Raw genomic sequence first — 72089 nt, 5'->3', positions numbered from 1 at the left:
CTTCTTCACCACAACGGATCGATACAGCGTCCGCATTACTGAAGACGCCGCACCGATCCGCCTGTCGATCTCACGATCCACTCTTCCCTCACTCGTGAACAAGACTCCGAGGTACTTGAACTCCTCCACCTGGGGCAGGGTCTCCTCCCCAACCCGAAGATGGCATTCCACCCTTTTCCGGGCGAGAACCATGGACTCGGACTTGGAGGTGCTGATTCTCATCCCAGTCGCTTCACACTCGACTGCGAACCGATCCAGCGAGAGCTGGAGATCCTGGCCAGATGAAGCCATCAGGACCACATCATCTGCAAAAAGCAGAGACCTAATCCTGTAGCCACCAAACCAGATCCCCTCAACGCCTTGACTGCGCCTAGAAATTCTGTCCATAAAAGTTATGAACAGAATCGGTGACAAAGGGCAGCCTTGGCGGAGTCCAACCCTCACTGGAAACGTGTCCGACTTACTGCCGGCAATGCGGACCAAGCTCTGACACTGATCATACAGGGAGCGGACCGCCAAAATCAGACAGTCCGATACCCCATACTCTCTGAGCACTCCCCACAGGACTTCCCGAGGGACACGGTCGAATGCCTTCTCCAAGTCCACAAAACACATGTAGACTGGTTGGGCAAACTCCCATGCACCCTCAAGGACCCTGCCGAGAGTATAGAGCTGGTCCACAGTTCCAGGACCAGGACAAAAACCACACTGTTCCTCCTGAATCCGAGGTTCGACTATCCGGCGTAGCCTCCTCTCCAGTACACCTGAATAGACCTTACCGGGAAGGCTGAGGAGTGTGATCCCACGATAGTTAGAACACACCCTCCGGTTCCCCTTCTTAAAGAGAGGAACCACCACCCCGGTCTGCCAATCCAGAGGTACCGCCCCCGATGTCCACGCGATGCTGCAGAGTCTTGTCAACCAAGACAGCCCCACAGCATCCAGAGCCTTAAGGAACTCTGGGCGGATCTCATCCACCCCCGGGGCCTTGCCACCGAGGAGCTTTTTAACTACCTCGGCAACCTCAGCCCCAGAAATAGAAGAGCCCACCACAGATTCCCCAGGCACTGCTTCCTCATAGGAAGACGTGTTGGTGGGATTGAGGAGGTCTTCGAAGTATTCTCTCCACCTATCCACAACATCCGCAGTCGAGGTCAGCAGAACACCATCCTCCCCATACACGGTGTTGATAGTGCACTGCTTCCCCTTCCTGAGGCGGCGGATGGTGGTCCAGAATCGCTTCGAAGCCGTCCGGAAGTCGTTTTCCATGGCTTCCCCGAACTCCTCCCATGTCCGAGTTTTTGCCTCCGCAACCGCTGAAGCCGCACACCGCTTGGCCTGTTGGTACCTGTCCGCTGCCTCAGGAGTCCTATGAGCCAAAAGAACCCGATAGGACTCCTTCTTCAGCTTGACGGCATCCCTCACCGCCGGTGTCCACCAACGGGTTCTAGGATTACCGCCACGACAGGCACCAACTACCTTGCGGCCACAACTCCAATCAGCTGCCTCGACAATAGAGGCGCGGAACATGGTCCACTCGGACTCAATGTCCAGCACCTCCCTCGTGACATGTTCAAAGTTCTTCCGGAGGTGGGAATTGAAACTCTCTCTGACAGGAGACTCTGCCAGACGTTCCCAGCAAACCCTCACAATGCGTTTGGGCCTGCCAGGTCTGTCCGGCATCCTCCCCCACCATCGCAGCCAACTCACCACCAGGTGGTGATCGGTTGAAAGCTCCGCCCCTCTCTTCACCCGAGTGTCCAAAACATGAGGCCGCAAATCCGATGACACAACTACAAAGTCGATCATGGAACTGCGGCCTAGGGTGTCCTGGTGCCAAGTGCACATATGGACACCCTTATGTTCGAACATGGTGTTCATTATGGACAATCTGTGACGGTCACAAAAGTCCAATAACAGAACACCACTCGGGTTCAGATCCGGGCAGCCATTCTTCCCAATCACGCCTCTCCAGGTTTCACTGTCGCTGCCAACATGAGCATTGAAGTCCCCCAGTAGAACGAGGGAATCACCCGGGGGAGCACTCTCAAGTACTCCCTCGAGCGAATCCAAAAAGGGTGGGTACTCTGAGCTGCGGTTTGGCGCGTAAGCACAAACCACAGTCAGGACCCGTTCCCCCACCCGAAGGCGGAGGGAAGCTACCCTCTCGTCCACCGGCTCTGAGCCGGGGGGCAAGAAGAATTGCCACCCCAGCCCGTCGCCTCTCATTGCCGGCAACGCCAGAGTGGAAGAGAGTCCAGCCCCTCTCGAGAGAACTGGTTCCAGAGCCCTTGCTGTGCGTCGAAGTGAGTCCGACTATATCTAGCCGGAACTTCTCAACCTCGCGCACTAGCTCAGGCTCCTTCCCCCCCAGCGAGGTGACGTTCCACGTCCCAAGAGCTAGCTTCTGTAGCCGAGGATCGGACCGCCAAGTGCCCTGCCGTCGGCTTCCGCCCAGCTCACAATGCACCCGACCTCTATGGCCCCTGCTATGGGTGGTGAGCCCATTGGAGGGGGGACCCACGTTGCCTCTTCGGGCTGTGCCCGGCCGGGCCCCATGGGGACAGGCCCGGCCACCAGGCGCTCGCCATCGTGCCCCACCTCCGGGCCTGGCTCCAGAGGGGGGCCCCGGTGACCCGCGTCCGGGCGAGGGAAATCTGGGTCCTTTATTTTTATTCGTCATGGAGGTCTTCGAGCTGCTCTTTGTCTGATCCCTCACCTAGGACCAGTTTGTCTTGGGAGACCCTACCAGGGGGCATAAAGCCCCCGGACAACATAGCTCCTAGGATCATTGGGACACGCAAACTCCTCTACCACGGTAAGGTGGCAGCTCAGAGAGGAGAGGTATGTATGTATGTATGTATGTATGTATATATATATGTATATATATATATATGTATATTATGTGTATATATATGTATATTATATATATATATATATATATATATATATATATATATATATATATATATATATATATATATATATATATATATATAAAATATACATACAGGTATATAATATACATACAGGTATATATACATACATACATATGTGTATATATACATGTGTGTATATATATACACACATATATATATATATATATATATATACACATATATATATATATATATATACATACATATATATATATATATATATATACACATATATATATACTTACATACATATGTACATACATATATATAATTTTTGGTCCTAAATGAAACATTTTCAAGCATAAAATATTTCAAGCAAAACTCAAAATATCAATATTAAAGTAATATTGTCCACTAGATGATACCAAACCAATCATAGCATGGTGTTCAGTATCATGGCCACTGATTGGCTGAGCCTCAGGCAGCATTACTATAATCAATTAAAAAGGTGTAAAGGTGACTAAAGGGTGTTATTTCATGTCTAGAGGGTTCTCACAATGTTGAACAACTTATTTAGAAAGTCGTAAACAGGTTTATAATTAACAAGTTGATTTATAATTAACGAGTCCTACTTTGCAGATATTCATTCATCACGATCATGTCTGGAATCAATTAACAGCGATTAACGAGAGACAACTGTGTAATAAAGTAGACTTTGCATGCAGTTGCAATTCCAAGACGTTAGATGGCAGTAGTGCATAGACTACAGTGTGTTGCCCTAGCCAGAAAGTAGTCTTTGCCTTTGAGTTGGATGTGTTATGTTGAGTCCTACAAAGTGTTTAAACTTTAAGTATTGCATTTTTGTAAAGCACATCTTAGTTGTCATTACCATATATAGGAGGTGTCGAGTGACATGTAAAATAGCTAATGCTAATGTTTAGCATGTCTATGGCAAATCCAATTGAAATTAGCATTAAGCTAGCGCATTTTGAAAAATTGAGCCTTGTTGTACTTTTAAGCGCCTTCTTCTTGCTTTGTTGACACGGACAATTATAACATTACCTAGAGGCAGTCTGGCCGAGTCCGCTCTGAGTGCTTGTTCCCCGGCCAAGTGTTTGAGCTGCGGCCGAGTTCGGAACCGGATGTGTGATCACATGCAACAATTGTATCGAAATAAGGCACCATTTGATTGTATGTGAATCAGGACCCGGCAGTACCAAATGACTTCGGTCAGTACCTATAAAAGTACCGAATACAGTACCCATTCCGGATTAAAAGTATTTTTAACCTGCTCTCACTTTGCCTTTTACGAGCACAACAACTGTAAATACTGTCGGCGGCGATCATTCAAAACGAATACGATTGTCCTCCTGTTGGTGGGATTGCCTTCAGGAAGACGCTTGTGCGTGAAATCTTTTAAAGTGGGGAGACTGGTGCACAGACATCCACCACACTGTCCTTGGCAAAGAGAAGGCCAGGGTCCAACAGCATGGAGACCAAGACAATTGGGGGGGGGCCCATCTTTGCTGCAGCCTTCTTCCGCCTTTGTGACCATCATGGATCTTCTATGCAACCATCATCCGCCCACTCCGCCGTTGAAGTCTTTTAATACATACTGTATTGTCTCTGTCAAGTATATAAATACATGTCCCCGAATACTACAGCAGGGGGTGTCAAATCTATTTTCATGGCGAGCCGCACCACATTAGGGACGTAATAATTTTGTTACAAAAATAAACCGCGTTAGATTTCTCGACGGTTAGTATGACCGTTTAATATTGCACTTGTCATACAACAATAATTTATTAACGCACTCTGAAAAACGGTGATTTTGAAAAACTGCTCATTTTCTGCCGAATAAGCTAATATCAAAACATATATTTAAGATTTTACTCCCAATACAAACACCCATGTTGGCCTTCAATATTAAACACTCTAAAACCTTTGCAAATTAAAACAGAAGAATATAAATATCTTTAACCTCTTAAGGCCCAAGCTTTTTGTTTACATGCTTTTATTTAATTTCTCTTTGCTATTTGGGCTTATTGGATCCTAATTAGAATACAAACTAAAAATCATCTTTTGATATGATGTACTTAGTCCATAAGTACACAAACGTGTACTTCATATTTAGTTACATGCTAAATTTGATTTGTACACTTTTTTTCTCCAAATTTCATTGTATGTTATAATCTTCCGACACCACCAGATGGCAGTATAAGTGTCCACATAAGTGGCCATAAGACCCCAATTCAGTAGTGTACACAATTTTGGAAATAAGAGCTAACAGGTACTGTGCACGCACGTGGCCACTAAGGCCTTTAGAGGTTAAACACTCAAATATTAATAGAACAATATTTAACGTGTTTAAGGAAAGTATATTGCATGCAGTGTTGGGACTAACATGTTACAAAGTAGCGCGCTACTGTAACGCCGTTAGTTTCGGCGGTAACTAGTAATCTAACGCGTTATTTTTTATATTAAGTAACTCAGTTACCGTTACTACATGATGCGTTACTGCGTTATTTTACGTTATTTTTTTAATCTAGTATCGGCTTGAAACAGAAGATCTGAGTGTTTTATTGTAGCGCTGCGGTGTCGTCTTTCTGTGTCACACGGAAAAGAAGAGGCGTGCAGAGAGAGTGTGGGTGGGGGCGGGGGGGGCTCCCAGACCGTAGTTGAGGGGCGCAGGGGAGACGTTCCTCCAGGGCCTATGTACTTCGGGGCTAACAACCTTCACTTTACCCGGAAGTGGGTCTTTACAGCTGAGGGTGAATGACGAGGTTTGTTGCAACTTTGTGACTTTATTGAACGCAGCCATCCACCAAGCTAGAGCACCTGCACGCACTCACTGTCGCTCACCTCTCTCGCCCACTCACTCACTGACGTCACTCACCTCACATGCTGTCATATCTTAAAGAGCCACACACACACACACACACACACACACACACATACGCTACTCTCATAACAACTAACAAGACATCATGGTGAAGCCAGAAGTCGAGTTTCTTAACATGGAGACATTCTCAATACTTTTGTCGAGCACAAAGAAAATAACATTTTAGTTAAATGTAAGTTGTGTCTTGGATCAAAGATCCTATCTACTTAAAGTTAAAGTTAAAGTGCCATTATGTTGCAGCTATTTGAAATAGTTTCGTCAATTTGTTCTGGCCTGAAATAAATTGGCCCTTTGAAACATATCTTTGTCTTTGTGTGTTGTATGTAGACCACATTGCTTAGCAGAGTTCAGTGATTGTATTGTATTATTCTCCAGTGCAATAACAGTACTGAAATGAAGGCTAAAAGGGCATTAATGGGAGCCTTAAAAAAAAAAAAGAAAAAAAAAAAAGTAACTAAATAGTTACTTTTCACAGTAACGCATTACTTTTTGGTGTAAGTAACTGAGTTAGTAACTGAGTTACTTTTAAAATAAAGTAACTAGTAACTAGTTACTGGTTTTCAGTAACTAACCCAACGCTGATTGCATGCGGATGCTTATTTATTTCAAATAAAACTTGGTTAAAAGATGTCAGTGTGTGTATAAGTACTATTAAGTACCTCCAACAATACCGTAACAATAATGATCATTTTGGTCACAATAACCATAATATGACATTTTATTATCATTATATAAAATAATGTGTTCCTCGGACCTTGACTTTGGCACAAATAACTCCCTTTTTGGTAAGTGTTTTTTTTATGGATGTTAAAGAGAAAAAGTGTGATGATAACCATAGAACAGGAAGTACAACTTCACTGCGAAAAAACACAAGATAAACTAGAAAATTAGACCTTTGCCAGGCACTTACCTCACAATAGTAAAAAAAACAGTCCTGAATCCAGACTGTGATCTAGAACAAACCCAAAATGTGATCACTTGTTCCTAATTGTCATTTCATTTCTGACATGTCCTGAAAGTTGAATGAAAGAAACAAGGTAGAGCCTCGTTAGTCATCTATGGTCTTTGTCTCTGCGGGTGCCGAAAGAATAAACACACACACACAAGTTCAAACTTGTAACGTAAACAAAAATTAAGGGAATAGAAATGATCCCGATTAGCCCTAAAATGCAACGACTCCTTCCATATCTCATTTCTGACATTTCCTGAAAGTTTCATAAAAATCTGCCCATAACTTTTTGAGTTATTTTGCTAACTACCAATTAAACTAACTGACAGACAAACTAATAACAATTTAATAATCTCCTGGTGGTATTTTGCATATGCTAACATCATTAGCATGTCGAGAATAACGACTAGCAAGCCAACACATGGCACAATTACTCAGAAATGTAATTACTTTTGCTCGATTTTAGCTTTATTGTACAGTGGTCAACACATTTTTATAGACTTCTACTAGTCGTAAAACCTTTAATAAGTTTAAAATAGTACTTAAAACATTGTTTATAAGGTTATAAATCCTCCCAGAGGTCTTGGACCGCAATTTTCTGGAAATATATATCCCTGTTTAACTTTTTCTTTGTGATGCCAACACAAGTGAAGGCGAAAAATAACCATCGAGCAGAAAATTAAACTTGTACTATGTCACTTAGGAAAGGACTTAATGCCGCAATATTTGTAAAAATTACTAACATACAAACTGATTTTACAATGCAGATGCTAACATAAATAGCATGTAGCTCTAACGATCATAGCTAACCACTACTAACAAGGCTAACTACTCAGAAATGTAAGTACTTTTACTTGATTTTAGTGTTATTGTACCGTGGTCAACACATTTTTATGGACTTCTACTCGTCGTACAACCTTTAAGAAGTTTAAAATAGTACTTAAAACATTGTTTATATAGTTAAAAATTACCCCAGAGGCTTTGTACCGCAATTTTCTGGAAATATATATCCCTGTTTGACTTTTTCTTTGTATTTTTTTTTTTATGCCAACACGAAAAATAACCATTGAAGAGGAAACCTGTACTGTGTTACATAGGAAAGGACCTGGTGCCGCAATATTTGTACAAATTACCAACATACAAACTGATTTTACAATGCAGATGCTAACATAAATAGCATGTAGCTCAAACGATCATGGCTAACTACTACTAACAAGGCTAACTACTCAGACATTTAAGTAATTTTACTTGATTTTAGTGTTATTGTACCGTGGTCAACACATTTTTATGGACTTCTACTCGTTGTACAACCTTTAAGAAGTTAAAAATAGTACTTAAAACATTGTTTATATAGTTAAAAATGATTTCATTGGCCTTGGACCACAATTTTCTGGAAATATATATCCCTGTTTGACTTTTTCCTTGTATTTTTTTGTGATGCCAACACAAGTTTAGGCGAAAAATAACCATCGAACAGGAAATAAAACCTGTACTGTGTTACATAGGAAAGGACCAGGTGCCGCAATATTTGTACAAATTAATAACATACAAACTGATTTTACAATGCAGATGCTAACATAAATAGCATGTAGCTCAAACGATCATGGCTAAGTACTACTAACAATGTTAACTACTCAGAAATGTAAGTAATTTTACTTGATTTTAGTTTTATTGTACATTGGTCAACACATTTTTATAGACTTCTACTAGTCGTACAACCTTTAAGAAGTTTAAAATAGTACTTAAAACATTGTTTATAAGGTTAAAAATGATCCAAAAGGCATTGGACCACAATTTTCTGGAAATATATATCCGTTTGACTTTTTCTTTGTATTTTTTTTGATGCCAACACGAAAAATAACCATTGAAGAGGAAACCTGTACTGTGTTACATAGGAAAGGACTTAGTGCCGCAATATTTGTACAAATTAATAACATTCAAACTGATTTTACAATGCAGATGCTAACATAAATAGCATGTAGCTCAAACAATTATGGCTAACTACTACTAACAAGGCTAACTACTCAGAAATGTAAGTACTTTTACTTGATTTTAGTTTTATTGTACCGTGGTCAACACATTTTTATAGACCTCTACTCGTCGTACAACCTTTAAGAAGTTTAAAATAGTACTTAAAACATTGTTTATAAGGTTAAAAATTATCCCAGAGGCATTGGACCACAATTTTCTGGAAATATATATCCGTTTGACTTTTTCTTTGTATTTTTTTTGATGCCAACACGAAAAATAACCATTGAAGAGGAAACCTGTGCTGTGTTACATAGGAAAGGACCTGGTGCCGTAATATTTGTAAAAAATTAATAACATACAAACTGATTTTACAATGCAGATGCTAACATAAATAGCATGTAGCTCTAACGATCATGGCTAACTACTACTAACAAGGCTAACTACTCAGAAATGTAAGTACTTTTACTTGATTTTAGTTTTATTGTACAGTGGTCAACACATTTTTATAGACTCCTACTAGTCGTACAACCATTAAGAAGTTTAAAATAGTACTTAAAACATTGTTTATATAGTTAATAATTACCCCAGAGGCCTTGGACCGCAATTTACTGGAAATATATATCCCTGTTTGACTTATTCTTTGTATTTTTTTTTGTAATGCCAACACGAAAAATAACCATCGAACATGAAACCTGTACTGTGTACAAACTGATTTCACAATGCAGAAGCTAACATAAATAGCCTGTAGCTCAAACGATCATGGCTAACTACTACTAACAAAGCTAACTACTCAGAAATGTAAGTACTTTTACTTGATTTTAGTTTTATTGTACAGTGGTCAACACATTTTATGGACTTCTACTCGTCGTAAAACCATTAAGAAGTTTAAAATAGTACTTAAAACATTGTTTATATAGTTAATAATTATCCCAGAGGCATTGGACCGCAATTTTCTGGAAATATATATCCTTGTTTGACTTTTTCCTTGTATTTTTTTGTGATGCCAACACAAGTTTAGGCGAAAAATAACCATCGAACAGGAAATAAAACCTGTACTGTGTTACATAGGAAAGTACCTGGTGCCGCAATATTTGTACAAATTAATAACATACAAACTGATTTTACAATGCAGATGCTAACATACATAGCATGTAGCTCAAACGATCATGGCTAACTACTACTAACAAGGCTAACTACTCAGAAATGTAAGTAATTTTACTTGATTTTAGTTTTATTGTAGTGGTCAACACATTTTTATAGACTCCTACTAGTCGTACAACCATTAAAAAATTTAAAATAGTACTTAAAACATTGTTTATATAGTTAATAATTACCCCAGAGGCCTTGGACCGCAATTTCCTGGAAATATATATCCCTGTTTGACTTTTTCTTTGTATTTTTTTGTGATGCCAACACAAGTTTAGGCAAGAAATAACCATCGAACAGGAAATTAAACCTGTACTGTGTTACATAGAAAAGGACCTGGTGCCGAAATATTTGCAAAAAAATTATACGATACAAAATTATTTTACAATGCAGATGCTAACATACATAGCATGTAGCTCAAACGATCATGGCTAACTACTACTAACAAGGCTAACTACTCAGAAATGTAAGTACTTTTACTTGATTTTACTTTCATTGTACATTAGTCAACACATTTTTATAGATTTCTACTAGTCGTAAAACCTTTAAGAAGTTCAAATAGTACTTAAAACATTGTTTATATAGTTAATAATTATCCCAGTGGCCTTGGATCACAATTTTCTGGAAATATATATCCCTGTTTGACTTTTTCTTTGTATTTTTTTTTATGTCAACACGAAAAATAACCATTGAAGAGGAAACCTGTACTGTGTTACACAGGAAAGGACTTAGTGCCGCAATATTTGTAAAAAATTAATAAAATACAAACTGATTTTACAATGCAGATGCTAACATAAATAGCATGTAGCTCAAACGACCATGGCTAACTACTACTAACAAGGCTAACTACTCAGAAATTTAAGTAATTTTACTTGATTTTAGTTTTATTGTACAGTGGTCAACACATTTTTATAGACCTCTACTAGTCATACAACCTTTAAGAAGTTTAAAATAGTACTTAAAACATTGTTTATATAGTTAATAATTATCTCAGAGGCCTTGGACCGCACTTTTCTGGAAATATATATCCCTGTATGACTATTTCTCTGTATTTTTTTTTTTTTTATGCCAACACGAAAAATAACCATCTAACAGGAAACCTGTACTGTGTTACATAGGAAAGGACATAGTGCCGCAACATTTGTACAAATTAATAACATACAAACTGATTTTACAATGCAGATGCTAACATAAATAGCATGTAGCTCAAACGATCATGGCTAACTACTACTAACAAGGCTAACTACTCAGAAATGTAAGTACTTTTACTTGATTTTAGTTTTATTGTACAGTGGTCAACACATTTTTATAGACTTCTACTAGTCGTACAACCTTTAAGAAGTTTAAAATAGTGCTTAAAACATTGTTTATATAGTTAATAAATATCCCAGAGGCTTGGACCACAATTTTCTGGAAAAATATATCCCTGTCTGACTTTTTCTTTGTATTTTTTTTTATGCCAACATGAAAAATAACCATCAAACAGGAAATTAAACCTGTACTGTGTTACATAGGAAAGGACTTAGTGCCGCAACATTTTTACAAATTAATAACATACAAACTGATTTTACAATGCAGATGCTAACATAAATAGCATGTAGCTCAAACGATCATGGCTAACTACTACTAACAAGGCTAACTACTTAGAAATTTAAGTACTTTTACTAAATTTTAGTTTTATTGTACATTGGTCAACACATTTTTATAGACCTCTACTTGTCGTACAACCTATAAGAAGTTTAAAATAGTACTTAAAACATTGTTTATATAGTTAATAATTACCCCAGAGGCCTTGGACCGCAATTTACTGGAAATATATATCCCTGTTTGACTTATTCTTTGTATTTTTTTTGTGATGCCAACACGAAAAATAACCATCGAACATGAAACCTGTACTGTGTTACACAGGAAAGGACTTAGTGCCGCAACATTTGTACAAATTAATAACATACAAACTGATTTTACAATGCAGATGCTAACATAAATAGCATGTAGCTCAAACGATCATGGCTAACTACTACTAACAAGGCTAACTACTCAGAAATGTAAGTACTTTTACTTGATTTTAGTTTTATTGTACAGTGGTCAACACATTTTTATAGACTTCTACTAGTCGTACAACCTTTAAGAAGTTTAAAATAGTGCTTAAAACATTGTTTATATAGTTAATAAATATCCCAGAGGCTTGGACCACAATTTTCTGGAAAAATATATCCCTGTCTGACTTTTTCTTTGTATTTTTTTTGATGCCAACATGAAAAATAACCATCAAACAGGAAATTAAACCTGTACTGTGTTACATAGGAAAGGACTTAGTGCCGCAACATTTTTACAAATTAATAACATACAAACTGATTTTACAATGCAGATGCTAACATAAATAGCATGTAGCTCAAACGATCATGGCTAACTACTACTAACAAGGCTAACTACTTAGAAATTTAAGTACTTTTACTAAATTTTAGTTTTATTGTACATTGGTCAACACATTTTTATAGACCTCTACTCGTCGTACAACCTATAAGAAGTTTAAAATAGTACTTAAAACATTGTTTATATAGTTAATAATTACCCCAGAGGCCTTGGACCGCAATTTACTGGAAATATATATCCCTGTTTGACTTATTCTTTGTATTTTTTTTTGTGATGCCAACACGAAAAATAACCATCGAACATGAAACCTGTACTGTGTTACATAGGAAAGGACATGGCGCCGCAATATTTGTACAAATGAATAACATACAAACTGATTTTACAATGCAGAAGCTAACATAAATAGCATGTAGCTCAAACGATCATGGCTACCGGTAACTACTACTGACAAGGCTAACTACTCAGAAATGTAAGTACTTTAACTTGATTTTAGTTTTATTGTACAGTGGTCAACACATTTTTATGGACATCTACTAGTCGTACAACCTTTAAGAAGTTTAAAATAGTACTTAAAACATTGTTTATATAGATGCAGATGCTAACATAAATAGCATGTAGCTCAAATGATCAAGGCTAACTACTTTGAAATCTGAGTACTTCTACTAGATTATGGTTTTATTTTACAGTGGTTAACTTGTTTGTTGGCAAATAAAGGTTTGAAGATGGCAACAGTTTGATTTGGGGAAAAGAGAAATTTGCTTTTGGAAGTCAAAACCAGCATAAACAGAATAGACCACAGTGTTAAAATTCCTGGTTAAAAAAACAAGACGGCCGCCTTTTGGTACTATTTGACTGGGTTTAATGATAAGAAGACACATGGAAGAACATACGGTAGATGAACCATGCAGTTTCATGTCCGCACATATGTTGATAGATCTCACAATTGCACATAAAATAGTGCACTTCTTGTAAAATAACAATCCAGAAAGATAGCCGATGTTGATAAGCGGCCATTATAATGTCAACAGAAGAAATCCCCCGAAGTGTCGTGTTTTTCATACATGGCGACAACTGTGTTGTGTCAAACAATTGTGTTCCCAAATAATGTCATATTTTTGGACAGGGGCGATCACTTAGAGCAGGGGTGTCCTGATATTTTTTCATTTTTAAAACCATTAGGTCTCCCGTTAATTTTGATGAACGTTAAAAAGGGTCTCAGTTAATAAAGTCTTCAAAATAACTCAATATTTGTTTACTTTCAACGCTTAAATATCTATAGATCAACTTCAAACATATCCAAAAAGTTGTTGTTTTTAACGTCCCAAGGAAAACCCTGTTTTTTTATGGCAAACTTTTCCCTAAAACAAATTTCAAAATGGAATATTTGAAGTGAAATAAGGAGCCTTGTACCAGTGCCTCCATGGAAATGGTACCCTCTACCTCAAAGAACTACTCACCCCCAAATCCTCCACACGACACCTCCGCTCCGGACAGGCTAACCTCCTCCAACCTCCGAGGACAAAGCTACGAACTATGGGAGACCGGGCTTTCTGCTCTGTGGAACGCTCTCCCTGACCACCTGAGGGCACCACAGACTGTGGATGCTTTTAAAAAAGGCTTAAAAACCCTTCTTTAAAAAAAAAAAAAAAAAAAAAAAAGCCTTTTTATAGATATATGCATACTAGTTCTAGCTATTAGGCAGTTCTAGTTTTTATTTTTATTATCTTTTTTTAATACACTGTAGCACTTTGAGGTTGTTTGCCCAATGTAAAGTGCTTTTTTTACAAATAAAATCTATTATTATTAATATTATTGAATACGTAAATAATTATATAACATTATTGTTTTTTTTTAACAAAGACAGTTTAAAAAAAAAAAAAAATCGGACTAAAAGCGTTAAAAATAAGTCTATTTCAATATATTTACTTTTAATGCTTGAATCTCTAGATCAGTGATTCTCAAACCGTGCTCCGTCTCGTGGTACGCCAAATAATCACTCGCTTAAAGTACAGTGTTTTATTTTCCCATATTCAAACACAGTGTTACTGTTCAAACTGTGCGTAATAATAGCCAAATAGTAAAAAAAAACAACCTGTGCCTTGTTTTTAATGAATGCTTAGGCCTACTACGCTACTATATTTTAATGTTGGTCATTATGGGGGTACTTGGAGAGCCGGGTGTTTTTTGAGGTAATGGAAAAAAGTTTGAGGGCCACTGCTAAAGATTACTTTCAGATCTATCCGTGTTTTTTAAATTACGTTATATATATTTTTCATTTTTGAAAACCATTAGGTCTCCCGTTAATTTTGGTGAACGTTAAAAGGGTCAATAAAGTCTTCAAAATAAGTCAATATTTGTTTACTTTCAACACTTAAATATCTACAGATCAACTTCAAACATATCCAAAAAGTTTTGGTTTTTTTAACGTCCCAAGGAAAACCCTGTTTTTTTATGGCAAAATTTTCCCTATAACAAATTTCAAAATTGAATATTTGAAGTGAAATAAGTGGAGCCTTGAATAGGTAAATAATTATATCCATCCATCCATCCATTTTCTACCGCTTATTCCCTTTGGGGTCACGGGGGGCGCTGGAGCCTATCTCAGCTACAATCGGGCGGAAGGCAGGGTACACCCTGGACAAGTCGCCACCTCATCGCAGGGCCAACACAGATAGACAACATTCACACTCACATCCACACACTAGGGCCAATTTAGTGTTGACAATCAACTTGCACCCCAGGTGCATGTCTTTGGAGGTGGGAGGAAGCCGGAGTACCCGTAAGTATTTCAAAATGTTTACTTTTAACGCTTGAATCTCTAGATCAGTGATTCTCAAACCGCGCTCCGTCTAGTGGTACGCCAAAGAATCACTTGCTTAAAGTACAGTGTTTTATTTTCCCGTATTCAAACACAGTGTTACTGTTCAAACTGTGTGTAATAATAGCCAAATAGTAAAAAAACAACAACCTGTGCCTTGTTTTTAATGAATACTTAGGCCTACTACGCTACTATATTTTAATGTTGGTCATTATGGGGGTACTTGGAGAGCCGAGTGTTTTCTGAGGTAGTGGAATAAAGTTTGAGAACCACTGCTAATGATTACTTTCAGATCTATCAGTGTTTTTTAAATTACGTTATATATATTTTTCATTTTTGAAAACCATTAGGTCTCCCGTTAATTTTGGTGAATGTTAAAAGGTACCGGGCACCCAAAGGGGTCTCAAGTCAATAAAGTCGTCAAATTAAGTCAATATTTGTTTACTTTCAACGCTTAAATATCTATAGATCAACTTCAAACATATCCAAAAAGTTTTGGTTTTTTTAACGTCCCAAGGAAAACCCTGTTTTTTATGGCAACATTTTCCCCAAAACAAATTTGAAAATTGAATATTTGAGGTGATGTAAGTGGAGCCTTGAATAGGTAAATAATTATATAACATTGCTTTTGATTCATTAAGTTTTAACAAAGACAGTTTTTAAGAAAATCGGACTAAACACGTTAAAAACGAGTCTATTTCAATATATAAAATGTTTACTTTTAATGCTTGAATCTCTAGATCAGTGATTCTCAAACTGTGCTCCATCTAGTGGTATGCCAAAGAATGACTTGCTTAAAGTACAGTGTTTTATATTTCTATATTCAAACTAGGGCTGCAACTAACGATTAATTTGATGATCGATTAATCTGTCGATTATTACTTCGATTAATAATCGGATAAAAGAGACAAACTACATTTCTATCCTTTCCAGTATTTTATTGAAAAAAAAACAGCATACTGGCACCATACTTATTTTGATTATTGTTTCTCAGCTGTTTGTACATGTTGCAGTTTATAAAGGTTTATAAAAAAAATAAAAAATAATTATTTATTTTTTTATAAAAATAGATTATTATTATTAAAAATCGATTATAAAAATAGTTGACGATTAATTTAGTGATCAGAGGCAATATAAAAAAATGTAAATAGTTGACGATTAATTTAGTGATCAGAGGCAATATAAAAAAATGTAAACATTTTTATTTTTTTATATTGCCTCTGATCACTAAATTAATCGTCAACTATTTTTATAATCGATTAGTTGTTGCAGTCCTAATTCAAACACAATGTTACTGTGTGTAATAGCCAAATAGTTAAAAAAAATAAAAAATAAAAATAAAATCCCGTGCCTTGTTTTTAATGAATACTTAGGCCTACTACGCTACTATATTTGAACATTGGTCATTATGGTGGTGCTTGGAGAGCCGGGTGTTTTCTGAGGTAGTATTTGGTGGAAAAAAGTTTGAGAACCACTGTTAAGATTACTTTCAGATCTATCCGTGTTTTTTAAATTATTTTTTTGTTTAAATGCCAGGTTTAAAAAAAAAACAACTGCATTATTAGTGGCAATATTGCAACATTTTGTTGTTACATAACACCTGTTTGCTCTTTTAAGTGTTTATATTTTTTGTAATATTACTTTTAAAATGTGACGCCGCTTAAAAATGTTTTGCTGCCGGCCATAAATGGCCTCCGGGCCGCACTTTGGACACCCCTGCTGTAGTGGACGCGTGAGCCTCGCTGCGTTCAATGCCCGTCCGACATGGCGGCGCTGAAAGAAACTTCCTGACTTCCTCGCTTTCGAAATACTAAACGGTGCATGTCGTGGTATTCACGGGGGAGGATAAACAAAAAAGAAGATGTGAAGTAAAATGAATACATGTATGACATCGTGTGAGTACGCATGAAAACCCATATTTACACGCAATGGTTCGTTAGTGAAGTACACACGACTATTTTAGTAGCTTCATTATAAAGTGACTGCAAGTTATTTTGCTTGTAAAAAAAAAAAAAATCTACTTGGGTTTTGTCGCAGTGCAAATGTGAAGCAGGTATTTTTTTTTAAATACAAATATATAGATTTGTTGTTTTTTTACAAATATTATTTACAGTCTATTTACACGTGAAATGCTAAAAGGAGGAAGAGGAGGAGGAGGTGAGCATTTTCAGCGCACGGCCATGATGTTTTTGTTCAGTCGGGACCGACCCGCTTAATCCAGCTCGCGCCGTTTGGTCAAACCCAAACGTGACGCCGTAAAACATCCACAGGGGGAAGCGCGTCCTACACGGTGGTCTCGCCGTGTTTGCCGTTTGTTAGTCTGGTGTAGAACTTGTGCCAGGACTGCAGCGTCTTGCCGGACCAGATCCAGAAGCCGGAGGTGATGCCCACGATGAGCGTCATGAGGTACTTGATCATGTAGACGGTGAAGTCCGGGGTCATGCGGGGCCCCGCCTGCGCCGGGCACGGCACCGCCAGGCTCCGGCAGCTGTGGCCCACCCAGCTGCGCTCCCAGTGCGGGCGGAAGGCCTGCTCGTAGAAGAAGCAGGCGATGACGATGGTGGCGGGCACGGTGTAGAGCACGCTGAAGACGCCGATGCGCACCATGAGGCGCTCCAGCTTCTCCGTCTTGGTGCCGTCGTGCTTCATGATGGTGCGGATCCGGAAGAGCGACACGAAGCCCGCCAGGAGGAAGGAGGTGCCGATGAAGAGGTAGATGAAGAGCGGCGCCAGCACGAAGCCTCGCAGGGGGTCCAGGTTGCTGAGGCTGACGAAGCAGACGCCGCTCAAGACGTCGCCCTCGATCTGCCCGATGGCGAGGACGCTGATGGTCTTGACGGCCGGCACCGCCCACGCCGCCAGGTGGAAGTACTGCGAGTTGGCCTCGATGGCCTCGTGGCCCCACTTCATGCCCGCCGCCAGGAACCAGGTGAGGGACAGGATGACCCACCAGATGGAGCTGGCCATGCTGAAGAAGTAGAGCATCATGAAGAGGATGGTGCAGCCTTCCTTCTTGGTGCCTTGCACGATGGTCTTGTAGCCGTCCGGGTTGAAGGCCTCGTTGCAGACCACTTTGTCCCCCAGGAAGAAGCCGGCGATGTAGGCCACCGACACCATGGTGTAGCAGCCCGACAAGAAGATGATGGGCCTCTCCGGGTAGCGGAAGCGCTGCATGTCCACCAAATAGGTGGTGACGGTGAACAAGGTGGAGGCGCAGCAAAGCACGGACCAGACCAGGATCCAAATGCGGGAGAAGTGGATCTCCTTGTCGGTGAAGAACATGTAGCCGCCGCCCCTGGCGGGCTCGCAGGGAGCCGCGCAGTCCTTCTCGTCCAGGAACACGTAGTTCAAATAGGGCGGCACTTTCAGGACGTTGGGGCACCGGAACGAGCGGTCGTGGCCGGAGACCACGGACACGTCCTGCGTGCCCGGCACGGGTAAGGGCGGCACGGTGGCGGCCGACGACTTGTTCTGCCCCACGCACATCTGACTGCCCCCGTGCACCGGGAAGTTCTCGCAGCGGAGACGGTCCGGCCACTGGAAGCCGAACTTGTTCATGAGGGCCTCGCAGCCCTGCTTGGCCTGCTCGCAGATGGACCTGCACGGGGGGATGGCCTTCTCCATGACGGTGCAGACGGGGGCGTACATGGAGCACAGGAAGAACTTCAACTCCGGGGAGCATTGCACCTTGACCAGGGGGTAGAACTGGTGCACCTCCAGCCCGGCGTCCTCCTGGTTGTAGTGGCCCACCAAGTTGGGCATGATGGTCTGGTTGTAGGCGATGTCCGTGCAGAGGGGAATGGAGATGGGTTGACATAGACCATGTTCTGGGATGACTATGCCGTTGTCCCCTTGGTACTGGGCTGAAAGCAGCACAGGCAGCAGGAGAAGAACCGAGCAGAAAAACATCTCGCCAACTTTACACACCTCAGTCCGGGAATTCACGTACAAGCGCGCCTCATTAAGCAAGCCTTTTAGGGATGAAAACACATTAAAAGCAGCAAAAGTCCAGTAGTTGACACCCGAGCGTCGTCCTCTTTGTGTCCGCTCCTCGCTTCGAACTTTTTTCCTCTCCAAAACTTTTTTATTCGTCTTCACTCCCGTCAACGAGAAGCGACGTATCCGGTTAGCACCTTCACAATAAAACCCTTCCCGCGCCGCGAGTGCTAATACACTACAATTCCAATTTTTTTTATTTTTTTTAAACATAATGGAAAGTTGTTGTTGTAACCGGACAAAAATAAACGTGGGGTTTGTACTCACCCAAGGAAAGGCGAGTAGATTGCAACACCGACCTCGCTTTTATTTTGAAGATGCTTTCGGAAAAAAGGTGTTGTTTTGTTTTACTCCGTCTTGATGCAACAGCTGGCCGAACCAGAAGTACGAGTTTATCCAAGGGTGGATGAGGAGGAGGAGGTCCCCACCTAGTGTTCATGTGATTCATGCTCCACATCGTCATGATGACTGTCAGCCAAGAGATAAACAGAGATTAGCATTGAAATATTGCATTTCTTCACTCTTACGTCATGACAAGAACAAGTCCTAAGAATCTAGTCAAGTAAATGTAATGTATTCCAAATGTGCTCAGTAAAAATTCTATAACATTTTTTTAAATTTTTTTTTATTAAACAGTAATTCAGTGACAAAAGCAATTTTACTGTAACATTTTGGGGATTGAGCAGCCAGTTTTTTAAATTTTATTTTATTTATTTTTTGCCGTAAATGTGACTTTTTTTAAAATGTAATTTAATTTTAATTTTTTTTTTTACATTGCACTGTAAAATAAGTCAGGAGCTTTTACTATATATATATATATATATATATATATATATATATATATATATATATATATATATATATATATATATATATATATATATATATATATATAAGGCAATGTAATGTATTCCAAATGTGCTCAGTAAAAGTTCTAAAAATTTTAGATTTTTTTTTTAATTAAACAATAATTCAGTGACAAAAGCAATTTTACTGTAACATTTTGGCGATTGAGCTGCCAGTTTTTTTTTTTAATTTTGCCGTAAATGTGACTTTTTATTTATTTATTTTTTTAAATTTAATTTAATTAATTTTTTTACATTGCACTGTAAAATAAGTCAGGAGCTTTTACGATATCCATCCATCCATCCATTTTCTACCGCTTATTCCCTTTGGGGTCGCGGGGGGCGCTGGAGCCTATCTCAGCTACAATCGGGCGGAAGGCGGGGTACACCCTGGACAAGTCGCCACCTCATTGCAGGGCCCTTTTACGATATATATATATATATATATATATATATATATATATATATATATATATATATATATATATATATATATATATATAGATGTATATATGTATATGTATATATATATATATATATATATATATATATGTATATATATGTATATGTATACATGTATATGTATATATATATATATATATATATATATATATATATATATATATATATATATATATACATATATATATATATATATATAAAGGGCAGCTCAGTTGGCAGAATTTTACTGAAAAAAAAAAAGTGGCATTGTCATTCAATTTACAGTAATGCACTGTAAAAACAACAACCACATATTTTACAGCAAAAAATAAAAAAATATTACTGGCAACTCAGTCGCCAGAATTTTACTGTAAAAATAACAGTGGTACTGATTCTCAATTTACTTTAATTAGGTTGAAAAAATATATACGGCAAATAGCTGATCTGTTGGGTTTTTTTCTCGTAAAATCTACACTCAGATTTTATAATTAAAAAAATGCCAGCTCAGTCGGCAACATTTTCATCCTAAAAATAACAATGATATTGCTTTTCATCCATCCATCCATCTTCTTCCGCTTATCCGAGGTCGTGTCACGGGGTCAGCAGCCTAAGCAGGGAAGACCAGACTTCCTTCTCCCCAGCCACTTCGTCCAGCTCTTCCCGGGGGATCCCGAGGCATTCCCAGGCCAGCCGGGAGACATAGTCTTCCCAACGTGTCCTGGTTGCTTTTCAATTTACATTAATTAATTGTAAAAAACACTATAAACTTAACAGTGATTTTTTTTTTACGTCAATGAATATGATTATATTTATTGTAAATTTTGTAAATAATTCAATGTATATACTCTGATGATTAACTTGTGTGATGACTGTATTATGCTGATAGTATATATTTATACCATTAATTGATTAACGTGGACCCCGACTTAAACAAGTTGAAAAACTTATTGGGGTGTTACCATTTAATGTACGGAATATGTACTGTACTGTGCAATCTACTAATACAAGTCTCAATCAATCAATCAATGATTGGTTAGTTTGCCTCTGACAACAAAAAGGGCAACACATTAATAAAGTAATTATTACATAAATTAGCTGTTAAAACACATTTGCTGACTATAATATTGCACCAAAATTGTCCTCAGTGTGCACAACAAACTAATAATGAAATCAAACGTTTGTTTGTATTTTGTTGTGTATTTATTACAAATGTCATGTGTTTATTTAAATCAAAATACACTCCAAATGTGATAGACAAGAGAAGACAGGATTGCGCAATGTGAGTGTATGCAAATAAGCGCTTTGCAATGCGGAAGTGACGAGGTGAGTCACAGTCATCATTATGCTATTTTTTGCGTGTGACTCACATATTTAAAATAATTTCTGGCATATTTGTATACATCATTATGATAAATCTGGTATTTAAAGATTGCTAGTCAAAAGTCTGCATCGCAACTAAAAAAGGCGTGGCCAGAAACAGTTGCGAAGCCCTTCCGACACCTGCTTGACGTTAATTGGACGGCGGATGTAACCAATAGGAGGACAGGACATTGATACCCAAATTAGGGAAAAGAGGGCGGGGCTTCGTGTTCTTCGGCGATTACATCAGTGTCCAATGTCCAACATATCAATAAGTTGATGTAACATTAAGTGTCCAGGTAAGTCCACAAATGATTGCTTTTAAAGTCGCGTTAAGATCAAAAATCGGTTTCAGAATCGCCCAAACTGTGCTGATATGATTCGAAAAATGTTCTCCCATCTTCGTCATACTAGCCATTAAAAAGTCGGCCAATATGGCCGCCGTTGCTTTCTCAGTCATGACATCTGAAGAAAAAAAAAAAAAAAAGAGACGAAAAAACATCTGTCATGTTGATCGTGTGAGCGTATTTATTTGTAATGTAACAAGTTATCAAATGTTCTGATCGATGGATCTTGTTATAAAAGAGTCAAGTTCGAGGGACGACGTTCAAAATGGCATCTTTCTACCCCCAGTTCCACAGTCAGGTAAGTTCATATGCTTCATTACAGTCACTACACTAATCTAACCCATACTTGTGTCATATAACTTTTCAATCATCATGATTTATTCAATTATATCATAAATGCAACCCTTTCCCCCCTCCTTAGTTATAGACCGCATGGTACAGTCAAGTAGTGGTGTGCCTCAGTCTGGAGATCTGCTGGAACATCATCATTAAGTGTTGCCATTTTTTCCCGTTACAGGTAAATGTAGTCGACGCCATCACCAATGTTTCTCTACATGATGTACAAGAGGTGGCACCTTTCACGCTCTGGTCTCCCAGTGGTCACGGCCATCCCTATGAACTCAAGGATTGCATTAACCGCAGGTAAGGATGCCACAAAACCATTTTTGGTACCGATATGTACAAACCCCGTTTCCATATGAGTTGGGAAATTGTGTTAGATGTAAATATAAACGGAATACAATGATTTGCAAATCCTTTTCAACCCATATTCAATTGAATGCACTACAAAGACAAGATACTTGATGTTCAAACTCATAAACTTTGTTTATTTTTTGCAAATAATAATTAATTTAGAATTTCATGGCTGCAACGCGTGCCAAAGTGGTTGGGAAAGGGCATGTTCACCACTGTGTTACATGGCCTTTCCTTTTAACAACACTCAGTAAACGTTTGGGAACTGAGGAGACACATTTTTTAAGCTTCTCAGGTGGAATTCTTTCCCATTCTTGCTTGATGTACAGCTTAAGTTGTTCAACAGTCCGGGGTCTCCGTTGTGGTATTTTAGGCTTCATAATGCGCCACACATTTTCAATGGGAGACAGGTCTGGACTACAAGCAGGCCAGTCTACTACCCGCACTCTTTTACTATGAAGCCACGTGTCTTGGCATTGTCTTGCTGAAATAAGCAGGGGCGTCCATGGTAACATTGCTTGGATGGCAACATATGTTGCTCCAAAACCTGTATGTACCTTTCAGCATTAAAGGTGCCTTCACAGATGTGTAAGTTACCCATGTCTTGGGCACTAATACACCCCCATACCATCACAGATGCTGGCTTTTACACTTAGCCTCTATAACAATCCGGATGGTTCTTTTCCTCTTTGGTCCGGAGGACACGACGTCCAGTTTCCAAAAAAAAATTTGAAATGTGGACTCGTCAGACCACAGAACACTTTTCCACTTTGTATCAGGCCATCTTAGATGAGCTCAGGCCCAGCAAAGACAACGGCTTTTCTGGGTGTTGTTGATAAACGGTTTTCGCCTTGCATAGGAGAGTTTTAACTTGCACTTACAGATGTAGAGACCAATTGTAGTTACTGGCAGTGGGTTTCTGAAGTGTTCCTGAGCCCATGTGGTGATATCCTTTACACACTGATGTCGCTTGTTGATGCAGTACAGCCTGAGGGATCGAAGGTCACGGGCTTAGCTGCTTACGTGCAGTGATTTCTCCAGATTCTCTGAACCCTTTGATGATATTACGGACCGTAGATGGTGAAATCCCTAAATTCCTTGCAATAGCTGGTTGAGAAAGGTTTTTCTTAAACTGTTCAACAATTTGCTCACGCATTTGTTGACAAAGTGGTGACCCTCGCCCCATCCTTGTTTGTGAATGACTGAGCATTTCATGGAATCTACTTTTATACCCAATCATGGCACCCACCTGTTCCCAATTTCCCTGTTCACCTGTGGGATGTTCCAAATAAGTGTTTGATGAGCATTCCTCAACTTTATCAGTATTTATTGTCACCTTTCCCAACTTCTTTGTCACGTGTTGCTGCCATCAAATTCTAAAGTTAATGATTATTTGCAAAAAAAAAAAAATGTTTATCAGTTTGAACATCAAATATGTTGTCTTTGTAGCATATTCAACTGAATATGGGTTGAAAATGATTTGCAAATCATTGTATTCCGTTTATATTTACATCTAACACAATTTCCCAACTCATATGGAAACGGGGTTTGTATTGTGATACTTTTTCAAAATAACGGGGACTAATAGGGGTGTAACGGTACACAAAAATTTCGGTTCAGTACGTACCTCGGTTTAGAGGTCACGATTCGGTTCATTTTCGGTACGGTAAGAAAACAACAAAATATAAATTTTGGGTTATTCATTCACCAAATTTGCAAAATCTTCCACCAAAAATATTTTTCTTAGTGGAATATTTGATGTGAAGTAATGGGAACCTTGGATAGGTCAATAATTCATAATAACCTTGATTTTGATTCAATATTATGTTTTGAGCAATGACAGTTTGAAAGAAAAAAAAAAACAGCTTTGTTTTATTAGTCAACATTGCAACTTTTTCTAAATTACATTTAACCTTTAAGCTTTTTTATTTCACTTTTGTTATGTTTTTTTAATTTTAATAGTATTTTTAGAATGTGCCGTGGGCCTTTAAAACATTAGCTGTGGGCCGCAAATGGCCTCCGGGGCACACTTTTGACACCCCTGCTATAGATAATAAAAACTTAAATCTGATAAATGTATGGATAAAAAGAAGAGCCTGGCGACGCATGCGCGTTTATCATAACTCGCTCTCTCTCTCTCTCTCTCTGTCTCTGCCCCTCCCTCACCAATGCTGTTGCGTGTGCACAATTTGTTTTGTTTTTAACCCCTTCTTAACCCTGAACGTACATTGAAAATACACGCAACCCTAACTCAAAATGCCGGACATTTGAGGCATTTAAGAAACTCCGCCCTGACAGCTCCGCAAAAGAGGACATGTCCGGTGAAAAGAGGACATATGGTCAGTCTATCCTAGCCCGTTAGCTGCTAGCATGCCGTGTGTTGTGCCTCGGTGTGCATTGTTTACACAACCTGCGTTACGCTACTTAATATGTCCGTGTGGAAACTCGTTCGGTACACCTCCGAACCGAACCGAAACCCCCGTACCGAAACGGTTCAATACAAATGCACGTACCGTTACACTCCTACACAAAACCATTATTTTTGGTACCGATATGTATTTTGATACTTTTCAAAATAACGGGGACTACACAAAATGGCTTTATTTTAACAGTAAGTCTTATGATACATCAAACGTACTAGACAACTTCTCTTTTATTAGTAAGTAATAGAGATGCCCGGTAATGGCTTTTTTGCCGATATCCGATAGTCCGATATTGTCCAACTCTTAATTACCGGGTTTTTTTGTGAAGCCCCGCTGGATGCATTAAACAATGTAACAAGGTTTTCGAAAATGAATCGACTCAAGTTATGGGTAAAAAGTGCCAACATGGCACTGCCATATTTATTATTGAAGTCACAAAGTGCATTATTTTTTTTAACATGCCTCAAAACAGCAGCTTGGAATTTGGGACATGCTCTCGCTGAGAGAGCATGAGGAGGTTGAGGTGGGCGGGGTTGAGGTGGGGGGGTAGGGGGTAGCGGTGGGTGTATATTGTAGCGTCCCGGAAGAGTTAGTGCTGCAAGGGTTTCTGGGTATTTGTTCTGTTGTGTTACGGTGCGGATGTTCTCCCGAAATGTGTTTGTCATTCTTGTTTGGTGTGGGTTCACAGTGTGGCGCATATTTGTAACAGTGTTAAAGTTGTTTATACGGCCACCCTCAGTGTGACCTGTATGGCTGTTGACCAAGTATGAATTGCATTCACATGTGTGTGTGAAAAGCCGTAGATATTATGTGATTGGGCCGGCACGCCTCTCAGGGAGTGCATGTCCCAAATTCCAAGCTGCTGTTTTGAGGCATGTTAAAAAAAATAATGCACTTTGTGACTTCAATAATAAATATGGCAGTGCCATGTTGGCATTCTTTTCCATAACTTGAGTTAATTTATAACTTAAAAACCTTGTTACATTGTTTAATGCATCCAGCGGGGCATCACAACAAAATTAGGCATAATAATGTGTTAATTCCACGACTGTATGTATCGGTATCTGTTGATATCGGAATCGGTAATTAAGAGTTGGACAATATCGGATATTGGCAGAAATGCCATTATCGGACATCTCTACTTACAACCCTAATAGCAGGTATAAAGAAATACTAGAACTGCAATGTATTTATTATAATAAACTGATATGATCTTTCTTTCTCCTCAAGGGAGAACACTAACAGCAATGAAGCAGAAGAGGAAACTGATCTACAGGGATTAGTGTCCAATATTTTGGATGAAGGTGACACCCAAGGCGGTCTCCACTATGAAGGGTATGTCATATTTTTACAGTACAGTTGGACCTCGTTGTACCTATATAAATAAACTTTGATTGATTGATTGATATTAACCTTTAATATCGTTTTAAAGTGTTTGTAAAGTCGTATTTTCCTATTTATTTATGGAAAATCTTTACAGGGTTGTACGATAGATGATAAATGATATACATTTAGTCGATAATAAGAGCTTTTGATAGTATCGTTACATCGTGATAATGCATGTTGATGACACATTCGGTGTTCTGCAAATTTGACAGCGACACGCAAGCCACTGCATCCTCAACGCAATGTAGCGCCCTCGCGAGCGGCTAACGCGAGGGTGTCAAACTCATTTTAGCTCAGGGGCCGCATGGAGGAAAATCTGTGCACACGCGGGGCGGACTATTAAAATCATGGCATTAAAACTAGAAAATAAAGACAACTTCAGATTGTTTTCTTTGTCTTACTTTGGCCAAAAATAGAACAAACATTCTGAAAATATTAGAATAAAAATATAGAAAAAAATACCGGCAGCGGTAAAGTTTAGATCCATGAAGGAAAGAAGAAAGTGAATGAATGTTTAACTGAATACATGTACATATGCATAAACATTTGTTTTCTGTTGTATTATTTTTTGTAAAGAATTAAGTAACGTTTATGACAACCTTTTTCCAAAGTAAATATAGAATGTGAGATATAACAGGATAATGCATGCATTTATCATTTGTTTTCAAACAGTTACAAAAAAGTGGGACCCCAAACATTTACTGTGGGACCCCATTTTTATGACTTGATGAGGAACCCCATATTGAAAATTCATAGCGCCAACACTGCTGGAGTATTGGTGCGTGCAAAACAGCAGCAGGCGGCTGTGGCCTGCGGGCCGGTTCTAATACTGATCAAATATCATCATAATCTGTGGGGTCCCACAGATTATTCATTCCGGGCCTTGACTTTGCCACTTAGGGGCTAACGTCTCGCCACAGTCTCTAAGTCAGCAATTCTTTGCTCCAACTATGTTTCTTACACGTATCATTATCACTGGAGGGTAAGGAATAGCTAAACATGCTACACTACACACAGTATGAAGATATGATAACTGTATATATATATATATATATATATATATATATATATATATATATATATATATATATATATATATATAATGAGGTAGATCACCCGGGCAGAAGTTACCATAATCAGCTCATTTTTAAATGTTCCAATAAAAAAAATGAGATTTTATTATGAAATACAATAAATATTTACTAACACACACAAAAGTATCAAAAACTGGTACCGTTGATTACCAGTATCCATTCCTAGGTACCGGGAGTACCTAGGAATGTACCTAATTGTGATATATATCGTTAAGATCTTAACTCCTTCTCCTTCTATGCCACATCAATATGGAATGCACTCCCAACAGGTGTAAAAGAAAGTGCATCTCTATCCTCCTTCAAAACCGCACTAAAAGAACACCTCCAGTCAACTACAACCCTAGACTAACACCCTCCCCCCACCACATCCCACCTCCCCGGATTGTAAATAATCAAATGTATATACCGTATTTTTCGGACTGAAAGTCACCGGTTTTTTTCATAGTTTGGCCGGGGGTGCGACTTATACTCAGGAGCGACTTATGTGTGAAATTATTAACACATTACCGTAAAATATCAAACAATAATATTTAGCTCATTCACGTAAGAGACTAGACGAATAAGATTTCATGAGATTTAGCAATTAGGAGTGACAGATTGTTTGGTAAACGTATAGCATGTTCTATATGTTATAGTTATTTGAATGACTCTTACCATAATATGTTATGTTAACATACCAGGCACGTTCTCAGTTGGTTATTTATGCCTCATATAACGTACACTTATTCAGCCTGTTGTTCACTATTCTTTATTTATTTTAAATCGCCTTTCAAATGTCTATTCTTGGTGTTGGGTTTTATCAAATAAACTTCCCCAAAAAAGGCGATTTATACTCCAGTGCGACTTATATGTTTTTTTCCTTCTTTATTATGCATTTTCGGCCGGTGCGACTTATACTCCGGAGCGACTTATACTCCGAAAAATACGGTACTTGTTCTTATGCTTTCTGAGCTCACTATGTTCACTGCTCGCTGTACATATCCTACCAAGTCAGACCTACACTGTTACAATGTCCGTTTCTCAGATGATATAATTGTTGATGACTGAAGTGATGATAACAACCAAACTTAACCCTCCACATCCCACCCCCTGGATTGTAAATAATTCAATGTATATACTCTGATGATTAACTTGTGTGATGACTGTATTATGATGATAGTATATATTTGTACCATGAATTGATTAATGTGGACCCCGACTTAAACAAGTTCAACAACTTATTCGGGTGTTACCATTTAGTGGTCAATTGTACGGAATATGTACTGTACTGTGCAATCTACTGATAAAAGTCTCAATCAATCAATCGCAGGAGGCTGCAATATGCACTATATCCCAATAAAAATGTTCACACCTCACTCCTACCCACTTCTCCAAAGTGGGTTGGCTCAGGGTGGAGGACGGAGTAAAACAACTTGCACTGAGCCTAGTCTATAAAATCCGCTACACCTCCCTGATACCTAAGTACATGTCAAACTACTTCATCAACGTAAATGACCGCCATAACCACAACACCAGGGGGAGCTCCACTAACCACGTTAAACCCAGATTCCGATCTAACAAAGGTCTTAACTCATTCTCTTTCTATGCTACATCAATGTGGAATGCGCTCCCAACAGGTGTAAAAGAAAGGGCATCTCTATCTTCCTTCAAAACCGCAATAAAAATACACCTCCAGGCAACTTCAACCCTTGCAAATAATCAAATGTTAATAATCTAAGGTAGATACTTTTTCTTATGGTTTCTGATCTCTCTCTATGTCCACTACTTGCTGTCCATATCCTACCAAGTCAGACGTACACTGTTTCAATGTCCATTTCTCTGATGATGCAATTGTTGATGCTGATTGTTGATGACAGAAGTGTTGATACCAACCAAACCTAACCCCCCGCCCCCTCCCTCCATATGCCACACCCCGAATTGTAAATAATGTAAATAATTCAATGTATATACTCTGATGATTATCTTGTTTGATTACTGTATTATGCTGATAGTATATATTTGATAGTATATATCTGTATCATGAATTGATTAACGTGGACCTCGATTTAAAGGGGAACATTATCACCAGACCTATGTAAGCGTCAATATATACCTTGATGTTGCAGAAAAAAAGACCATATATTTTTTTAACCGATTTCCGAACTCTAAATGGGTGAATTTTGGCGAATTAAACGCCTTTCTAATATTCGCTCTCGGAGCGATGACGTCACAACGTGACGTCGCATCGGGAAGCAATCCGCCATTTTCTCAAACACCGATCAAATCAGCTCTGTTATTTTCCGTTTTTTCGACTGTTTTCCGTACCTTGGAGACATCATGCCTCGTCGGTGTGTTGTCGGAGGGTGTAACAACACCAACAGGGACGGATTCAAGTTGCACCAGTGGCCCAAAGATGCGAAAGTGGCAAGAAATTGGACGTTTGTTCCGCACACTTTACCGACGAAAGCTATGCTACGACAGAGATGGCAAGAATGTGTGGATATCCTGCGACACTCAAAGCAGATGCATTTCCAACGATAAAGTCAAAGAAATCTGCCGCCAGACCCCCATTGAATCTGCTGGAGTGTGTGAGCAATTCAGGGACAAAGGTCCTCGGTAGCACGGCAAGCAATGGCGGCAGTTTGTTCCCGCAGACGAGCGAGCTAAACCCCCTGGATGTCTTGGCTCACACCGTCCCGAAGATGATCAAGAGAAGAATATCAACCCTAGCTTCCCTGGCCTGCTGACATGAGGGTATGTCTACAGAATATATTAATTGATGAAAACTGGGCTGTCTGCACTCTCAAAGTGCATGTTGTTGCCAAATGTATTTCATATGCTGTAAACCTAGTTCATAGTTGTTAGTTTCCTTTAATGCCAAACAAACACATACCAATCGTTGGTTAGAAGGCGATCGCCGAATTCGTCCTCGCTTTCTCCCGTGTCGCTGGCTGTCGTGTCGTTTTCGTCGTTTTCGCTTGCATACGGTTCAAACCGATATGGCTCAATAGCTTCAGTTTCTTCTTCAATTTCGTTTTCGCTACCTGCCTCCACACTACAACCATCCGTTTCAATACATGCGTAATCTGTTGAATCGCTTAAGCCGCTGAAATCCGAGTCTGAATCCGAGCTAATGTCGCTATATCTTGCTGTTCTTTCCGCCACGTTTGTTTGTGTTGGCTTCACTATGTGACGTCACAGGAAAATGGACGGGTGGTTAAAATCAGGCACTTTGAAGCTTTTTTTAGGGATATTGCGTGATGGGTAAAATTTTGAAAACAAATTTGAAAAATCTAATAAGCCACTGGGAACTGATTTTTAATGGTTTTAACAATTCTGAAATTGTGATAATGTTCCCCTTTAAACAAGTTGAAAAACTTATTCGGGTGTTACCATTTAGTGACGGAATATATACTTCACTGTGCAATCTACTAATAAAAGTTTCAATCAATCAATCAGGTTATATCGTCCATCCGTAACACCATAATGTGTAGAGTTTGTATTTCTTCTAGGAGCCCATCTATTGGAAGCACTATCTGGTGTTCAACGCCTTTGACGGAGGAGTTTCCACCATATTTCCAATCACAGTATAACCAAGACGACGCCACATTTCTTCCTAGCCTTGTTCCCAGCGAGGCTTTCCTTCAAGGACAAGTGGAGTCGGCGGGCACAAACGGCCAGTTCCCTCAGCAGCCCGGTGGCAGTTCTGCTAATCAGCAGTGGCATGTTAGTGTTGCTGATGGAGACAGAGACAGCTTATTCAGCCCTCCCCGGAGGCTGCCGCCAGGTCTTCCCGTTCTCAGAACAGGAAACCACTTCCAATCGCAGATGATCCAGAGCGCGTACCACCAATCAGCTGATTTGCGCCAAGCAAATCATCGGCCGGTTGACAGCTTCCATCGAATCAGCGACGTCTTTCAGCAGCCCAACGAGAATCGCAACCCTTTATTTGATCTTTCCTCCGAAGGCCGGAATGCGATGGCCATTTCTCATATGGAGCAGTATCTCCAGGAAACCACCAACCAATTGGTGAGCGGTTTCCAATCTCTCTTGGCGGAAGAACCTGACAGAGGACATTACAAAGGTTTTCCAAACATGCAAATAAAGACAGAACACCCGGAAGAAAGCATGGCTGAACAATGGAAAATCCTCAGCGGGGGCATGCCGATGTTTAACATGCCACCAACGCACATCCAAAAACAGCTGGAAGAAGAATTATGGAGCATGACAAGGGGCAGAAATGACATGGCGGGAAAACCAATCGACATTCAAGGACTGTCAGGATTTGGCGATGAAAACGCCGGATATTTTCCGCAAACTAAGCCCATCTTTGCGCCTTTAAATCCCCCAAACCAGCACCAGAATGTTCTGAATAGGAACGCGCACCAGTTTTATAGTCCCCGCACCCAGCAGGGGCATGTGCCGCACAAGATGAAGCCACAGACGCATAAGGACAAGAAGAGGACATCTGGCTGGTTCGGACAAAAGCTTCTAAACAACGCTCGCGTGACGGAGAACAACAAGAGACCACACGTTGACCTCCAGCCCAACATGCAGAAAGCAACTGGAGAAAACCACATGCCTCTCAAGTATCCCGCCAGTGACCTTCGAAGGACGTCCTGGTCGCCTATGAAGTATCAGCCAAAAGACACCTCCAGGCACACTGCGCCAAATCGAAGCGGCCCTCTCGGCTCGACATTGCACACTCCCCTCAGTCACTCCGAGGCTCACACCGGAGACGGTTACGGCAGTTTTGCAGCTTTACTGGAAAATAATCAAGGGTTACACGTGATCCAGCTTTACTTCCACCTGGATGAGTGTTATGAAGAGTGGAAGAATTTGGAGAATGAGTGGAAGAAGGTAAGCCTGCTAAAATGGGGTTTATGTTCTTGTGGGTACCACTAATATGGGTTTCCTGGAAGAATCTCAGTGATATTGTACACTAGGGTTGTACAGTATACCGGTATTAGTATTAGAGATGTCCGATAATATCGGGCTGCCGATATTATCGGCCGATAAATGCTTTAAGGTGTATCTGTATTGGTTCGGAAATTATTGGTATCTGTTTCAAAAAGTAAAATGTATGACTTTTTAAAACGCCGCTGTATGGAGTAGTACACGGACGTAGAGAGAAGTACAGAGCGCCAATAAACCTTAAAAGGCACTGCCTTTGCGTGCCGGCCCAGTCACATAATATCTACGTCTTTTCACACACACACAAGTGAATGCAAGCATACTTGGTCAATAGCCATACAGGTCACACTGAGGGTGGCCGTATAAACAACTTTAACACTGTTACAAATATGCACCACACTGTGAACCCACACCAAACAAGAATGACAAACACATTTTTGGGAGAACATCCGCACCGTAACGCAACATAAACACAACAGAACAAATACCCAGAAGCCCTTGCAGCACTAGCTCTTCCAGGATGCTACAATATACACCCCCCCCCCCCCAACTCAACCTCCTCATGCTCTCTCATGCTGTTTTGAGGCATGTTAAAAAAAATAATGCACTTTGTGACTTCAATAATAAATATGGCAGTGCCATGTTGGCATTTTTTTTTCCATAGCTTGAGTTGATTTATTTTGGAAAACCTTGTTACATTGTTTAATGCATCCAGCGGGGCATCACAACAAAATTAGGCATAATAATGTATTAATTCCACGACTGTATATATCGGTATCGGTTGATATCGGAATCGGTAATTAAGAGTTGGACAATATCGGAATATCGGCAAAAAAGCCATTATCGGACATCTCTAATTAGTATAGTACCGCGATACTAATGAATCATATTCGGTACTATACCGCCTCTAAAACGTACCGGTCCCCCGCACCCTCCCGTCGTCGTCACGTCGTGTCATTGCTGGTTTACGAGCAGACGAGCATGTTCGGCAGCGCACAATCAGGGAGTACTTATAAAGAGACAATTTGTGTAGACAGAAAAGGGAGAACAGACGCAATTTGACTTAAAAACTAACGATAAAGGTGAAGTTATAACACTGAAACGCCCACCGTAAGAGGTGCTTTAAGACATGTCCAGCCACTGTCGGCAGTGTTGTAGCTACTTTTACATCACTAATCCTCGCCTCCATGGCGACAAATAGAGTAAGTTTCTTACAAGTATCATCCCTGCAGGACGAGGAATAGCTAAACATGCTTTGCTACACACCGCAGCTCACCGACATCACAATGTAAACAAACGCCATTGGTGGAACTACACCTAACATCCACTGTAAGGATATTTATATATATAAAGGTTTATTTGAAATAGGGACAGATACAGAAACATAGACATCTGAAACAGTTATCCAATGTATGCGTCATAGTGTTTGTAGCCAAAGCTAATTTACAACACTTGTCCCCAACAACAACAACACAGATCCAACATCATTAAAATAGGAAAATAAAATAATAGGCAAAGATGAGTCGATAATAATGATAATAGTAATAATACAGACAAAGTGCAAACTAGATAAAAGCCAATAATAATAATAACAGACAAAGTGCACACTTGATAAAAAAACAATTAGTAAAAATTAGTAAAAACTAAACATGGGAACATGATTGTTGTTGTAACTAGCCACAATTTTGTTTGTTTTTGTTTGTGTACCAAGTACACAAGCGTATCTAGTCGATACTACTATGATTACGTCAATATTTTTTGGCTTAACATCTTCTTTCGTTTTTTTAAAATGCATATTATGTTTATAAACTCAGGAAATACGTCCCTGCACACATGAGGACTTTGAATATGACCAATGTATGATCTTGTAACGACTTGGTATCGAATTGATACCCAAATTTGAGGTATCATCCAAAACTAATGTAAAGCATCCAAACAACAGAAGAATAAGTGATTACTACATTTTAACAGAAGTGTAGATAGAACATGTTAAGAGAAAGTAAGCAGATATTAACAGTAAATGAACAAGTAGATTAATAATTAATTTTCTACCGCTTGTCCTTAATAAATTTGACAAAATAATAGAATGGAAAATGACACAATATGTTACTGCATATGTCAGCAGACTAATTAGGAGCCTTTGTTTGTTTACTTACTACTAAAAGACAAGTTCTCTAGTATGTTCACTATTTTATTTAAGGACAAACTTGTAATAAGAAACATATGTTTAATGTACCCTACATTTTTTGTTCAAATAAAGCCAATAATGAATTTTTTTGTGGTCCCCTTTATTTAGAAAAGTATCAAAGTACCGAAAAGTATCTAAATAATTTTAGTACCAGTACCAAAATATTGGTATCGGGACAACACAACGGTACACAATTTTACTCTACACAAGACGTAATTAAGTGGGATATTCAGACTTGCACACATTATTGGTACTCCGCTCACATTTTAACCCTTAAACGCGCCTTTACGCGTTGCAGATTGCCAAGTACACCATGTAACACTGTATTCTTGCCTCATTTTAATGAGGACTCGCCTTGGCAGCCTTGGAGCTACTCAAAGCTTGAAAGTGAGTGCACAAAGTAGTTTAGCGCTGCAATCAAAACATCCATTTTCAATCAATCAGGCACTGCGGGGACTTATGGCGGAATCCCAGGAAGACCAGCACTTGCGATTGAATTAACAAGCTGAAACTATTTTCAAATCAAATAGATAAGGGATATTCTGTATATTTGGCATGATCAGCAAACTTACATGGAGATTCCTGCACACTGACTACTCTATCCAGGGACACAACATAAGGAACACCCTGCATGCAAGCTGTACATTTGTTTTAGCTTTAAAATCTATTTTTTGGCATTAATATACAAACATCCATCTGTTTTCTACCACTTTTTTCCTTTTTCGGGGTCGCGGGGGGTGCTGGAGCCTATCTCAGCTGCATTCGGGCGGAAGGCGGTGTACACTCTGGACAAGTCGCCACTTCATCGCAGGGCCTAGTATACAAACATCAACAACAATAAGTACCAAACGTGACTCATGGTATTCTGTTTTAAACACACATTTGGGGTTCTTTTATTTTAGGGCAGGGGTGTCAAACTCATTTTAGATCGGGATGGAGAAAAATCTACTCCCAAGTGGACCGGACTGGTAAAATCATGGCACGATAACTTAATAATAAAGACAACTTCAGATTGTTTTCTTTGTTTAAAAATAGAACGAGCACATTCTGAAATTGTACAAATCTTAATGTTGTTTTTTTTTTTTACACTTACATGTTGCGGTTAATAGTATTCTATCTTTATTTGACGTTATTTATATTTTCTGAATAAATTGTGAGATAATGTTCATCAGTCAACTCATTAGTTAATTTTCAATCTATCAAAATAAAGAAAATATATCAAAATCAAATTACAGTATGTTATTTATGTAGTTTGATCATTTTCCTCATGTGGTTTATTTTGTAGATATGTAGCATCATCTACAAAGATACAAATAATTGCTATTGCGACATCTAGTGGACACATTTAGAACAGCGGTTTCTTTCATTCAAATTTTTATACTTAGCAAACTCATCTCACGGGCCGGATCCGGCCCTGGTTTAAAATAAACTTTGCACGTTTTGTTTAAAATTATATACCGTATGTCTCCATTTAGCCATAAAAAATACCGGTATATCAGTTTTGCTCCATATCGCCCAAGCCTACTCTCAAGGAACTCTGAAGAAACATTTATCCTTTTCGCGATTTGAACGGTTTGTACAGCCAAAACAACGCCAGCATATGGCATTTTTTCTTCGAGAAAGGCTAAATGGCACCGAGCACCCATTGAGAACAGAGCTAAAACCACCACCAGCTTGACCACCACGCATATTTAATGGAAGAGACGTGACGTCAGTAACATCCAAGCAATAGACTAAACATTACCTGTCACATTCTGATTGGTTGTCCATTTCAGACCGAGGTCATTCTCGCCAAAACATTCCCGGGCGAATGGACGCCATCTGCGACCAACCTGTGCGGACCTCTGGAGCACCCCTTGAACGTTGAGGACCTCCTCTTTAACCAGAAGAGGGAGCAATCCGGGGTGAGTGAACTAGATTCCAAAAGGGGAAAATACCTCATTTCTGTGTGACGTCGCAGGTGGAGTGCCTTCTGTATAAAATGGAGTGCCTGTGCAACGTACCGCTCCACGCCAACGTCTGCACGGCGCTGAGCAATCACCACATGGCCATTTCCTGTGTCTCGGAGCTTGTGAGCCTGGCCCAGCGTCAGCGGCACATACCGCATCCTACAGAGGACAAAGGTAACAAACGCAAGTTGCACTCTTCACGCGTCACACTTTTTGAAATTCTGAGGTGTCTTACAAGTGTAAAAAGAAGTAAACCCCTGTACAGTGTTACCTCATTCTCTGCAAAGTAGGATATCTAGTTTATATGAATATTATATGTTTAAAGTCTTTATAAACCCTTGTACAGTGTCTCAACACGCTCTGGCGAAAGATTGTACGCCTTCTTTTATTTGGACTTTCCCTGATTACATGGCAACAGCTGTTTCTAAGGTACGGGGGTCGTAAACAGCCATCGCCTTTGATTATAACAGTTCAAAGAAAAGGTCGTAAAAAAGTTCAAAGAAGCGGTGCCTGGGGGGGGGAGTCTGGTCCTGCTTCCTTTTCGCTTTGTGGATCTCGGGTCAAGACAATATCTTTCTGTTGATTACAATACATGAAAGAAACAGAACACCTTCATGTTGCTTCCCATCCTACACAGTGGAGTTTTACAAGCCTTCTGCTTGGTAGGATTAAAGACAGCTTTTGTCTGCTCGCCGGGAACTCATTGAAACACAAAGTTTTGTGATAACTTAGATACAATTATTTTGACAGTAACAAACGCAAGTTGCACTCTTCACGCGTCACACTTTCTGACATTCTGAGGTGTCTTACAAGTGTAAAAAGAAGTAAACCTCTGTACAGTGTTACCTCATTCTCCGCAAAGTAGGATATCTATTTCACATGAATATCATATGCATTTAAAGTCTTTATAAACCCTCCACAGCTTTTCACACACTTCCATTGCTCCTAAACATTTCATACATTCTAAAATCTACATGATTTTAGCATGACAACTCACAGTGCATGCAGAAAATATTCACATTGTCAGGTTCAAACACTGATGACATCTATTAAACAAGACAAGAAGCAAGGAATTAAACAGAGACAGAATTTAATTTGGCTCAATGAGGAGAAACGCGTACACCTGTACCCTTGTACAGTGTTCCACGCTCTGACGAAAGATTGTACGCCTCCTCTTTTATTTGGACTTTCCCTGATTAGATGGCAACAGCTGTTTCTAAGGGAGGGTGGTCGTAAACCGCCATCGCCTTTGAATACAAACAGTTGAAAGAAAAGGTGCCTGGAGGGGAGTCAGGCCCTGCTTCCTTTCCGCTTTGTAGATCTCGGGTGAAGACAATATCTTTCTGTGGATTACAATACATCAAAGAAACAGAACACCTTCATGTTGCTTCCCATCCTACACAGTGGAGTTTTACAAGCCTTCTTCTTGGTATGATCAGACAGCTTTTTTGTCAAAGTTTTGTGATAACTTGGATACAATTATTCTGACACACATTACTCCACTTTTTCAACATTTTGTTGTTACCGCCTTATTCCAAAGAAGTATACATTAATTTTCGTTGTCAACATTCTACACACAAAACTCCAAAATACCAGTCAAAAGGTTGTTTTAAAGTATTTTTCTAATTTATAAAAAAAAATCACATGAACATACGTATTCAGACCCTCTGCTCAATACGTTGTTGATGCACCTTTGGCAGCAATTACAGCCTCAAGTCTTTTTGAATACGAGGCCACAAGCTTGGCATACCAATCTCTGGGCAGTTCCGCCAATTCCTCTTTGCATTACTTCTCAAGTTCCATCAGATTGGTGAGAAAGTGTTGGTTTTCATTCAGGATGTCTCTGTAAATTGCTGCATTCATCTTATACACTAAAAAATGTTGGGTTAAAAAAATAACCCAATTTTAACCCATCTGCTGGTTCAGAAAAAAGACGAACTCCTTATTTGAGTTATTTTATTTATTAATTTTTTCAACCCAACTTTTGCATTGAATTATTTAACCAAAAAAGTTGAGTTATGACAACTTAATGTTGGGTTATTCCCTACCAAACTATTGGGTTGAATTATTTAACCCAAAAGATGAGTTATTCTAACTCAATGTTGGTTGATTCATAACCCAACTATTGGGTTGAATTTATCTACCACAAAAGCTGAGTTATGCTCGCTACAATGAAGTAAATAAGAAAGCCAGCCTGAGCGTGGCGAAAAGCAAGAAATGAGTAGCTCTCTGATTAGTGCCCAGGAGCAGGTGAGCGTCCGGAACACTAATCAGAGGCAGGTGAAACTAATCAGCATGCATGACAACTAAAACACAAACCCAGGGGTGCTAAAAACAGAAATGAGGGAGTCAAAAACTAAAAACATTATCCGGGCAATGAATCATGACAAATATACTCAAAAGTAAGATATGAGTGACATTTTTTTTTTTTTTTACAAGAATTGCCGTGTATAGTCATAGTAGTTCTATACACATACTTGCCAACCCTCCCGGATTTTCCGGGAGACTCCCGAAATTCAGCGCCTCTCCTGATAACCTACCGGGACAAATTTTCTCCCGAAAATCTCCCGAAATTCAGGCGGACTCAGGTCCTCCACAACAGGCCTGGCCCTAACCAATCTGGCGCCCTAGGCAAGATTTTAGGTGGCGCCCCCCCACATCGGCAGTGAAGTGTATATATTCACAAGAAACCGAATAGCTTTGTCTTTGACCTTTTTTTTTTACTTACAACTATACCTAATATATAAAGGGGTGGAAAAGTGACTATTACCTGCAGGGCAAACATTAGCTAACCAGAAGGCAATAACAATGTAAACAAAAAACACCTGCTTAAAAGATCTAATACAAATGTCCCTGAGGAATGTAAGGTGGGAGTACTGTAATTACCTAACGTTACATTATTATTTTCCATAACAAATTTACATCTTGTGTTGATTTTTTGATGTGGTGACGTCCAAAAAGAGTCATGATACGGGAAGGGAGGGGGCGCACCGTGCGGGGGGGCGTAATGTTGTAACAAATAATATTTCTATTAAATAGGCTTTACTTTGCATTTTAATTAACGTGGGATTATTTTTTGTATTTAGAAATAATAGTACCAACTTTTTTTTTTTATTCTTTTTTTTTTTCTCCAACATTTGTGGAACTGGCGTGGCGCCCCCTAATGGACGGCGCCCTTAGCATTTGCCTATACGGCCTATGCCACGGGCCGGCCCTGCTCCACAATATAAAAAAGCGTACCTGCCCAATTACGTAATAACTATAGAATGATGGAGGGCGAGTTCTTGGTTTCTTATGTGGGTTTATTGTTAGGCAGTTTCATTAACGTCCTCCCAGCGTGGCAACAACACACAACAACAGCAGTCACTTTTTTGTATACCGTAAAGCAGTTCGTCTGCCGTAAACAGCAATGTTGTGACGCTCTTAAACAGGACAATACTGCCATCTAGTGCATTTGATGAAAGCACCTTTGTGCGTGCCACACAGCAATGCTCAGAGAGGGTGTTCAGCATGGTTCGAAAAATAGTGACAGAATAGAACAAGGATGGACAATTCAACCCTTAACTCAACAATGAGTAGATGAGTGTTATGTGTGTGTATATGTGTAAATAAATGAACACTGAAATTCAAGTATTTATTTTATATATATATATATATATATATATATATATATATATAATAAAAAAAAAATAAAAAAATACATATATAATAAAAAAATAAATAAAAATAAAATATATATATATATATATATATATATATACATATATATATATATATATATATATATATATATAGCTAGATATCACTGAACATCAAGTATTTCCTATATATATATATATATATATATATATATATAGGAAATACTTGACTTGGTGAATTCTAGCTGTAAATATACTCCTCCCCGTTTAGCCACGCCCCCCGACCACGCCCACCCCCCACCTCCCAAAATCGGAGGTCTCAAGGTTGGCAAGTATGTCTATACAGCATGATCAAATATTTTCATGTACATACATAAGATGTGTGATTGTAAATAACGTTAATGAGATTAATCCTTAATAACGCTCCCTTCTAATAGGTGCCATTTTGCAGTCCTTATACACACACCATAATAATACTCGTATGTTTAATGCGCCGACAATCCATCAAGCGGTGCGGCTTCATAGCTTACCAAAGTCGAACTAAAAACATTGACAGATTTTTGAGCGCCGTGTGTAATGTTCTATATTCTCAATGGAACGTTTAGTTTTGGTGTTGTTTACTGGCGTCACCTTGCAGTTTACACGTATCTCTTATGTATGACTGCCATCTACTGGTCACATTTATCGTTACACCATGCACCAAATAAAATTGCTTCAAGGTCGGTAAGCACAACCAGAATTGTGACGTACATTAGGCGCACCGGGTTATAAGGCGCACTGTCGATTTTTGGGAAAATTATAGGATTGTAAGTGCGCCTAAGGCGGAAAAATACAGTACCGTTTTTTTCCGCACTATAAGGCGCACCGGATTATAAGGCGCACCTTCAATGAATGGCATATTTCAAAACTTTGTTCATATATAAGGCGCACCGGATTATAAGGTGCACCTATGCATCCATTAGATGGAGCTGCGTTAAAGGGAATGTCAACAAAACAGTCAGATAGGTCAGTCAAACTTCATTAATAGATTACAAACCAGCGTTCTGAAACAACTCTGTTCACTCCCAAAATGAATAAACAGCTGCTTTATTATTTTCCCCGAGGTAAAGTCGGTGACGTGGTGTTTTGTTTATCTTTTAACAACAGCAAGGTATAACATGTAGTGCAATATTTAAATCACATAGTGGAGGGGAACTTTTCCCTGATTCAATAAACAGGTAAAAAACAGTGATACTGTTACGGTAAATCAAACGTTAGTGCAATCACAGTATAGTAACTCTCGAAATAGTGCAGAGCAATAACAATATCAATAACTCAACGTTGCTCAAACGTTAATGTCACACACCACAACACACAAAATAAACATGTAAAGCTCACTTTATGAAGTTATTCCTCATCCACGAATCCCTCGAATTCTTCTTTTTCAGTGTCCGAATTAAACACCATTGATTTGTTTGTTAAATTCTCTCGCTGCTGTTCTATTCCCGTGTTCTACTGCGTGACTGATCGTCTTAAGTTTAAACTCTGCGTTGTAAGCCTGTCTCTTAATAGGAGCCATTTTTGGGTTAGAAGCGCTTCTTATTCTACGGGGGGAAAATAAGTTGGCGGCTGTTAACCCTAGTTGCGAGACCTAAACTTTATGAAAATGAAGTTTAAGTTTGTTGTGGCTCAATATTGGTCCATATACAAACCCCGTTTCCATATGAGTTGGGAAATTGTGTTAGATGTAAATATAAACGGAATACAATGATTTGCAAATCATTTTCAACCCATATTCAGTTGAATATGCTACAAAGACAACATTTTTGATGTTCAAACTGATACAATTTTTTTTTTTTGCAAATAACCATTAACTTTAGAATTTGATGCCAGCAACACGTGACAAAGAAGTTGGGAAAGGTGGCAATAAATACTGATAAAGTTGAGGAATGCTCATCAAACATTTATTTGGAACTTCCCACAGGTGAACAGGCAAATTGGGAACAGGTGGGTGCCATGATTGGGTATAAAAGTAGATTCCATGAAATGCTCAGTCATTCACAAACAAGGATGGGGCGAGGGTCACCACTTTGTCAACAAATGCGTGAGCAAATTGTTGAACAGTTTAAGAAAAACCTTTCTCAACCAGCTATTGCAAGGAATTTAGGGATTTCACCATCTACGGTCCGTAATATCATCAAAGGGTTCAGAGAATCTGGAGAAATCACTGCACGTAAGCAGATCCCTCAGGCTATACTGCATCAACAAGCGACATCAGTGTGTAAAGGATATCACCCCATGGGCTCAGGAACACTTCAGAAACCCACTGTCAGTAACTACAGTTGGTCGCTACATCTGTAAGTGCAAGTTAAAACTCTCCTATGCAAGGCAAAAACCGTTTATCAACAACACCCAGAAACGCTGTCCGCTTCGCTGGGCCTAAGCTCATCTAAGATGGACTGATACAAAGTGAAAAAGTGTTCTGTGGTCTGACGAGTCCACATTTCAAATTGTTTTTGGAAACTGTGGACGTCGTGTCCTCCGGACCAAAGAGGAAAAGAACCATCCGGATGGTTATAGGCGCAAAGTTGAAAAGCCAGCATGTGTGATGGTATGGGGGTATATTAGTGCCCAAGACATGGGTAACTTACACATTTGTGAAGGCGCCATTAATGCTGAAAGGTACATACAGGTTTTGGAGCAACACATGTTGCCATCCAAGCAACGTTACCATGGACGCCCCTGCTTATTTCAGCAAGACAATACCAAGCCACGTGTTACATCAACGTGGCTTCATAGTAAAAGAGTGCGGGTACTAGACTGGCCTGCCTGTAGTCCAGACCTGTCTACCATTGAAAATGTGTGGCGCATTATGAAGCCTAAAATACCACAACAGAGACCCCCGGACTGTTGAACAACTTAAGCTGTACATCAAGCAAGAATGGGAAAGAATTCCACCTGAGAAGCTTAAAAAATGTGTCTCCTCAGTTCCCAAACGTTTACTGAGTGTTGTTAAAAGGAAAGGCCATGTAACACAGTGGTGAACATGCCCTTTCCCAACTACTTTGGCACGTGTTGCAGCCATGAAATTCTAAGTTAATTATTATTTGCAAAAAAAAAATAAAGTTTATGAGTTTGAACATGAAATATGTTGTCTTTGTAGTGCATTCAATTGAATATGGGTTGAAAAGGATTTTCAAATCATTGTATTCCGTTTATATTTACATCCAACACAATTTCCCAACTCATATGGAAACAGGGTTTGTATAAGGCGCACCGGATTATAAGGCGCACTGTCAGCTTTTGAGAAAATTTGAGGTTTTTAAGTGCGCCTTATAGTGCGGAAAATACGGTAGTTAATCATAGAACTTGCACCCAATGTTATTAAAAAGTATTTATTTTGAATCGAGAATCGACTGGTCACAAAGATTCACAGCTCTAATGAACATCTCATTTTTGATAAAGTTCAAGACGTTAATCAAAATTATTTTTCCTTGTACTTTGTTCCAACACTTTTAATAAAAAGCCAAAAAAAAACAACCCACAGTTTACCTTACTTATTTCCTAGACACCGTGCTGCTGGTCTTTGCCCTGAAGGAGCTGGCGGCGGCCACCAGGAAGCTCCGCACGGCCCTGTGGTGCGCTCTTCAGATGAGTCTGCCTGAACCTGTCAAGAGGCCGGACCACCAAGACGTAAACAGGGAAGAGTCACACACACACAGCTGCCCCTCGTCTCCCAACGAGGGCTACTCTTTTAGGATCTAGTGGACATCAAATATAGTTACGTGCGTGGATAGTTCTTTGAAAAAGCCATTGCAAAAATGATTCAATCTCACACAAGATAGCAGCTTCATGCACTTACCTTTGTCGACTTAGTGATCCAAACAGAATTGCTGCTTTGACACTTTCAGCTTCAAGTGGACGGACTGTAATCCATTGTGAAGTTCCCCCACTAAAATTTGTCTTAATCTATCACAACTTTATTTAAAGACAATATTTATGTGCTTCTTTAATATTTATTGAAAAGTTAGACTCAACGCTAACTATTTCTTAGCACTATTTGAATCATAATTAAATACACCACTTATTGAAACAATGTAACAAAAACAAAAAAAGAAAGTTGGATCAAATATCTGAATGATTTGTTTTTTTAATTCGTACTCAGCAGTGGTTTTCCCATTGGGAACAAGTGTTATTACTGTGTCGTACTACAATACTATCAGTGAACTGGAACAAGAATATATGAATTGAACAACAAAATCCTGCAGTTTTACCTCGGCCGCGAACATTTCGACACCCTTTGAATCAAATCCTAGTAATGATTAATTTGTCATTTTGACGTTAAAAGTTGGCAGCTCAGTTGTTCAGATGCTAATTGTTGTTACTTTTTTCATGCGGTTACAATGTTTGTTTTTCCATTCTACATGTTTGTACTTTCTACATTAAAAACAAATTGAAATTGCTCCAAATATTTTATTACTTGAAAAAGACATGGAACGCCATTTTTCATTTGTTTGTTGTAATATTAGTCAAAAAATGTCTTAATCATACAAAAGGCAATTGTTTCTAATTATCTCAGAAAGCACGTCATCCCAAGTGTTTCTCGTCTTGCCGACCCTTTACCACGTACGCGCAAATGTCCTTTCCCTCGCTTTATCTTTTGCGTTCGCCCTTCTGTGTGCGCTTCTTCTCTTTCTCCTTTCTGTCCTGTTTGGCCAGCTTGTCCTTTTCCCTCTGCATCTTGTCCATTTCCTTCTTCTTCTGAGAGTCTTCGCGGGCCTGATCCCGCTTCTGCTTTTGCCTGTTCAGGACCTCCACCGCGTTGGTGTTCTTGAACATGGCTGACAGGTCTGGGTCAAGGACAGGAAAGAGAGCTAGTGTGGAGTCAGCCACCACATTTCCTCTGTAGCGTTATTTTCACCTTTCATTTCCAACTATAGACTAGGAATGGGTATGGAAACTCGATACCGCACCTGCGCTGGTGCCGACGTAAATGTTAACCAGACTGAAGAGCTATTGGTTCCTCATTATTAATATACTGGCACTAAATTAAGGTAAAAAATTAAGTATAGTTACCGCTGGTATTACGTTTGACATTAGTTTTTTTTTTTACCTGTTTTTTAAGCATAGAGTGTTTCTCCCAATATGCAAAAGTACCAGTAGAGTGAAAAAAACAAGGTGTTTCTATATTGATGCTATCTGATTTAGATAGATGTATCAATTTCAAAACAATTCCGAGCTGTTGTAAGTAGAGATGTCCGATAATGGCTTTTTTGCCGATTTTTTGGCCGTATAAACAACTTTAACACTGTTACAAATATGCGCCACACTGTGAACCCACACCAAACAAGAATGACAAACACATTTCGGGAGAACATCCGCACTGTAACAGAACATAAACACAACAGAACAAATACCCAGAACCCCTTGCAGCACTAACTCTTCCGGGACGCTACAATATACACCCCCCGCCCACCTCAACCTCCTCATGCTTTCTCAGGGAGAGCATGTCCCAAATTCGAAGCTGCTGTTTTGAGGCAAAAATAATGCACTTTGTGACTTCAATAATAAATACGGCAGTGCCATGTTGGCATTTTTTTTCCATAACTTGAGTTGATTTATTTTGGAAAACCTTGTTACATTGTTTAATGCATCCAGCGGGGCATCACAACAAAATTAGGCATAATAATGCGCTAATTCCACGACTGTATATATCGGTATCGGTTGATATCGGAATCGGTAATTAAGAGTTGGACAATATCGGAATATCGGCAAAAAAGCCATTATCGGACATCTCTAATTAGTATAGTACCGCGATACTAATGAATCATATTCGGTACTATACCGCCTCTAAAACGTACCGGTCCCCCGCTCTCAGGGAGAGCATGTCCCAAATTCCAAGTTGCTGTTTTGAGGCATGTTGAAAAAAATAATGCACTTTGTAAACTTCAATAATAAATGTTGGCATTTTTTTCCATAACTTGAGTTGATTTATTTTGGAAAAACCTTGTTTAATGCATCTAGCGGGGAATCACAACAAAATTAGGCATAATAATGTGTTAACTCCACAACTGTATATATCGGTATCGGTTGATATCGGAATCGGTAATTAAGAGTTGGACAATATCGGCAAAAAAGCCATTATTGGACACACCTTCTCATTCAATGCGTTTTCTTTGTTTTCATGACTATTTACATTGTAGATTGTCACTGAAGGCATCAAAACTATGAATGAACACATGTGGAGTTATGTACTTAACAAAAAAGGTGAAATAAGTGAAAACATGTTTTATATTCTAGTTTCTTCAAAATAGCCACCCTTTATCTCGGATTACTGCTTTGCACACTCTTGGCATTCTCTCGATGAGCTTTAAGAGGTAGTCACCTGAAATGGTTTTCACTTCACAGGTGTCATAGTTTTGATTCCTTCAGTGACAATCTACAAGGTAAATAGTCTTGAAAATAGAGAAATGAGGTGTGTCCTAACATTTGGCCTGTACTGTACTGTATGTGTGTGAGTGCATAGATAAAAACACAGGGTGCTTTCATTGTGTTTATCTCCTTGTGGCAGAATGAAGGCCACTTTCAAATGCGTTCTTATTTTGCCAAAAAGGAGGGAATTTTTCCTCCAAGAATCACTTATTACTGCGATTTTTCTGGATTATTTCCAGTCGTATTTCAAGTCGTTCTTAGGATTTATTTTGTGTCGGCTTTCATGAACCACAACGACAGGAGCAATCACATTAATTACAGTTTTGTAGTTTAGGAAAACATCACCTTAGAAAGGATACACTTCTCTTGTCCGGCGATGGCTTTTGGAGACTCCTCGTCCTCCCCTTCAGTGTTCACAGTTAAGGCAAAAAACTGGCATCACAATTCAGTAATTGAAAGTTTGTCGTCATGTTGCTAAAAGTTAAGGATATTCCTCTCCGTCAGTCACGTTGGCGTACTGCGCCAGGAGGGCCTCTTTCCTCTTTTTGGACTCCTCCGTCACTTCTTTCTGTCTCACTACAATCTGGGCTTGTTTCTCCATCATGCTGGCGATGGCTTGGACCTCAACTGGCAGAGACAAAGCATTCATGCGGGCTTAACAGCTTGAAAGGAAACTGCGCTTTGTTTGGAATTGTGCCTATCATTCACAATCCCTATGTAAGACAAGAACAAGTTTGTTTTTTTTATGCATTCTATGTCGTAAAATACACCAAGTATGAGGTGGCTAACAATGCAGCTAATGGGAGTACTTTATTCTGCCCATAACCCTATAAGAAAAAATTTTTAAATTCGCCAACAATACCCTATTTACATCTTGTGACCTGAATATTAACCAAGTATTATTGATATCATTACTATAAACGCTAACACAACCAAACTATTTTTAGTGATACCCTGATCACAGAAAGTCAACTAGCTTATGCAGCTACAGTGTTTACATACTTAGATGCTGCATCGTCTCTTGAGTTGGTAAAAAAAATAATTCTGGATTAAACCCTAGGTCAGGGGTCGGCAACCTTTACCAGTCAAAGAGCCATTTTGACCAGTTTCGCAAATTATAGAAAACAATGGGAGCCGCAATCATTTTTGAAATTTTAAATGAAATAGCACAAAGCAAAAAAAAATGTTTATATACAGTGTTATGTTTAAACCAGGGATCTCAGACACGCTGGCCACACCTTTATATGGATTTTTTAAGCTGGTGCGGCACGCTGGTTTTGAATGAATACCGCTAATCAGCGTCATGCGTGCCGTGATGATACAGCATATAGTGCCCACTACAACCAGCGTGCCTGATCAGCCACATGTTGTATGAGGCTTTCGCTTGCTCACGTAGGTGACAGCAAGGCATACTTGCTCAACAACCACACAGGTTACACTGACGGTGGCGGTATAAAAAAAACTTTAACACTCTTACTAATAATGCGCCACACTGTGAACCCACACCAAACAAGAATGACAAACACATTTCGGGAGAACATCTGCACCGTAACACAACATAAACACAACAGGACAAATACCCAGAATCCCAAGCAGCCCTAACTCTTCCGGGATACATTATACACCCCCGCTACCAAACCCCGCCCACCTCAACCGATGCACAGGGGGGGGGGGGGGGGGGGGGGTTGATGTGTGAGGGTGCAGGCTTGGGGTGGGGGCGGGGTTTGGTGGTAGCAGGGGTGTATAATTGTAGCCCGGAAGAGTCAGGGCTGCATGGGATTCTGGGTGTTTGTTCTGTTGTGTTAAGGTGCAGATGTTCTCCCGAAATGTGTTTGTCATTCTTGTTTGGTTTTGGTTCAAAGTGTGGCGCATTATTAGTAAGAGTGTTAAAGTTGTTTTATATGATCACCGTCAGTGTAACCTGTGTGGCTGTTGACCAAGTATGCTTTGCTGTCAAGTACGTGTGCAAGCAGAAGATGTATATTGTATAACGAGTGTTGGGCTGGCACGCTGTTAATACAGATTGTAGAGGGCGCCAAATGTTGTACCATCACGGCATATAGCTTTAAGGGTGAAAATAGGTTAATATTAATCCCGGGAGTTTTTTGCGAGAGACACTGAAATCCGGAAATCTCACGGGACAATTGGGGGGTTCAGCAAGTAAGCTGCTGAGCCGCATCAGAGTGATCAAAGAGCGGCATGCGGCTCCGGAGCCGCGGGTTGCCGACCCCTGCCCTAGATCATGCCTCTCACTTGGATAGTAGAAGGTTGTGGCCATAAACCGAGAAAGTTACAAAGTTAAAGGACCACTGATAGTCACACACACACTAGGTGCGGTGAAATTACCCTCTGCATTTGACCCACCCCCTTGTTCCACCCCCTGGCAGGTGAGGGGAGCAGTGAGCAGCAGCGGTGGCCGCGCTCGGGAATCATTTTGGTGATTTAACCCCCAATTCTAACCCTTGATGCTAAGTGCCAAGCAGGGAGGTAATGGGTCCCATTTTATAGTCTTTGGTATGACTCGGCCGGGGTTTGAACTCAGGGCGGACACTAACCACAAAGCCACTTAGCAGAAGTTGGTCAACTTTGACATCCAACCTATAACGCACGTTTGCAGCACATTTTTGTAACCCTTCGTGAGAATTGATTAAATCTTCCGCTAAACGGGAAGATATGAACATCCCATCAGTCAGCATCGCAGTGAGAGCAGACATTGTTCAGTACCTGATTGCTTTATTATGTTCTTATTTTGTATATCTTGTTTAGGACTTGGCGATAATGCTGCATGATGCTTAGTGTTTTACTTAAGCTGAGTCTGTTTAGCACACAAATTCTAAAACTTGCATCTCATTCTCCTTATAGTCAGGCTCAAAAATATAAGGTTCTGATCATTATTTGTCTCAAAGTAGTCTTTGTTGTCTCTCACAAAGTCTGACATGATTAGTAGTGTTGTTCGGGAAAAACGAACGTTGTGATGCGTCTGTGAAATTAAAATGCCGCCGTTCTTGTCTTACAAAAAGATTGAACAATAGACAACAGTACAGTTCACCCTTAATTGCATTCTTTCAGTCATAATTACGACTTTGAGATGCTGCTGCAACATGTAGCTGGGTAAAAACTGACAAATCCTAATAACAATTACAAACCCTGTTTCCATATGAGATGAGAAATTGTGTTAGATGTAAAAATAAATTGAATACAATGATTTGCAAATACTTTTCAACCCATATTCAATAGAATGCACTACAAAGACAAGATATTTGATGTTCAAACTCAAACTTTTTTTTTTTTGCAAATAATAATTAACTTAGAATTTCATGGTTGCAACACGTGCCAAAGTAGTTGGGAAAGGGCATGTTCACCACTGTGTTACATGGCCTTTCCTTTTAACAACACTCAGTAAACGTTTGGGAACTGAGGAGACACATTTTTTTAAGCTTCTCAGGTGGAATTCTTTCCCATTCTTGCTTGATGTACAGCTTAAGTTGTGGTATTTTAGGCTTCATAATGCGCCACACATTTTCAATGGGAGACAGGTCTGGACTACAGGCAGGCTAGTCTAGTACCCACACTCTTTTACTATGAAGCCATGTTGATGTAACACGTGGCTTGGCATTGTCTTGCTGAAATAAGCAGGGGCGTCCATGGTAACGTTGCTTGGATGGCAACATATGTTGCTCTAAAACCTGTATGTACCTTTCAGCATTAATGGCCCCTTCACAGATGTGTAAGTTACCCATGTCTTGGGCACTAATACACCCCCATACCATCACAGATGCTGGCTTTTCAACTTTGCGCCTAGAACAATCCTGATGATTCTTTTTCTCTTTGGTCCGGAGGGCACGACGTCCAGTTTCCAAAAACAATTTGAAATGTGGACTCGTCAGACCACAGAACACTTTTCCACTTTGTATCAGTCCATCTTAGATGAGCTCAGGCCCAGCGAAGCCGATGGCGTTTCTGGGTGTTGTTGATAAACAGTTTTCGCCTTGCATAGGAGAGTTTTAACTTGCACTTACAGATGTAGCGACCAACTGTAGTTACTGACAGTGGGTTTCTGAAGTGTTCCTCAGCCCATGTGGTGATATCCTTTACACACGGATGTCGCTTGTTGATGCAGTACAGCCTGAGGGATCGAAGGTCACGGGCTTAGCTGCTTACGTGCAGTGATTTCTCCAGATTCTCTGAACCCTTTGATGATATTACGGAGCGTAGATGGTGAAATCCCTAAATTCCTTGCAATAGCTGGTTGAGAAAGGTTTTTCTTAAACTGTTCAACAATTTGCTGACGCATTTGTTGACAAAGTGGTGACCCTCGCCCCATCCTTGTTTGCGAATGACTGAGCATTTCATGGAATCTACTTTTATACCCAATCACAGCACCCACCTGTTCCCAATTTGCCTGTTCACCTGTGGGATGTTCCAAATAAGTGTTTGATGAGCATTCCTCAACTTTATCAGTATTTATTGCCACCTTTCCCAACTTCTTTGTCACGTGTTGCTGGCATCAAATTCTAAAGTTAATGATTATTTGCAAAAAAAATAAATGTTTATCAGTTTGAACATCAAATATGTTGTCTTTGTAGCATATTCAACTGAATGTGTTGAAAATTATTTGCAAATCATTGTATTCCGTTTATATTTACATCTAACACAATTTCCCAACTCATATGGAAACAGGGTTTGTACTTATGATGGAATAATTAATAAATATAAATAATATTACCGTCTCCAGCATCCCTCTTGTTTGCTGAGCGGCTGCAGCAGTCCGCCCACTGGTTGATGATTTGTTTGCAGACCTCCTCCAAGGTGTCGTCACCCTACACGTTGAATACACAACATGCACATCTTAGGCTATGTCTACACTAAGCCGGATAACCCCTTAAACAAATAATTATTTAGCCTAAGCCCCGTTTCAGCCACACTAAACTAACGTTTAAGGTCCCACCCCTTGGATAATTGTTTACACCACAGCAAGCTTCATAATAAAGCGGTTTCGTAACTCGGAGCTAACCACTGGAAATATGGAGGCGTGTCATCCAGACATGCCCGTGTTTCTCCTTCCGTCTGTACAGATGCTTGTGGAAATCACACTTGAATACCTTTAGAGAACGCGATTGCAGCTATTTGGGATACAACACTTCTCAGACAGCAAGAGAACTTTCGAATGTCCAGGTCAGCTGTGATTCTACTTACCAAAAAAATGTGTCCATTGTCGAAGGAGAGACAAACGAAAATTCGAGCTATCGTGGATGTGATAAAGGTAGCGTGTGCTTTGTATTACCTGGCCGTCGAGGGAAGACTACGGAAAACGGGGAATTCATTTGGACTGGCAAAGCAGTTATTGTCCGCCACGTATGTCGCGGACTCAACGTCTAGGTCCAGAGTATATAAAGTCACCAAAAAGGAATGGACAATGAAGGTGAAGTCAAAAGAGTGAGGAGTGTCCTGACCAGATATCTAGATCCCGAGATTGACTGTTGTGTTGTAAAATGTTCTTTGTCACATTGTGTACTTTAACGTGTTTATTAAAGATTTTATTAATTTATGATGGCTCAGGTGTGATTCACTACAATAGGGCCCCACAGCGCACTGGATTCCAGTTCATTGAAATACCACAACACTGGATATTGTTCAGATAAGTTCAATTTAAAGGGGAACATTATCACCAGACCTATGTAAGCGTCAATATATATCTTGATGTTGCAGAAAAAAGACCATATATTTTTTTAACCGATTTCCGAACTCTAAAAGGGTGAATTTTGGCGAATTAAACGCCTTTCTATTATTCGCTCTCGGAGCGATGACGTCACGTGACGTCACATCGGGAAGCAATCCGCCATTTTCTCAAACACATTACAAACACCGAGTCAAATCAGCATTGTTATTTTCCGTTTTTTCGACTGTTTTCCGTACCTTGGAGATATCATGCCTCGTCGGTGTGTTGTCGGAGGGTGTAACAACACGAACAGGGACGGATTCAAGTTGCACCAGTGGCCCAAAGATGCGAAAGTGGCAAGAAATTGGACGTTTGTTCCGCACACTTTACCGACGAAAGCCATGCTACGACAGAGATGGCAAGAATGTGTGGATATCCTGCGACACTCAAAGCAGATACATTTCCAACTGGACTGGACGGATCAGCTTTCAGGAAAAGAGAGTGGATGAGGGTATGTCTACAGAATATATTAATTGATGAAAACTGGGCTGTCTGCACTCTCAAAGTGCATGTTGTTGCCAAATGTATTTCATATGCTGTAAACCTAGTTCATAGTTGTTAGTTTCCTTTAATGCCAAACAAACACAGACCAATCGTTGGTTAGAAGGCGATCGCCAAATTCGTCCTCGCTTTCTTCCGTGTCGCTGGCTGTCGTGTCGTTTTCGTCGTTTTCGCTTGCATACGGTTCAAACCGATATGGCTCAATAGCTTCAGTTTCTTCTTCAATTTCGTTTTCGCTACCTGCCTCCACACTACAACCATCCGTTTCAATACATGCGTAATCTGTTGAATCGCTTAAGCCGCTGAAATCCGAGTCTGAATCCGAGCTAATGTCGCTACACCTTGCTGTTCTATGCGCCATGTTTGTTTGTATTGGCATCACTGTGTGACGTCACAGGAAAATGGACGGGTGTATATAACGATGGTTAAAATCAGGCACTTTGAAGCTTTTTTTAGGGATATTACGTGATGGGTAAAATTTTGAAAAAAACTTCGAAAAACAAAGTAAGCCACGGGGAACTGATTTTTAATGGTTTTGACCCTTCTGAAATTGTGATAATGTTCCCCTTTAAGAACTTGCACACAAAGCAACACTGGAGGTGACTATGACGTGCGCATTTTCCGCGCATGCGTATTAGGTCGCGGTGTGCCGGCGGACAGAGGGGGGCAGGAGGTCTTAAACGGTGGCATCGTTGTGTGTGTACACGGATAAGTTTAGGTGGGATTTACCCTGGATAAGTGTAAACGGGGCCTTAGGCAGGTGCTCAGTGACAACACGTGACAATTTAACCTTAAAAATGACCTTGGACAATATCGGAATATCGGATACCGGCAAAAAAGCCATTATTGGACATCTTAACCAAAAATAAACAAAAGGCAAGTCCCGCTAGGAAAATACACTGAAGCATAGGGATGGCTATGCAAAACAAAAGTAAAACTGAACTGGCTACAAAGTAAACAAAAACAATGTGTCCAATGTTCACTACAGACATCATTCAAATCCACTATTCATGGAGTTAAAGCAACTTAAACTGCACGATGTGATCAATTTTAAAACTGCTCAAATTATGTTTAGGGCATCCCAAAACTCTCTACCATCCAATATACAAACAAAACCTATTCCAGGATAGAGATACTCACCATAGTTACAGTTTAAGAGGAAACAACAAATTATATTTTCCTAAATTTAGAACAACTTTAAAATCAATGTGCATTTCAGTGCGTGGAGTCAGTCTGTGGAACAACTTAGGGGACGAGTTAAAAACCTGTTCTAACATGATTACATTTAAAAGACTGTTTAAAAAAGAAGTACTGAAGAAGTACGAGGAGGAAAGAGAGTGATGCCCTCAGCACAGAGCGATGAGAGAGAGGTGTATGGTCAGAGAGTGTTTGGGCCCGTGTGTGTGTGTGTGTGGGTGTGTGTGTGTGTGTGTGTGTGTGTGTGTGTGCGTGTGTGTGTTTTGTCTCGTCTTGTCTTGTCTCATAGTAACAGTGGTACTATTGTATTGTTAGTGTACAGGAGCTTTTCTTGTTTTTGTTTGTATAGTATTGTTCTTGTATTATATTGTTTATGTTAAATGTGGAATGAGTGAGAGGGGTTGGGATATTACAAGCATCTGCTTCATCCAACCCCTTTTCAAGCCTTGCATAAATGTCCCTGCCAAAATGTAAAAAAACAAAAAAAAAAAGTGTTTTGTTGTATTGTGCAGGTTTGAAATAAATAATTCAATTCAATTCAATTCAGAATGCTGGACGACAGCAAAGACTTACAGCGCGTGGAGCAGACAGCGTCCACAAAGTCCAGCCGTACATGACACGACAATCAACAATGTCCCCACAAAGAAGGATAGCGTACGCACAACTTAAATAGTTTTGATTGCAAAAACAAAGCAGGTGCGGAAAATAGCACTCAAAGGAAGCTGCTAGAGGAGAACACTAACAAAACAGGAAGAGTCACCAAAATAAGAGCGCAAGACAGGAACTAAACACTACACACAGGGAACACAACAAACTCAAAATAAGGCACATCAACCTGGTGGAGTTTCATTTTTTAACCCTTTCTGCTGGTGGTGTGTCTCCGTATTTTTATTTTTGATGAAAAAAATGTGCCTTGTTTAAAAAAAGATCGAAAAACACCGATCTACACAATATAGGTTTGATCACACTGCTGCTGTAATCTTCAAATAGGTCCAGCTAGGACAACCACAATGTTACATTTTTGTCCGATTGCCTGTGGTTTGTGTTAAAAGACTATAAATGCAAGGAATAATAATAATATAATATAATAATAGTAGCAAGTGTTGGGTGAATAACAGACAGGCGGCAGCTGCTGGCTACGTGCGACATGAGTGTGTCGTTACTCGCCAGAAATGCGGATAAAATCCCTTGAAGCGCGTCCCATTTATCCTCGTCACTTTCCTCCTCTTGCAGCACCCCCAGAATGTAAGAACCGTACACCTCCCGGTCTGCTTCCAGCGTGTCCAGGCGCTCATTTAGCCAACTTTCAAACTCGCCGGCGTCCGCCACGGCCGCCGCCATCTCGGCTTTAAAGAGTAGGGTCCTTAACCGGCACGCGACTGTCCTGTTTCGCGCCTGTACAAAAAAACAAAAAAAAACAATCATTAACGGCATAAAATTGTGACGCCCTCACTGACGACGACGTGATTACACACAGGCAGGTGACGTCATCTTTTAATGATGCAATATACGCAAAGAGGAACATTTCCCGTGACTTTATATTAAAAGGAGGCAGCTTGTGTATTAAGTTTGAGTTGATTTGGAACATGCGTGCATACGACATGATACGTCACAATTTCCAGTTTCTCTATTCCGGTGTTTTTCAACCTTTTTTGAGCCAAGGCGCATTTTTTGCGATGAAAAAATGCAGAGGCACACCACCAGCAGAAATCATTAAAAAATGACAGTAAAAAGTTGTTGTCGCAATTGTTGGTTATGACCAGTGTTGGGTTAGTTACTGAAAACCAGTAACTAGTTACAGTTACTAGTTACTTTATTTCAAAAGTAACTCAGTTACTAACTCAGTTACTTAAACCAAAAAGTAATGCGTTACTGTGAAAAGTAAGTATTTAGTTACTTATATATATATTTTTTAATTTTTTTAAGGCCCCATTTAATGCCCTTTTAGCCTTCATTTTAGTACTGTTATTGCACTGGAGAATAATACAATCTGTTGTTCAACTTGACATGCATTTGCATCATTGAACTCTGCTAAGCAATGTGCTCTACATACAACACACAAAGACAAAGATATGTTTTAAAGGGCCAATTTGTTTCAGACCAGAACAAATTGACAAAACTATTTTAAATAGCTGCAACTTAACATACATAAGTAACAAACAGCATAATAACAACATAGCTGTAAAACAAGAAAGGCACACACTACATACATAAAGCCTAACCAGGCGTTTTCTCAAGGAATTCTGAAATAAAATCATGTCTGAAGCCCAGAACACTCTACACATTTCCCCACTTAGTTTAGAGAAAAGGAAATATTAGCCTGGCCCACTAGTATCCCTCTTTAGGTTTGTGAACTTTATAGTCTAAACATTTAGAGTGATGTGATAATCAAACACTCTAAAAGTTTAAAATGAAAGAGTATATAAGAGAATTGACAGAGTGTGTGTACCTTCACGTGTGCAGTGCCTCGTTAAAATCCAGCCGCTGTTGGAGGTGGAGGTGAGTGTGTCTCTTTACTAGCTTCGTCGAAGCATGTTGTTTTTGTCACTGTTTCAGCATATTTGAAACTTACATTCAGCTAAAATGTTCTTTTCTTTGTGGTCGATAAAAGAAACGTACTGAAAATATCTCCATTTTAAGAAACTCGGCTTCGGGGTTCGCCATGACGTCTTGATAGTAGACACAGACACGCCCCCTCCCCCACACACACACTCACACACACACACACGTACACACAGACAGCGCGCGGCGCGCCTCTTTTTCGTCGCCTCTTCAGCAGCGACACTCAGATCTTCTCAGTTTCTAGCCGATACTACATAAAAAATAACGCAAAATAACGCAGTAACGCATCATGTAGTAACGGTAACGGAGTTACTGAATATAAAAAATAACGCGTTAGATTACTAGTTACCGCCGATAGTAACGGCGTTACAGTAACGCGTTACTTTGTAACGCGTTAGTCCCAACACTGGTTATGACCATACTTGCCAACCTTGAAACCTCCCATTTCGGGAGGTGGGGGGTGGGGGCGTGTTCGGGGGTGGGGCGGGGCGTGGTTGGGGGCGTGGTTAAGAGGGGAGTAGTATATTGACCGCTCGAATTCACCAAGTCAAGTATTTCATATATATATATATATATATATATATATATATATATACATATATATATATATATATATATATATATGTATACATGTATACATGTATACATATATATATATATATATATACACATGTATATATATATGTATATATATATATATATGTATATATACATATATATATATATATATATGTGTGTATATATATATATATATATATATATATATATATATATATATATATGTGTGTAGATATCTACATCCTGAAAATATGCAAACAAAACTGTGTTTAGATAATTGATACTTCAAATTTGCATAAATAAATATTAAGGAATATAACATAACTTGGCTTCTGAGAGTTTCAAAATGTAATGAATAAAATGCTAAAGTTGTTGATAAACAAGCAATTATTTTAATAATTAAATATGGTCATTTTAAATGAATTATTATGATAATTTAAAATCAATTATTTGAAATATGTTTATTTTAGTGTATAATTCTATGGCTGGATGTAATAAGGAGTCACGAAAAAATACAAATAAAAATACAATTAATTTTGATGTTTTTAGCAAAATATAGTAAAAATTTATTTATTTTTTTAATTTTTTTTAAATTAATAAATATATTTATTTTTAGGTAAAATAAACATAATAATACAATTTATCTCTAGTCTGGATGATTTAGTTCTTGTCACCCTGTTGTCCTCCCGTCGTGAAAAAAGGCTGTCCTCACTCAGGTCTGCATGGAGCTGGAGGGGGCGTGGCTTCCAGCTCCGGCTGAAAATCGGGAGATTTTCGGGAGAATATTTGTCCCGGGAGTTTTTCGGGAGAGGCGCTGAATTTCGGGAATCTCCCGGAAAATTCGGGAGGGTTGGCAAGTATGGTTATGACTATGACATTTTGCATGAGGTCAATCATAAATGAATAAATACCATTGGCGTTGTTAGGCCTATTTTAGGGGGGCTCAAGCCCCCCTAAAATGTTCTTAAGCCCCCCTAAATAATTTGGTGTTATATATATATATATATATATATATATTTTTAACAAATACATGCCAACATATTCATTATAAAGTGGCCCGAATATGAGTTTAAATAAATTAATCATATAACCTGTCACTATTCACTCAGTTTCATAGCGTAAATAACCAAAAGTTGTTCCTGGGCGCGGCACCGCTGCTGCCCACTGCTCCCCTCACCTCCCAGGGGGTGAATAAGGGGATGGGTCAAATGCAGAGGACACATTTCACCACACCTAGTGTGTGTGTGTGTGTGACAATCATTGGTACTTTAAGGGAGAGAGCCCCTTTAGTGTGTCGGTATCCAATCCATTCCACTTGTTCATATAGAAAATGCCCACATCCCTCAAAATCCAGTCCGCATTTTCTCTGCGACCTTGCCTGCGGTCCTTGGACTTGTTCATATAGAAAATGCCCACATCACTCTTGTAGAATCTATATAAAGTAATATACATTAGTCTAATGTTAAAACAATGAAAAAAACATTACATATATTTGTTTTATTGTATTGTTACATTAATAGCTGTTGTATTGTTATAGAATGGCTTGTTAAACATTTCATAGGATTTTCAGAGGGAGGAAAAACCAAGACATTTAATATAAAATGTCAAATTAATAAATACATTAAAAGAAAAAGAAAAAAAATGGTTAAAAGCCATCGTCCCGGGGAGCATTTCATTTCATCCCGTGCATTTTTTAAATAATACTAATAACAATGAATCATTTCTAAGTCTTTGTTAGCCGTTTGTGAAGTTTTGTGCTGGTGCGCTACGTTCGCTCGCGTCCTGTGCATCTCCTGGGGGCTAAGCCCCCCCTGTCCTTAAAAGCTAGTGACGCCCCTGATAAATACATTAAAACAAGTATCTATGTCGAGTGTGCAATACAACGGTGCTGCTTTTGTTTTGAAAACTGGTATTTGTATTACTTCCGCGTGGACGTATGCTCATGCGCGATTGTGAGTGAATGTGAACAGCGGCAATCACAAATTACAAATTACATTTTTAAAAAACATCTATGTCGTGCGTGCAATACAACTGTGCTGCTTTTATTTTGAAAAGTGTTATTTATGGGCGTATGTTCGTGTGTAACCTGTGAGTGAAGGTGCACAGCGACAAGTGATGCCCGGTTACCCCCGAGACGCTAAAAAAAGAAAAGTTGATGACGAATGCCGTCATTTCAACAAGACATGGACTGCCAAGTATTTCTTTACAGAAATTAAAGGTAAAGCCGTGTGCTTAATTTGTGGTACACAGGTTGCTGTGTTTAAAGAATATAATTTGAATCGCCACTACACGACGAGGCACGAGAAAAAATGTCGGAATCTGTCTGATGAAGAGCGCGCAAGGGAGGCTGATGCGTTGATGGTAAAACTGCAAACCCAACAAAGACTTTTTGCCAAATTTCACACCCTCAGAGATGCAGCCGTCAGGACAAGTTTCGTCATTTCTCACCAAATCGCCAGAAAAAGTAAGGCGTTTTCTGAAGGAGAGTTTATTAAGGAGTGCTTATTGGACTCTGTTGCGCTGATATGCACGGAGAAGAGGGGCACATTTGAGAACGGGTCACTCTCCCGACGCACTGTAACTTGGAGCTTGAGCTGAAGAACAGAACGGCCGACTTTGACTGTTTTTCGCTGGCTTTGGATGAGAGCTGCGATGTACGTGACACCGCCCAGCTGCTCATCTTCTTACGTGGGATAACTGCAGACTTTCAAATCACGGAGGAGCTGGCAGCCATGCAGTCAATTAAAGAGACAACCACAGGTAATGACTTGTTCACATAGGTAAATGCGTGTTTGGACATGTTAGGACTGAAATGGGACAAGCTGGCAGGTGTGACAACAGATGGTTGTCCAAATCTGACGGGGGAAAATGTTGGACTTTTGTTTGTTGTATTGCAGTATTTCTATAAACTTGTTGTTTGTTGTTTTTCCTTGTTTGTGGAACAAAGTTAAAGTGTGAACAAGTTAAAAATAAATTGCAGTGATTCAATGATGGTTTTTGTTTTCTTATTTCAATTTCACATAGCCTAATATAAATATTTAAGGATTAAGAGTTTAAATAAAACCATCAAAAGCAATCTGCTTTTGTATAAAGTTAAGTTAGGTTAAATGAAATTATTATTATTGTTATTATTATTATTATTATTTTTTTTATCTTACGGTATATCAAAAATAATATTGAGCAAAATGTAATTAAAATGTCGATGTGGCCCTCCAGCAGTGCTCGGGTTGCTCATGCGGCCCCCGGTAAAAATTAATTGCCCACCCCTGCTTTAAACCATAACCAAGCATGCATCATTATGGCTCTTGTCTCAAAGTAGGTGTACTGTCACCACCTGTCACATCACCCCCTGACTTATTTTGAGTTTTTTTGCTGTTTTCTTGTGTAGTGTTTTACTTCTTGTCTTGCGCTCCTATTTTTGTGGCTTTTTGTCTTTTTTTTGGTATTTTCCTGTAGCAGTTTCATGTCTTCCTTTGAGCGATATTTCCCGCATCTACTTTCTTTTAGCAATCAAGGATATTTCAGTTATTTTTATCCTTCTTTGTGTGGACATTGTTGATTGTCACGTCATGTTCGGATGTACATTGTGGACGCCGTCTTTGCTCCACAGTAAGTCTTTGCTGTCGTCCAGCATTCTGTTTTTGTTGACTTTGTAGCCAGTTCAGTTTTAGTTTCTTTCTGCATAGCCTTCCCTAAACTTAAATGCCTTTTCTTTCGGTTTAAGCATTAGACACCTTTTTACCTGCACACTGCCTCCCGCTGTTTCCGACATCTACAGAGCAATTAGCTACCTGCTGCCACCTACTGATATGGAAGAGTATTACACGGTTACTCTGCCGAGCTCTAGACAGCACCGACACTCAACAACAACACATCATTTGCAGACTAGAATTACTGGTTTGCAGAATTATATTTTTAACCCAAATAGGTGAAATTAGATAATCTCCCACGGCACACCAGACTGTATCTCACGGCACACTGTTCGAAAAGGAGTAGGAAGAAGCAGAGCTTATTTAATCCTACCCCTTTTCCTTTATATAGCAGTTGCTAAAACTTTTATTCACTTCCTGTTCTCAGTTTATCCACAATATACTCCATAAGTAATCACAATAAAAAAAAAAATTAAAACAAATCGTGAAGTAAGTTATATTTCATATGGCGAGATGAGTAAGATTATTTTAAAAATGAATGGATGGATGAGATAAATTCAGAATGTTCATCATGGTTCTTGTTCTTTGTACTTTGTAAACACTTTAAGTTTGAAGAGTTTCTTGAAGTGGATCATATTAGTACATTGTTTGATTTCTTTGCTTAATCCATTCCATAATTTAATTCCACATACTGATATACTGAAGGTCTTAAGTGTTGTACGTGCGTACAAATGTTTTACATTACATTTTTCTCAAAGATTATATTTCTCTTTTGTTGAGAAGAATTGTTGTATATTCTTGGGTAGCAGATTATAGTTTGCTTTGTGTATAATTTTAGCTGTTTTCAAATTCACTATGTCGTGGAATTTTAGCATTTTTGATTAAATAAATACAGGATTTGTATGTTCTCTATATCCAACATTATGTATTATTCTAACTGATCTTTTTTTGGAACACCGTTAATGAATGAAGTGTAGTTTTGTAGTTATTTCCCCATATTTCTACACAATAACTCAGATATGGTAACACTAACGAGCAGTAGAGAATGTGAAGTGATTTTCTCCTGAAGGTCAAGAGATCCCTCCATCCATTTTGTACCGCTTGTCTTTTTCGGGGTCGCTGTAGCCTATCTCAGCTGCATTCGGGCGGAAGGCGGGGTACACCCTGGACAAGTCGCCACCTCATCGCAGTGAAGGTCAAGAGGTACCATCAAAACAAATGATAACATGTGATTGATGACACCCTAAAATATGGGTGTCAAACGTACGGCCTGTGGGCCGGATCAGGCCCGCGAACAGGTTTCATCCGGCCCGCAGGATGAGTTTACTCATACTTGCCAACCCTCCCGAATTTTCCGGGAGACTCCCGAAATACAGCGCCTCACACGAAAACCTCCCGGGACAAATATTCTCCCGAAAATCTCCCGATTTTCAGCCGGAGCTGGAGGCCACGCCCCCTCCAGCTCCATGCGGACCTGAGTGAGGACAGCCTTTTTTAAATCATCCAGACTAGAGATAAATTGTATTATTATGTTTATCTTATCTAAAAATCCAAAAATAAATATATTTATTAATTAAAAAAAAAACAACTAAATAAATGTTTACTATATTTTGCTAAAAACATCAAAATTAATTGTATTTTTATTTGTGTTTTTTCTGACTCCTTGTTACATCCAGCCATAGAATTATACATTAAAATAAACATATTTGAAATAATTAATTTTAAATTATCATAATAATTCATTTAAAATGACCATATTTAATTATTAAAATAATTGCTTGTTTATCAACAACTTTAGCATTTTATTCATTACATTTTGAAGCTCTCAGAAGCCACGTTATGTTATATTCATGTTATATTTATGCAAGTTTGAAGTATCAATTATCTAAACACAGTTTTGTTTGCATATTTTCAGGATGTATGTATGTATGTATGTATATATACATGTGTATGAAATACTCATACTTGCCAACACTCCCGAATTTTCCGGGAGACTCCCGAAATTCAGCGCCTCTCCCGAAAACCTCCCGGGACAAATATTCTCCCGAAAATCTCCCGATTTTCAGCCGGAGCTGGAAGCCACGCCCCCTCCAGCTCCATGCGGACCTGAGTGAGGACAGCCTTTTTTAAATCATCCAGACTAGAGATAAATTGTATTATTATGTTTATCTTACCTAAAAATCAAAAAATAAATATATTTATCAATTAAAAAAAAAAAAAACTAAATAAATGTTTACTATATTTTGCTAAAAACATCAACATTAATGGTATTTTTATTTGTATTTTTTCTGACTCCTTATTACATCCAGCCATAGAATTATACTGGTACATTAAAATAAACATATTTGAAATAATTCATTTTAAATTATCATAATAATTCATTTAAAATGACCATATTTAATTATTAAAATAATTGCTTGTTTATCAACAACTTTAGCATTTTATTCATTACATTTTGAAGCTCTCAGAAGCCAAGTTATGTTATATTCATGTTATATTTATGCAAGTTTGAAGTATCAATTATCTAAACACAGTGTTGTTTGCATATTTTCAGGATGTATGTATGTATGTATGCATGTATATGTGTGTATGAAATACTTGACTTGGTGAATTCTAGCTGTCAATATACTCCTCCCCTCTTAACCACGCCCCGCCCCACCCCCGACAATGCCCCCACGCCCCACCCCCCCACCTCCCGAAATCGGAGGTCTCAAGGTTGGCAAGTATGAGTTTACTAAGTATAAAAATGTAACTGACATTTTTGAATGAAAGAAACAGCTGTTTTAAAAGTGTCCATTGGATGATAAATGCGTTAAAATGTAATATCGGAAATTATCGGTATCTTTTTTTATTTTTTATTATCGGTATCGTTGATTTTTTTTTATTTTTTTTTTATTAAATCAACATAAAAAACACAAGATACACTTACAATTAGTGCACCAACCCAAAAAACCTTCCTCCCCCATTTACACTCATTCACACAAAAGGGTTGTTTCTTTCTGTTATTAATATTCTGGTTCCTACATTATATATCAATATATATCAATACAGTCTGCAAGGGATACAGTCCGTAAGCACACATGATTGGTCTACTAATAGTACTAACCTTTAACAGTTAATTTTACTCATTTTCATTAATTACTAGTTTCTATGTAACTGTTTTTATATTGTTTTACTTTCTTTTTTATTAAAGAAAATGTTTTTAATTTATTTATCTTATTTTGTTTTATTCATTTTTTTTTTAAAAGTACCTTATCTTCACCATACCTGGTTGTCCAAATTAGGCATAATAATGGGTTAATTCCACGACTGTACATATCGGTTGATATCGGTATCGGTAATTAAAGAGTTGGACAATATCGGAATATCGGATATCTGCAAAAAGCCATTATCGGACATCCCTAGTCGCAATATAAATTTTTTGTATCTTTGTAGATGATGCTACATATGTACAAAATAAACCACATGATGTTAGTACATCAGTCGAGGAAAATGATCAAACTACATAAATAACATTCTGTAATTTGATTTTGATACCATTTTTTAAAATCTTGATAGATTGAAAATTAACACCAATGAGTTGACTGATGAACATTATCACATAATTTATTCAGAAAGTATAAATAACGACAAATAAAGTAGATATAGTAATAACCGCAATAGGTAATTGTAAAAAAAACAACTAACCCAACAACATTATGATTTGTACAATTTTAGAATGTGCTTGTTCTATTTTTAAACAAAGAAAACCATCTGAAGTTGTCTTTATTTTTAAGTTATCGTGCTGTGATTTTACCAGTCCGGCCCACTTGGGAGTAGATTTTTCTCCATGTGGCCCCCGATCTAAAATGAGTTTGACACCCCTGCCCTAAAATCTTAGCTACGCATGCTCGAGCAAAATGAGGGAACCCCTAATGTGTGTTTAAAACAGAATACCATGAGTCACGTTTGGTACTTACCGTATTTTTCGGACTATAAGTCGCAGTTTTTTTCATAGTTTGGCCGGGGGTGCGACTTATACTCAAGAGCGACTTATGTGTGAAATTATTAACACATTACCGTAAAATATCAAATAATATTATTTATCTCATTCACGTAAGAGACTAGACGTATAAGATTTCATGGGATTTAGCGATCAGGAGTGACAGATTGTTTGGTAAACGTATAGCATGTTCTATATGTTATAGTTATTTGAATGACTCTTACCATAATATGTTACGTTAACATACCAGGCACGTTCTCAGTTGGTTATTTATGCCTCATATAACGTACACTTATTCACTATTCTTTATTTATTTTAAATTGCCTTTCAAATGTCTATTCCTGGTGTTGGGGTTTTTTCAAATAAATTTCCCCCAAAAATGCGACTTATACTTGACTTGACTTGACTTTATTAATTCAGGGCCCCACTGAAAAAACAGCTAAACTTTACAATGAATATCAAAAAAACAAAAATTAAAAAAATTAAAAGAACAGACAGTATTTTATATAAAAAATAAATAAATAATAATAAATAATTACAAATAAAAAATCAACATTTTCAGGGCAACAGCAGCATGGAAACTATTAGCATTCTGGTATATGACTGTATTACTTATTTAATTAGATAGTATTATTATACAGTTATACTCCAGTGCGACTTATATATGTTTTTTTTCCTTCTTTATTATGCATTTTCGGCCGGTGCGACTTATACTCCGGAGCGACTTATACTCCGAAAAATACGGTATTCAGATTAATGCAGTAGATGTTTGTATACTAGGCCTTGCGATGAGGTGGCGACTTGTCCAGGGTGTACCCCGCCTTCTGTCCGATTGTAGCTGAGATAGGCTCCAGCACCCCTCGCGACCCCAAAGGGAATAAGCGGTAGAAAATGGATGGAAGAACAGACAGTATTTTATATATATATATATATAAAAAAAAAATAATAATAATAAAAAAAAACAAAAAAAAAAACAAACATTTTCAGGTCAACAGCAGCATGGAAACTATTAGCATTCTGGTATATGACTGTATTACTTATTTAATTAGATAGTATTATTATACAGTTATTCTCCAGTGCGACTTATATATGTTTTTTTTCCTTCTTTATTATGCATTTTCGGCCGGTGCGACTTATACTCCGGAGCGACTTATACTCCGGAGCGACTTATACTCCGAAAAATACGGTATTCAGATTTATGCAGTAGATGTTTGTATACTAGGCCCTGCGATGAGGTGGCGACTTGTCCAGGGTGTAGCCCCGCCTTCCGCACCGAATGCAGCTGAGATAGGCTCCAGCACCCCCCGCGATCCCGAAAAAGGAAAAAAGTGGTATAAAATGGATGGATGGGATGGATGTTCGTATATTAATGCCAAAAAATAGATTTTAAAGCCAAAACAAATGTACAGCTTACATGCATGGTGTTCCTTATGTTGTGTCCCTGGATAGAGTAGTCAGTGTGCAGGAATCTCCATGTAAGTTTGCTGATCGTGCCAAATATACAGAATATCCCTTATCTATTTGATTTGAAAATAGTTTCAGCTTGTTAATTCAATCGCAAGTGCTGGTCTTCCTTGGGATTCCGCCACAAGTCCCCGCAGTGCCTGATTGAAAATGGATGTTTTGATTGCAGCGCTAAACTACTTTGTGCACTCACTTTCAAGCTTTGAGCAGCTCCAAGGCTGCCAAGGCGAGTCCTCATTAAAATGTTGATTCGCTTAAAATAAGCAGCTATTCTTCTACCGGTTCGGTGAGCTTTTGCTGGCAGTCGGACATTTTTTTGGCACGACATAATCATCTTGCAGAAAAAGTACCATCTATTTATCTTTTATCATTAACGTGTACAATATCTAATGAGTTGAACGCTTAAGGTCACTTTTAGCATTAACCAACCAACCAAAAATGTTATAAGAGTCATGTTGGACCACAAATACAAAAAAGTAATCGGTCTGGAGCCGCAAAAAATTAAAAGACTTATCCGAAAGGGACAAGCGGTAGAAAATGGATGGATATAAGTGTTATAGTGATGGCAACACATGATGTAAGTGGCTAATTAGCTATATTAGCCTACTATCAAAATGACTATGTATCGCAGGCTGACACAAATCTTTGTTGACAGAAATGTTGAAATGTAATATTTATTCTACACATTTTTACAGTATTGGAAAACATTAGTAAAACTTCTCAGAGGGTGCGATAACTCCTGGAAATGACTTAGAATGACCAAAGGTATAGATGTGTGTGTTCAAGTTAAAGGAAACGGCAGGCCGTCTTCTTCTAATGGATTTATTACAATCTTTGCAAGCTGGGTAATGTTTGCTGTGGTCTGGAACAACATGGCGCACAAACAACTTTCATGTGTCATGAAACATGGACAAATAAACTAAATACACAGAGGACATAAGTGTCATGTCTGTGTGATCATGTTTTGTTTTGGTTATGTTCGGTTTGGTTTTTGGACTCTTTGTGCACTCTTGTTTGTTTTGTCACCATAGCGACCATTAGTTTCACGTTTTGCACTCGCGCACCTGTTGTCAATCATGTCTGTATTATTTAAGCCCATTGTTGCCAGGAAGTCAGCCTGGCGACATTAACTCTGTTATCCCTGTTACTCATACTTGCCAACCCTCCCGGATTTTCCGGGAGACTCCCGAAATTCAGCGCCTCTCCCGAAAACCTCCCGGGACAAATTTTCTCCCGAAAATCTCCCGAAATTCAGGCGGAGCTGGAGGCCACGCCCCCTCCAGCTCCATGCGGACTTGAGTCCGCTTTCCCACAATATAAACAACGTGCCTGCCCAATCATTATAACTGTAGAATGATCGAGGTCGAGTTCTTGGTTTCTTATGTGGGTTTATTGTTAGGCAGTTTCATTAACGTCCTCCCAGCGCAGTAACAACACACAACAACAGCAGTCACGTTTTTGTCTACCGTAAAGCAGTTCGTCTGCCGTAAACAGCAATGTTGTGACACTCTTAAACAGGACAATACTGCCATCTAGTGCATTTGATGAAAGCACTATTGTGCGTGCCACACAGCAATGCATCATCAGAGAGGGTGTTCAGCATAGTTAGAAAAATAGTGACAGAGAATAGAACAAGGATGGACAATTCAACCCTTAACTCAACAATGAGTAGATGAGTATGTGTGTGTATATGCGTAAATAAATGAACACTGAAATTCAAGTATTTCTTTTATTTATATATATATATATATATATATATATATATATATATATATATATATATATATATATATATATATATATATAATAAAAGAAATATATATTTATATCTAGAATTCACTGAAAGTCAAGTATTTCTTATAAATATATATATATATACATATATATATATATATATATATATATATATATATATATATATATATATATATATATATATACATACATACATATATATATATATATATATATATATATATATATATATATATATATATATATATATATATATATATATATATATATATATATATATATATATATACATGTCCCGGTTTTGTGACTGTCGTAGACATAAACAGCGTCGCAGCTCTTGCAAATCACGTAGCCAGCATTACTATCATCCTGATTTACAACCTCATAAAAACGAGTCCACGCTGAACTTTTCTGTTCTTTTTTTCCCCTGGTCTTTAATATTCCCTTTTTTAGTTTGTCGCGTATCACGTTTGCTGCCGGCATTGCCATCTCTTTTTTTCTTCTTCTTCTGTTGTGGCATATGCTGCACGTGCCTGCTCGTTTTTCGTATGTGGGTAACAACATTTAACTATGTATATATATTTCCGAATTGGTTTAACTGCCACCCGCCTGAATGTATTTAAAATCTAATTTTTTTTAATTTCAACCGCCCGACCCGACCCGCGGATAAAATCTAATTTTTTAAAATTTCAACCGCCCGACCCGACCCGCGGATAAAATCTAATTTTTTTTAATTTCAACCGCCCGACCCGCGGATAATCCGCGGACTCCGCGGTTGTGTCCGCAAACCGCGCATCTCTACTTCACTCTCACGTTCCTCATCCACGAATCTTTCATCCTGGCTCAAATTAATGGGGTAATCGTCGCTTTCTCGGTCCCAATCGCTCTCGCTGCTGGTGTAAACAATGGGGAAATGTGAGGAGACTTTCAACTTGTGACGTCACGCTACTTCCGGTCAGGGGCGCCGAAAAGGGGGGGGTAAAGGAGACGGATTCTAGGGGCCCATGATGGAGGGGGGCCCAGAGAGGCCCCTAATGATGATGAAATTATAATACAGAAAAAATAATGACACTGTGTTGGGGGCCCTGTAAAGATTATTTTCATGGGGCCCAAAATCCCAAGCGGCGCCCCTGCTTCCGGTACAGGCAAGGCTTTTTTTTTTATCAGCGACCAAAAGTTGCGAACTTTATCGTCATTGTTCTCTACTAAATCCTTTCAGCAAAAATATGGCAATATCACGAAATGATCAAGTATGACACATAGAGTGGATCTGCTATCCCCGTTTAAATAAAAAAAATCATTTCAGTAGGCCTTTAAAGTCTTCATGTAAAGGAGATGTGAGTTTGCCTGACATACTAGTCTTTGCCACTAGAGGGGAGTAGAGATCATCAAAATTCCCACCCCCTCTAAGTCAGGCTTTCTATCCCCTCATTTGTAGTTGCATGACAGCAGTGGATCTTCCTTCTCCATACTTGTGCATCACATCCAGTGTGTTTGAGTGGAATTATAAGCAGCGCCACGGGCCAGGAAAGCGGCCCGCCAGCTGTTTGTTCTTCCCCGCCCCCTCCTCCCTTTTCATTTGACACTGGGACAACACCTCGCAGCTGTTTGAATATATTAAATAATGATTCCGTTTGGATGATTCTGCTTCCAGAAAGCGATTTGTGCAAGACCGGATGGAGGCGGAGCGGATATTAGTTCTACCCCTAGTTATACCCCTTTGGTCCCACTGCTCACACATAATGGCTTCACACTTCACTGACATTGCAGTAATGAAGTGTGAAGCTTCTGTTGGAGGCCTCGGTTGGAGGCTGCCGGAGCGAAAAGGCGCCACCTTCGCTCCACGGTGCGCTCGCTCAAATGTTGTACGGGCTGGGGTGATATATCGAATATACGGTATTTTTTGGACTATAAGTCGCAATTTTTTTTCATAGTTTAGCCGGGCTCCAGTGCGACTTATATATATGTTTTTTTCCTTCTTTATTATGCATTTTCGGCGGGTGCGACTTATACTCCGGTGCGACATATACTCCGAAAAATACGGTACTCGATATATCAGGGGTTTGTCTCTGTGCGATGTACAAACCCCGTTTCCATATGAATTGGGAAATTGTGTTAGATGTAAATATAAATGGAATACAATGATTTGCAAATCATTTTCAACCCATATTCACTTGAATATGCTACAAAGACAACATATTTGATGTTCAAACTCATAAACCTTTTTTTTTTTTGCAAATAATCATTAACTTTAGAATTTGATGCCAGCAACACGTGACAAAGAAGTTGGGAAAGGTGGCAATAAATACTGATAAAGTTGAGGAATGCTCATCAAACACTTATTTGGAACATCCCACAGGTGAACAGGCTAATTGGGAACAGGTGGGTGCCATGATTGGGTATAAAAGTAGATTCCATGAAATGCTCAGTCATTCACAAACAAGGATGGGGCGAGGGTCACCACTTTTTTCAACAAATGCGTGAGCAAACTGTTGAACAGTTTAAGAAAAACCTTTCTCAACTAGCTATTGCAAGGAATTTAGGGATTTCAACATCTACGGTCCGTAATATCATCAAAGGTTTCAGAGAATCTGGAGAAATCACTGCACGTAAGCAGCTAAGTCCGTGACCTTCGATCCCTCAGGCTGTACTGCATCAACAAGCGACATCAGTGTGTAAAGGATATCACCACATGGGCTCAGGAACACTTCAGAAACCCACTGTCAGTAACTACAGTTGGTTGCTACATCTGTAAGTGCAAGTTAAAACTCTCCTATGCAAGGCGAAAACCGTTTATCAACAACACCCAGAAACGCAGTCGGCTTCGCAGGGCCTGAGCTCATCTATGATGGACTGATGCAAAGGGGAAAAGTGTTCTGTGGTCTACCGAGTCCACATTTCAAATTGTTTTTGGAAACTGTGGACGTCGTGTCCTCCAGACCAAAGAGGAAAAGAACCATCCAAATTGTTATAGGCGCAAAGTTGAAAAGCCAGCATCTGTGATGGTTTTGGGGTGTATTAGTGCCCAAGACATGGGTAACTTGCACATCTGTGAAGGCACCATTAATGCTGAAAGGTACATACTGGTTTTGGAGCATCATATGTTGCCATCCAAGCAACGTTACCATGGACGCCCCTGCTTATTTCGGCAAGACAATGCCAAGCCACGTGTTACATCAACATGGCTTCATAGTAAAAGAGTGCGGGTACTAGACTGGCCTACCTGTAGTCCAGACCTGTCTCCCATTGAAAATGTGTGGTGCATTATGAAGCCTAGAATACCACAACGGAGACCCCCGGACTGTTGAACAACTTAAGCTGTACATCAAGCAAGAATGGGAAAGAATTCCACCTGAGAAGCTTAAAAAATGTGTCTCCTCAGTTCCCAAACGTTTACTGAGTGTTGTTAAAAGGAAAGGCCATGTAACACAGTGGTGAACATGCCCTTTCCCAACTACTTTGGCACGTGTTGCAGCCATGAAATTCTAAGTTAATTATTATTTGCAAAAAAAAATAAAGTTTATGAGTTTGAACATCAAATATGTTGTCTTTGTAGCATATTCAACTGAATATGGGTTGAAAAGGATTTACAAATCATTGTATTCCGTTTATATTTACATCTAACACAATTTCCCAACTCATATGGAAACGGGGTTTGTAGAAAATGACTATATCGTGAGTATTGGAGTATACGTTCTCACGCAGTTGCTTTTAGCTGCAAGCATTACACTACAGCATGGCAGAGGTGTGGACTCGAGTCACATGACTTGGACTCGAGTCAGACTCGAGTCATGAATTTGATGACTTTAGACTCGACTTGACAAAATGTAAAAAGACTTGCAACTCGACTTAGACTTTAACATCAATGACTTGTGACTTCACTTGGACTTGAGCCTTTTGAATTGACATGACTTGACATGACTTGCTACTTTCCCCAAAACCCAAAGATGAAAAAGTTATTCGGGAGCGCTCCGTATTTTTCATTGTGTACTTGTCTATC

General features: G+C 39.2%; 3 protein-coding genes across 3 annotated transcripts; 1 reads left to right on the top strand and 2 right to left on the bottom strand.

Annotated features, from left to right (window-relative positions):
• Positions 1–16312: 16312 nt before the first annotated feature.
• On the bottom strand, positions 16313–19700 carry fzd2 (frizzled class receptor 2). The gene has a single exon (XM_061981970.2). The coding sequence runs from the start codon at positions 19245–19247 to the stop codon at positions 17322–17324; it is 1926 nt and encodes a 641-aa protein (XP_061837954.2). The 5' UTR covers positions 19248–19700; the 3' UTR covers positions 16313–17321.
• A 2078-nt stretch (positions 19701–21778) lies between these two features.
• moto (minamoto) lies at positions 21779–44127 on the top strand. The gene is made up of 8 exons (XM_061981967.2): positions 21779–21978; positions 22265–22324; positions 22544–22668; positions 26373–26477; positions 31114–32461; positions 36479–36607; positions 36664–36826; positions 43838–44127. Exons 2-8 carry the CDS (start codon positions 22292–22294, stop codon positions 44032–44034), a joined length of 2100 nt encoding a protein of 699 aa, XP_061837951.2. The 5' UTR covers positions 21779–21978; positions 22265–22291; the 3' UTR covers positions 44035–44127.
• A 600-nt stretch (positions 44128–44727) lies between these two features.
• On the bottom strand, positions 44728–55486 carry ccdc43 (coiled-coil domain containing 43). The gene is made up of 5 exons (XM_061981968.2): positions 55286–55486; positions 51428–51521; positions 47193–47328; positions 47061–47110; positions 44728–45110 (listed from the first exon to the last, which is right to left on the bottom strand). Exons 1-5 carry the CDS (start codon positions 55457–55459, stop codon positions 44923–44925), a joined length of 642 nt encoding a protein of 213 aa, XP_061837952.2. The 5' UTR covers positions 55460–55486; the 3' UTR covers positions 44728–44922.
• Positions 55487–72089: the final 16603 nt, after the last annotated feature.

This window comes from Nerophis lumbriciformis, linkage group LG24 (genome assembly GCF_033978685.3).
Source record: "Nerophis lumbriciformis linkage group LG24, RoL_Nlum_v2.1, whole genome shotgun sequence".
Taxonomy (NCBI): Eukaryota; Metazoa; Chordata; class Actinopteri; order Syngnathiformes; family Syngnathidae; genus Nerophis; species Nerophis lumbriciformis.
The sequence above is the reverse complement of the archived record's forward strand: the minus strand, read 5'-3'. Positions and strand labels throughout refer to the sequence as shown.

Excerpts from the sequence above, each read along its gene's own strand:
- ccdc43 (XM_061981968.2), bottom strand. The coding sequence starts at position 55,459 with ATGGCGGCGGCCGTGGCGGACGCCGGCGAGTTTGAAAGTTGGCTAAAT. Across the intron at positions 51,522-55,285 it reads GGATTTTATCCGCATTTCTG|GGTGACGACACCTTGGAGGA; the intron begins GCGAGTAACGAC and ends TTCAACGTGTAG. Across the intron at positions 47,111-47,192 it reads AACGTGACTGACGGAGAGGA|TGAAGGGGAGGACGAGGAGT; the intron begins ATATCCTTAACT and ends AACTGTGAACAC.
- moto (XM_061981967.2), top strand. The coding sequence starts at position 22,292 with ATGGCATCTTTCTACCCCCAGTTCCACAGTCAG. Across the intron at positions 22,669-26,372 it reads AAGGATTGCATTAACCGCAG|GGAGAACACTAACAGCAATG; the intron begins GTAAGGATGCCA and ends TTTCTCCTCAAG. Across the intron at positions 32,462-36,478 it reads TGGAGAATGAGTGGAAGAAG|ACCGAGGTCATTCTCGCCAA; the intron begins GTAAGCCTGCTA and ends TGTCCATTTCAG.
- fzd2 (XM_061981970.2), bottom strand. The coding sequence starts at position 19,247 with ATGTTTAAAAAAAATAAAAAAAATTGGAATTGTAGTGTATTAGCACTC.